This window comes from Macrosteles quadrilineatus, unplaced genomic scaffold (assembly GCF_028750875.1).
Source record: "Macrosteles quadrilineatus isolate MER2022 unplaced genomic scaffold, UCM_ALF_1.0 Scaffold_9__3_contigs__length_116548681, whole genome shotgun sequence".
Taxonomy (NCBI): domain Eukaryota; kingdom Metazoa; phylum Arthropoda; class Insecta; order Hemiptera; family Cicadellidae; genus Macrosteles; species Macrosteles quadrilineatus.
Window position 1 is genome coordinate 75,099,604 of NW_026542602.1, and position 72,089 is coordinate 75,171,692.

A 72,089-nucleotide genomic window follows, 5' to 3' on the forward strand; every position below is an offset into this window, starting at 1 on the left:
CAATAGATACACAGCAAAATTAAATATTACTTTTTAAAGAGAGATATTAACCAATCCCATAATTATGTATCACAAAGGGTATTCAAGAGAATGATAAATGTACCAAGACGTACAAAACCCTGTATAGTAAGCGTGATAATGAAACAAAATTTCCCACTAATCTTAAATTTTATCATTGACTAACAAAGTGCGGTCCTTAACTGTATTTTAGTTTTTAAATCAAATCAAACTTATTAAATAAAGTATCCTAGCTAGTAAAAACTTAACATTGGTATATGTAAAACTACATTTATTAGTAGGTATATTGGTTTATATTTGTAGGGACATGACAAACTATTTAACAAGTTTCGAATTCTCTTCCAGTTTGTTTGTTTCGAAACAAAAAATCCATTTGTGGACAGACTCTCAATCAGTTGATCTGAATTCAAAGCATTGACCTGCTGCCGATAACGTTCAGGTCCAATTTCTCCATTACTGTTGTTACATTAGAGAATTCTACCTTTATAAAATAATAAATAAATAGACGAACTATACTCAAACTAACATAAATAAATAAATTGAACTTTATAGTTTTTTGCAACAGTTCGATATTGTATTTATGTATTATAAACGAAATATTTTGTAATATAAAACAATTGCATATGCGATTTCCATTTTGATATAATTTTCACCTAATTTTGTGCATAGGATGTTCTCAAAGGAATACATATTTTGACAATCGTAACCTTTTCAACATAGCCTTAATTATTGTCTGATTACGAATACAAAACTTACTCTCAAACTTACTCTAAAGATAGATAAAAAATGCATAACAAATAATAGCGACGATGAGTTGGTAAATTGGAACTGGTAAATTTGAGGTAATAATAATGTCATTCAGTACGGTTGTCAACAAAAAAGAGTTAATTCAGTTAAATATAATTCAATGCGTCAAAATATTGTTATTTAATTATACTTTATATAATGTATTAACTTTATATTTCGAAACCAGTTCCTCTACATCAAACTATTACATTTAGAAAACTATTTTTGGTTTACGCATATCGTATTTATAAATTTTACTATAAATATGAAGTAATATTTACGTTACCACCTGCAATACAATTTACAACTTTGTAAGCCATGAAATATGATCACGCAAACACAAACAAACACGATCATTTAATAACGGCTAGTATGCAAACAAACTAATAATTTACATGAACTGTTTTCGCTGTTACCGGAATTTATTGCTTAATAATCTAATGGTTCACCAAATGCTCTTAATTTCTTCGTTTTCCTTAATCTAAGTAATATTTGAAGTAATATCTATAGTATCTTTAAAATTTTCTATTCAATATAAGTTTGTTTCCCTGTATGACGCTTTACCCACTAGCTTTAACTGTGTTCTACAATTTTAAAAGATAAAAACTTATTTGAAAATACAATAAGACATTAGTTACAATACAAATATCTTTGTCAAAGGTATGAATTTGATGGTTGTTCCTCGTAATTTAAAACATTAAATAGTTGAGAAAAAACATTTTTATGGACGGGAAAGATCAAGGAATTAGTATAAAATGTATGTTCTTTATTTATTCCGTTATATGTGTCGAGGTTAGAGACACGCATGTGGTATTTAGTTGGTGGATCAATTTTGAACCTATGCTGAATTCGTAACACAACACAGCTTAACACATAGGGATAATTGTTTCTGATTACCATCAATATACCTCTGTTTGACATATTAATTGCACAATGAGCTTAAGTGATCTTTAGGTTGCCCCTCTCAGCCTAAGTTATACAATAAAATCTTAACATTAGTAGTTAACTTACTCTACAAGTCAATATCATGAGGATATTTTCGAAAAAAATTCAAGTCGTTACTATAGGTGGTAATGACGTAAGCTCCTAATTTTAATGTTCAAGAATATATCTAAGTGATAATATTTTTACAATTGATCAGTAAAATGTGTTAACACTCTGTTAAAAATTCTTTTACACCACATTGGAAATATAATTGTGCTTTAATTTATATTTAAACCTCTACCTATACAGTTTGTTTGAAAGAAAACATACAAAAAAATCTAAATCAATTGCCTGAACCTAATAAACCACTGCATTCGGTATTACCTTGTTTTCAGGCAGAAATGCTGTAGATTGTTCCACCTTAAATAAAACAATGAAAAGCGAAGAGAAACTTTTTCGATATCGGTATAAGCAAATAACCAGCCGATAATCGCCCCGATATGAAAGAAGTTTTAAACCCACTCTGTGTTCTTTTACATACGATTCCTTTGGTTATCTAAAATATCAATCGAACCTTTTGTTATATTTTCCTTGAACTATGAGTATTTTTGTGTATTGTGTACAAGGCCAAAATTTATATTGTTAATAGCCTTTAAATAGTGTAATTTAATATATATTAGAAGTTAAAACGCCTTTCATTGCCAGAGGGATTCTTGTAGCGAGGATGCTAAAATCACTCACGGTCAAATAGTTCCATTTAAGTCGATAGTTGGTTTTGTAATAACCAATTATAAACAATAACACTAAGTTTATAATAATATTGTTTTATAACTTCAAGTTTGTACTATTTTCATTTTTTTTGTAATAAGACTAAAAACTAGTTTAAAAAGTTAATGTTTTAATTCAATGCCTTGTTACATTTAATTCACAGGTTTTTGATATTTTATAGTTAAGTTTCTAAAGCAGATCATACAACTTTGTATTACATTTTCTATAATATTGTGAAGCAAAGGATGTGACAGTAACGATAGGTCATTGATTATTCTCTGTGTGATATAAGCCTCTTTGTATTGAACTTTCTTTGGGCATATTCAAAAAGGCTCCTTCAATTGTTGCCTCTTATAAAAAAGCTTATTATGTTATAGACAATTTAAAGATAGTCTGTGGCTCATGAAGGGACTATCAAAAAAGAAATATTAAATAATAATTTATAAAATCTTTATACCCAATATTCTTAATCTGAATTAATGACCTGGTAAAAAAAAACAACTATTTAAATTAAGTTGAAATTGTAGATGATATGAATGGATAAAATAGAAAATAATACAATATAAAATAAAGGGTAATAAATACACGTTTGACAGAGACGTTATAACTATGATTATGAATTGATCGAAATAATAAAGGGGCGGTATCTTCCACGTAACCACAGCCATACGAGTTCAATACCATTATGATGCAATTTGACAACCTAATTTTTTTCATCAATTGTCTAGCAATATTCAGTGTATTGTCTGTTTTAAATGTATTATTAAAAATTGTACCTACGAGGAAGCATTATTTTGGTCATCTATTTTTGCATTTTTTCGAGTATGAATCTATGATGCTTAAGTAATGTAATACGCTTTGGAGGTACGAGGAATTTAACTAAGTCAAAGTTTAGCAATTATACAAGAAGGTTCGAGATCAATGGATTTGATTATCTTGGTGAAACTTGTCCATTAATGAAGTGTTTGCATTGGGTAGATTTAGAATATTTGACCACATCAGTAAATTTAGATTGAATGAAAAAACAATGCCCAAGAAGAAACTTGATGATTCTCCTACCTCAATTATTAATAAGTAAGGGTTAAATACCTTATACTGTCAGAGTAATCCCTAATAGTCTGTAGGCTACAGCAGTGACCAACCGGAACTTCATCAGGCTGTCAAGGACATCAATTTTCGTTCCAGAGGAAGTCGTTGAAGTTAAAATCTATCGAAGTCACCCATTTAATTAAAACACAAACGGAACAAGGACCATAATAAATAAACATCACAGAAACCTTGGTACCAGGAAACACGGTACGCACGAAAAACAGGTCTAGACCATCGATATATAACCACTACGGTAGTAGTTATATTTGGGTCTCTAGACTGAGTCTAGACCTGCCCTCCGTCCGTATCGTGTTTCCTGGTACCAAGGTTTCTGTAATGTTTATTTATTATTTCGTCGTTTCCTTTTGTGTTGTAATTGTGTGATATTAATACATTTGAACCTTGACGACTTTCTCTATAACGAAATTTGATGTCCTTGACAGCCTGATGAAGTTCCCGTTTGGAATGAAGCTGCAGCAGCCTACAGATTACTAGGGATCACTTTGGCAGTACAAGGTATTTAAACTATTTTTCATCACTATACCAGTGATCCGGAGGCTAACAACATGAACCTCAATGGTTCATAAACGCTGCTCCCGAACCATTCTCTTATGTGAATTCCAAATTAATACAAATATCTAAAGTTTGTGAGTTCAGTATTTGGGTAGATCTGCTGCAGTGGACAATGCTTGAAGTTGTCCAAATGCAAATGGACTGCAAAGTGCAATTGTTGTACCTTATATAGTGTTTAAAGCATGGATAGTTGTTATGAAAGATAATTTTACTGACCATGTCTAAGGGAAGATGTATGCTACAAAGTGTATGTTTCTTTTTTCTAGAAAATTTAAAGTTAAGTTTGCATTCCTTTATGAAGTGTTCTCTTTGTGATCGAGTGGCATACACAATGTAGGTCAATGTTCGTGTTCAGGGAACATACCTTGAATGCAGTATACAGCTTTGTAGTTTATCTATGTACAAATTTCACATATTTCCTTTACAAGATTTCTGAAATATTGTTTAAAGTTGGTATACATATAAAACATTCTACATAAATTTTGAAAATCTTAAAAATAATTTCATTGGAGTTAACCTGCATACAATGCAAGTCTATGGTAAGTTTATTTTGTTATCATACAAACGATTATATTCCAAATAGAATATTACTTACACTTATACCTTCAGTATAAACAATGTTAGATAATTTGATTTTATACCGAAATAGAATAATCACATATAATATTTCTGCCAAATTCATACTCAAACTTCATTGAAATTCATTGTGTAGCCCTTGAACTGTTGATAAGACAAAAGTTTAAGGTACATACCTTCACGTCCACAGTTCATAAATGTATGGTCAAACCCACTACATGTGGGACGAGTCTACAATGGACGAAACGTTCTTAAAGAATCACTTGACAATGCCTATGTATAGGCGAAACATGTAGTGGGCTTGACCATACATTTATGAACTGTGGACGTGAAGGTATGTACCTTAAATTTTACTCAAACTTCAGTTTAATTGAATGATGATAACATGATTTGGATAACTAGGAGAACTGTACTAATCCAAAGTTTTGAATTCAAAGCTACTTATTTTTAAGTAAATAGTTAATAATCTCTCACAAATGTCAGATATAGTGACAAAAATAATTTACATTGACAAACAATAAGAATTATATCCAGACAGACCTTAATTCAAGCTATAATACTTAATAAAAATCGAACCGATGCTATATTCCGTTTTTATAATATTTGTGTTGTGGATTTAATTAAATTTTAAGCTGCATGGGATTATAAAAGCCTTATAGCTTTATTTAATATTGATTATTACTTCTGTTTAGGCATCATGTCGTAATGAGAAAAATATATTTTAGACTATTATGATTTTGATGAAGAAGTCCCGAACAAGGAAAGCACATTAACATTTCTTATACAGATTGCATCATTAATCTTCCGCACATGGTTATGAACAAAGGCCTTCAAAAATGTGTATTACTGAACTACCCTGCTAACTTACCCGGCTGTCTTAGATGTATTAAATGCGTAGAAAGTTTTATATGCAAGAGTAACAATAAACCAAGGCCTCATAAGGAAAAACACGTTAAAATGAATACTTTCAATATTTATTACATGCTTTAGTAATTCACTATATATATTATAGTGCGCCCATAACATGTATGTATATAAAACAATAATAAAGGTGTTAAGCGAAGGCATGTTGAATAATTTGATTTTCCCAATCGACGAGTGGCCTAATTGCCGGTATGTTTTAATTTATTAATTCCAGTTTTAATTTAATGTAAATTTTGTCAACAAATACATTTTTAACAATAAATATGAACTGTGAGTATTTCACGTTTAACTAATTAACCCTAACTAGAAGCCCTTTGGTTGTGCCAGACATAGAACGATAACTGTTATATCTTTTATGTGGAGAAACAGAGGAACAATAACAGAGTACAAGAGTTGAAAGAGAGATGTAAAATATTGGTTCAATTATCTTACAAGGTTATGCACTACGGGAATTGTTCTAACTTTCCGCAGCAAATGAGGTCGAATTCTGCTAATCCTTTTTCATCCAAGGATAAAATTTTTAAGTGCTGACAAACTATGTGTGTTTTGTGCACTATTGTGAGCTTATATAATGGAAATTATCCTGTTAAAAAAAGTTTTAAATAAATTGATTGATTGATTGAAGTACACATTATACGTTCGAGGAACACACATTTTATGCATGAAACATAACACATACTAAAACACAGAAAAATTAGCTTAAGGGAATTTTTGTTTACACTCAGATTGTTAAATAGTAAAAAAATATCCAAACAATAAAACAAATGGTATAAATTAACTAGTGTGTTTGGTGGCCTAATACACAACAGATTAAAAGCAAAGTAATAAGTTAATTTAAAGCAAGGTCAAATTAAATCACCTGATCGTTTTTCCTTTGGCTCTAAATTAGAGCTTTGGAAACTATTACTTTCTTTGATATCAGGTGCAAAACAAAAAAGCTTCTTTCTATGCCGAGTGATTACTTTTTATTCTTTTTATAGTACGGACAAACTATGAAATTTAAAATGTACACTTTTTAAGATGGGTCAGAGTTACTATTCTGTTACTAAACTTACGCTACAGTAAATTTCCTTCCTGAAAAAAAAATTATAAATAGGTATTATAAACTGTTCATAAATAGTATACCTCATACACTGCAAAGTTTTTCGACTCGAAAACATAGATTACAAAGTAGTTTTACATAAAAAGATGTCAATGATAAATGCTTACACAGTTAAACAGTTAAATGGACCGTGAAAAAAACTTAAATAAAACAGAATTTGAAAATGTCTAATAAAAGAAACCTTGGTGCTAACTTAATTGCTACATAAAAGACTATGTTCCTGATCATAAAAGTTTAGTTAATCATTTGTGAAAATGGCATTTGAAAAATATTTTTTGCGAATACATATTCATCGTGAAATCAAAACATCAATGTAAAACCAACTTTATTAACTGTAATATATTGCAACTCTAATATTTTAAGAAAATGTTTAATGATTTGTTAATCCTCAAGGGGTCTCTTTTGAAAGATTCATATACTTAAACTTTAATATTAGTATAATATTAACGCAGCTTATGAACTATAAAGCTATTTACTAAAATAAATATTTATTAAACTACTCTAACTCAGGTAATGGATTACAAGGTATTAAATAAGTTTAAAAAGAATATAGTTTAGTAAACAATAGAAAAAGTCTTAATAAGCAATTTACTCCTCTCAAATTAATACTATTATTATTTTTACTGCCAATAAAAATCTCACATGATTATGTAATTACAAATAATTAGTGTGGCATAGAATAATGCTAGGTAATTAACATAATTTAAGGTTTTATGCAACACATAAAATGGTTCGTAATTTTTGGATGAGTGCTTTGGTGTAGTAAGTAGCTTAAAGCTGGTCTGGGAATTATTTACCGCTATTACAGAAATGCCGCTTCTTTATACTGCAGCAGGTTCGTAAAAAGTATAAGACGGTTTCTTCTATGAACTAGTAAATAAAACTAAATATTAATAAAACTCTTTCAAAAGAGTATTCGTAACATATTATATTCAAAACGCCTAATTATTTATAGGGCCTAATTTAATATCAAATAATTCATAAGTAACCTTTTAATCCTCAACTTTTGAAAACAAAATGTTTTGGATGTTGTTTTATCTTACATGCAATTGTTAAAATCCAAACGGAAATATCCTACAATGTATGCAAAAGGAGTGGTGAAAAGAAGGAAAACTTTTGTAATATTGGACGTTTGTCGTTTATTGGTTGTGTACTGGATTTATATGTATTGAATCAGTTTCTCTTTGTGGATGGATATACATTTATACTTTTGGCTTTTATGAAAAGATAATCTTGTGGATGGTTGATTTTTTATAGTTGTATGCATTTTATAACGAACCCAAATTATATCTAAAATGGCTTTAAATAAACCAATATACTCGTATTATTAAACAAACTAAATTAGAGAAGGTTCAATTGGTCAGGGCAACATTTTAAACATTTTACAGGGATCATTATTTAAAAAATAATATTTAGGTATACAGGGTGTCCATAAGTGAGTACAAAAACCATAGGAAGAGTGTTATGGGTCAAATAACAACAACAAAAATTGTTAAACGATTTTCCGAAAGCATCTTATTAAAGAGATGTCTGCTATTTTATTTTTATGACATTATAAATTATATTTATAATAATTGTTACTTAGATTATTAATTCGTACCATAATAGGTTTCTAGTGGAGATGAAAACATATTTATCAGTTTTATATGAATAACCAATTAATTATTTTTATATAAATTTTAGACTGAAATGTAAAAATTCAAAATAAATGTAACCTTTGACTCTGTTTTTTATTGATCTAGTATATTTTCAGTGTTTCATAATGGATTCGATTACTTTTATTTTTCAAGAAGAGAGCTAAAACAAAAATTTCACAAATAGTTACTAAAACTTTACTATAAGGTTTGTAAATAATGCGCATCCACATATCGTGTTATATGAAAAAATAACACACACAAAATCGTAATTTTGTCGTAGACATACAAAAATAGTTTCTATTAAGCTAGAAGGCATAAGAGAAAGAAAACGTACGCGTACATTTGACAGGCAAGATTAATTAATTTAAAACACTAATATTCTGATACAAATATTTTCTTAGTTGCTTTAAAATAAAAAACCTGTAAGAACGAGCGTATTCCCCATGAATATGTGTTCAGGGATACATTCTTTTTCTAAAAGTATCTTTTGCACAGAATCCGTTCTAGTTTTAATTTAGCAGAAAACAAATAGTGCCAAGACCCACTGGGTCAATATTTTATTGTTATCTACTTTATTGTTTGCTATTCATGTACGTTTACTATAGTAAATATATTGGATTTTATCTTATAAATTAAATCAAATAGAATAGGTATTTTTGCTTACGCAATCTTTTTGTTATATCATAATTTTATTGACTAATTTAAAGACTTATTCTTTTACATCGTGTACTTACCTACAGTATGGCTCTCAGTATGCCCCCCCCCTAACTTTTCAACCATTTGAGATATTTGAAATCTGTTTGCGGCAACCTTCTTAGATATGAGGGGCTACAATTAATGTGGTCAATTTTGAAAGTTTTGCCCTTAGGGTTAGTGGGGGTAGGGGGTAGCTCAAAATTTCCAAATGACAAGTATAGTCGAGTTTGGTATCATTTTACAGGTCTTGACAAAACATAACAATTGACCTAAATAAAACTAAAATCGGCCCACTAATAACAAAATGGTGCCCTAAAACATTTCAAATCCAAATAATCATGAGGGTAGCTGAAAATTAACTTGCGCCCCCTTTAAATTGTTTACCATTTGAGATATTTGAAATCTATTTGCGGCAACTTTCTTAGATATCGGGGGGCTACAATGATTATGGTCAGTTTTGAAAATTTTGCCCTTAGGGGTAGTGGGGGTATGGGGTAGCTCAAAACTTTCAAAAAGCAAGTATAGTCGAGTTTGGTATCATTTTACAGGTCTTGACAAAACCAAACAATTGACATAAATAACATTGAAATCGGACTACTAAAAACAAAATGCTTTTACATTTACCCAAGTAACGTACTTGTACCGGCAATAGTAGTAAAGACTTAACCGTCTATAAAGTAACAAATTTATATAAACTTTGAAATGTTATTTTACTAAACACAAAATTGTATCAAAATTACTATTTCCAACAATACTTAGTTTTGCTTCACTTTTTCTTGAATGAATCTACTAACAAAAATGGGTGCTGTAGATACAAAACAAAATGCCTTCGCTAATTTTCTTTCATTGCTTAATAAATTAATCGGTAAGCCCCGAATCCTGCAGTGGAAAGCTGCAAACATTAATAAAGCTTACTTTAAATGAGGCAGATTAAAGAATATTCAAAGTAGAAATTAAAATGATTTGCAGAACAATTATTTTGAACGATAAAAGTGCTTGAACTCAATCCATTAAATCGGGGCTTTATTGGTATAATAATACGAATTATTAAATTAAATTATTAAATTGACACTTCAGGAAAATAATCAATTTCAGATTATTATACCTCAAGAAATAAAATTCCATATTTTAAACTTTTATTTGATGTATTTTTGGGGTCAAGACATAATATATTTAAATTTATGATGAATGTAATGTTTATTTAATATGATTTAAAATTATTGAAATCGGATTACTTGTTTCATATTACAGATTAAACACAAAAATATTTAAGTGTAGGAAAACCTAAGAGTATAGTGTGACAAAATAAATGATTGAAAGAGCTCACTTTTATTATACATAGCACAAAACCCGAAAATTTTTGTTGTTCAAAATTTATCAAAGGTGTATCATGTTTGGTAGAAGATTTTCATTCCCTTTTTAAATAGCGGTAAAGAGTTCTAACATGTCAACATAGTTGGTTTTTTATATGTTATCGAGTTAATTAGCAAATCAGTAAGTGTTCCGGTGCTTGTAATTATGTGATATTCCACAACGGAAATGTATACAGCCTAATATCAACATTACTTATACGTACATATATCTTTTACATTCCCTTGAATTTGTGACATTAAAATATAACATTTCAATTGCTAAATGTTTATATGTTTTCACTACATTGAAACCAGTACATAATTAGACACATTTAAGTAAAAACACATACCTAAAGTAGTCTGAAACTAAATATGTTAGCGAAGAAGGTTTATTTGTTAATTCATAGTTTTACTTAACGTTTATACTCAATTTACCTTAATGTTAGCATGAAGATCACAAAATAAGAGTAAGAAGAAGGTTTCAATACCTGCTATTAGGCAACTCGTTTATATTGCAAAAAGAAAAACTAGTTTCAGCTCCTAAAATGGAGCTTTTGTCAGTCCAAACAAGGACATTTTTCTTTATTTTTACATGAAGATCGTTAAATTACACAAAAAGTAAATATTAAAACGGTGAAACACAAGGTACATTTTGGTAAGTGATTAATCAGTTACAGACGACGCTAATCTGCCGTCGTTGAAGTTTAAGTCAACACTCTTTTTTTCAATACCGATTTAGATTAACAATAACTTTTACGTGTTGTAAAAAGTCCATTAAGCTTATCAGTGGTAAATCATGATCAATTTCTAAAATAAAAGGAATTAGTTAAATGTTTGTTTTCGTTGTTTTAGCACATAAATATATATTTTAACTTTACAAACACACAAATATTCTTGATTCTGATTAATTTCTCCACTTTCCAAATTGGAATAGGGGATCGTTTGTTGTTTTTATCAACAGTAAATCTTTATTCATTTTCAAGCCAAATGTAAAAATATTTTTATTCCCAACATCGAACTGTTTAACCTGTATTAATGGTTTTATTTTCCTAATATCTTTGATGTAGGCCTTTTTCATAGATATTTCCCTTTGAAATTACTTTTCTCTGTGAAATTATTCTCTTTTTGTTTATTCTTTAAAATATAAAAGGGGTATAGAAAAATTATCTAAGGCTATATTGATAGGTTTTATGATGACATTTTGTAGTACACCTACACAAATAAAAAAACTTAACCATGTTTTTTTATATGCAGTCAACAAATCAAATAAAATACGTAGGCACTAGCGAGTTTTGTAAGTTATTTATAAACTACTATTACAGATATTAATCAAATAAATCAATAATTACAAAATATGGCTATGGTACAGGTACTACAAAACTTATATGTTTTGTTTAGTGCGAAAGTCATTCCTCAAACTTAATAAAATATGCGTAAGGGACAGTTAATGCACTTCAAAATAAATAACCAATTTTTGCTGTAAAATATTAACACTATAACGGGTTATTTTCGGATACGCATTTATTATTTAAATAAAGATAATAATGTATGTTAAGAACATAGACTGTTATTGACTATAAGTTTAGCAAAGACAAATCGTATAGTTCTGCTTAAAATGGAATAAAATCATAATACAACATCATATTACTTTTTGTATACCAAAATGCATGTCCCCGAACAAAGGGAAATACTAAATAGACTATAAAATAATATTTCATATATAACAATATCCTTCGAACAAATGGTCTAGAGTTTTATGTAACATAAGGGTTTTACGGATTCATACAGATTGTAGATCCTCTTACACAATTTGATTCAAAATGATTCAACTCACGATTTTGTCACATTAGAGAGACACCACGGATCAATCTTTATCTGCCGTGAATGCATCCGTCACAATAACATCCACACAGGGGGAATGTTCTAAAAGGCTTCACATTAAACAATCGGCTCAAACCATTTGTATTGCGGCCTTATCATGTTTAAGATTTATGTTTTATATTTTATAGGGTGGCAAATCTTTTTGGTAACGTAACAGAATAATTTAAATTAACCTACTATTTACTAATCTAAGAACGACTTGTTAAAAGTTCATACTGCTTCTATAACGCTACAAAGCAAACACTTAAATGTTTTTTTTTACGTGGAAGCCATCTCTCCGAACTTAAGGTTCAGTAAAACTGCACTTGAGAATGTTTAATTATGCGTTATCTGAATATACAATATTCTTCATGCAAAAACAACTACTCTACAAAAAGGACTAAAACTGTGATTTAGTAAAGAAATAAGACAATAACGTAAGAAAGTAGTTTTTATATTAAACTAATCAGAAAAATTATAATTATTCCACGAATTAGTTTCTTCAAATGTTAAGCAAAAGAAATTTGTACACATTATATTTAAAACCTGACTTATAACTTTTTTTACGTAAATACATTCTGTACAGGTAATAAAAAATAAAATATCCAAACCTCTTCATGGTACACCCTGTATAGTGTAAATATTATATTTATTAAAACTAATAATATAAATAGACAATAAAACCCAATGCATTATGCGTTTTGCCTGAAAATAATACGTTTAACCTAAAAACTCGAATATGTTATATTTATATGTAGTTATTCAAATTTCTTGAGCTTTCTGTAGTAAAATGTCAAGGAAGCTATCTTATTTATAATCCAGCGTAGGTATAAGGCAGGATGGTAATGTTTTAAAACCCCAAACAACAGCTGCCCATCTAAATTGTCATTGATCATGCTCTTTGTTTAGAGATTCCTACTTCTAATGGATTGGTCAAGTATTAACGATGTTTTTGAAGCCAAGAACCCGTTTTGAATTACAATTAATCATTTAAAATAATCGATAGTAAGTTTTGAAATTAAATATATTTCCAAGCTATCTTTTAAAACGTATTCATTTGCTTATTACCAATATAATCAATATAACCAATATAAGCAAATACTACTGTAGATTTCCCAAGCTATTTAACATCATACTGCCTCAATCTTAAGATGGTGAATTTGTAAACTTATCATAAATAATACTGAATTCTTGGTTATATAGCCCATCTCTACAACAGGCTTATCTTCTTATGTATCTACTGTTAAGTATCTTATTAGTCTTAAATCTTATTTGAGCTTAAATAATAAACGTTTCCATGTGGTTACGCCAGTTTTTTTCCACTCTAGAATCATTTACGTCTAGTACAACTGAACGAATGACGATTGGCTCATTTCAGTGTTTTGTATTGTGATACTCGTACCAAGCGATATGGTGTTTCACATGGGTTGTCAAAACAAGCATATTGACTATTAGTCTATTCTAAAAAAAAGAAAGGCTACAGTCTAAAGTGTATTTCTACTAAGTGTGAACAATTAATTGGTAAAACAAATATAAATTATACTAGCTGTACCCACGGGCTTTGCCCCGTTTAACTTTGTAAGTGAGCTCGTTCGAATAGCTCAATTACGTCCTGGTTGAAGTTCTTTCACTACGCTCACTCACCTTTTGGTTGCAAATTTGCTGTTGTCATAAATGTAAAAGAAATATAATAGTGCTGCACCCTGTTGGTAATCCTTGTTACTTAAATGCTATTGGACATCATAGAACAGAACCAACTCGTTTAATTGAAACAGCTGTTAGGATACATTAATTTCATTAAAATATGAGTACTCATAAGGTTAACATGGGAAACTCCAGAGCCACTGGGGCGGAGCCCGAGAGTCCGATCAGAATAGAAACAGCTTAGTTTTCCTATTTAATGCCTAAAGAATCAGTGTACAAAATTTCAGCCTCCTAGGTAAATGGGAAGTAATGAGTGAGTGAGTCAGTCAGTGAGGGCTTTGCCTTTTATATATATACTAGTGGTCGTCCTGTGGTCGAAACTCGACCAAAAATAATTAATGTACAGACTTCTCTATTTTCTCCCCACACTGTAAATAAAACATGTGATTGGGATTTCTTCCATTTGTTTTGATTTTCTGTTTACATTTTGTTGTTATTTCGTCACCATCATGGCAACCCAGTTGGTCCATGTTAATTTTTAGAAGTTTTCAAATTCGTTTTTTGTGCTTATTTTTCAGCCTATTTTAATTTTTAAAGGGATTCTGCACATCTACAGGCAAATATCTTTCTAACAGTATGCGTAGATTTCCCCTGCGATGCACACGAGCTGAGAAAAAAGGTTTTAAAGAAACATGCTTGCCTATTAATATATAGATAGATTCAAACGATGGTCAAAAATTCAATACGTTTTGTTTGAATGTTCCATACTATTACATAAATTTTTTTATGTAAGTAACCTATTATGGTGTAACTGTGCCCATAGTGGGTAAAGCCTATGATAGTTTGTACTGCCCAAGATAAATAAAAGCCATAGTTATACAAAGCAAACAACATAATATGTTAGGAGGCTGAAGGAACATTTAGAGTAAGTCCTTTCTTAAGTACGTGCAATATTTTGTGCGGCTCAAGAATATTTATCAGTGGACATAAGCTACACGCTCTGAAATATGTACTTGTATTTTGTCTACAATTTAAGTACATTTAGATTATAAATGTAATTTTAAAAAATCCATCGTAAAACAAATCAACTCTTCATAATGTACTTAACGTTAAACAATAGAGAATCTATCGACTCAAAACGAATAAAATATGAACGTTGTATCAAAACGTCATCAATGAAACGTTTAATTCATTTGTAATATGGTTTGTAATCAGTCTTAGTAATTAACTATGAAAAATCTAAATTACTACGGACATATAATACAGTAAAATACCTGCATTGCCAGTGTTAGACTGGTTAGGTACAAATTTATTTTATTTTAATGTTAGCGTTCTAATTTCAAAGACATTGTTTTGTAAAATTCTATGGGTTTCTGGTAAAACATGAGTATTTTTTGCTGTAATTATGTTTGTAAAAGGGCCGTTCAAATGTAGCACTAGTACAAGAGGCCGTTATTTGACTAATTTGGCTTTTCTTAGCCAACCAAATGAAATTGAATTGAATAACTCATCCTACTATTTCATTTACACGTATGTTAAGTAAGGATATGTTCGATATTACGTGCGTCTAAATAAAAAAATCAGCAATAGTTTACGTAAACGGCTGTTGGGTACATTTAATATATTACAAAAAAATGTTTTAAACTCCTTACGTTGGTTTTTAAATAAACGAAATCTACATACGCATTAGGTACATTAGTTGTAAGATGTGAATTGATGGGTTTTTTTTTGACAGAACTTTAAGTAAACCTTGTGGAATCAATTACGTTTCGCTGAACAACTAAAGAGGATTGCGGAAATGGAGCACAACTCACCTTTGAATCCCAACACGCAAAGTACATTAGTATTACCCTTTAGATCCTCTTATGATTAGACAATGCGTATGTATTTTCTTCTCCTTTATTTGGTAAGAACATATGTACAGTAATGGTACTTCCACGCATTGATTTCGTATTTAGTAAATTTTATGACACTCAATTTGTTAAATATTTACTAGATCCCCACTAAACAACAGCTTTAAATTAGTTTAAATATTGCAGTGTATTTAGTACATTACAATACTTAATAAATGTTATAAAGTAATCCCAATATATTCAGTCAATCTGTATAAATTTGAGAACTAATGGAATAAGAATTTAGCTACATTATTTGCACTTCTGTTAAAGATTTCTTTTTATGAGGACATTTATCAAATAGATCTACATTTGAAAAGAATCCATGTCACTCACTAAAAATCGTTCATTTTATAATTATGTTTGTTACACAATTTAACCGTCGCAGTACTCCTACAAGGAATACTGTATAGGTTTAATTTAAATGAATTTAATTTGGTATGAACCTGTTAAAATTAAGGTAAAAGGTATGCAACAGCTTGTGTATCGGAGAGATTCAGAGTGTATAAAGAATGACTCGCCTTTGGCTCGCTGGGGGCTCCGCCCCCAGGCCCCCTTCTTTGGTTGGGGGTAAAAAGAAATGGGTAATGACGCAAGACCTGCAATTGAGCCAAATTTCAGATCTTTAGCTAATCTAGAAGTGGGTAAAATTGATTTAGACCGATGTACGTGTAGGAATAACATTGGGGGGGATTCTAATTTTCGTGGGGGGGAGTTATATTTGTAAAATGTCACTTTTCGAAAAGGGCGCAAGATCAACAATCGTGCCAAATTTCAGATATCCAGTAAATCTAGAAATGGGTAAACGTGATTTAGACTTATGCACCTGTAAGAATAACATTAGGGGGGGAGGATTTAATATTTGGGGGGGGGTTGAAAATACGACGCCCCCAGGCCCCCTTTTTGGTTGGGGGTAAATACAAATGGGTAATGGCGCAAGACCTACAATTGAGCCAAATTTCAGATCTTTAGCTAATCTAGAAGTGGGTAAAATTGATTTAGACCGATGCACCTGTAGGAATAACATTGGGGGGATTCTATATTTCGTGGGGGGGAGTTATATTTGTAAAATTTCACTTTTCGGAAAGGGCGCAAGATCTACAATCATGCCAAATTTCAGATCTAGTCATTCTAGAAATGGGTAAACGTGATTTAGAATTATGCACCTGTAAGAATAACATTGGGGGGGATTTAATATTTGGGGGGGGTTGTAAATACGATAGGAGGATAAAACCTTAAGTAAACCAGAGTAAATCTATAGCATGAACGGACCATGGGAACGGGGATTTATGGTGGTTTTTATAGGGTAAATGTTATTCTCCATAAGAATAACATGGGGCTCGTAAAATTTTCAAATTTTGACATTAAACCTAAGTTTTGGGGGTCAAGGAGTAAAGTTACGAAAAAACACGTAAAGTGTAAAATTTAAAGTAAAGTAAGGAGAATACGAAGCAATAATAATATTTGCGAAAAGGAATTATTTAAGTATGAAAAAATAGCGAAAACTGGTAAAAATTTGAAAGAAATTTACCAAATTTTGAAAGTAGGGCGTTTGTTGAAGCTGAAGGAGTGAGATTTCCGGAAAACGCTTAAAGGGTTTTGTAGAAAATCTAATTTCTTTTCGCTAAGATTCTTTCAAATCTTTTCTAGCTCTTACTGTTTTCGAGCTACATCCGGTTGAAAAAAGTGTGTTTTTTTGTTTTCAGAGGTACGCCATTTTGGATTTTTGGGGGGCTTAAAATTTGAAAATGGGACTTTTGAAAATTTCACCATTAGCTTATAATCCCTTACTACAATACTACCAAATTACAAGTCTCTAGCACGTTTCTAAACGATTCATATGACCATACCAAAGTCATTAAATTTCAATCTTATTCTCCATAAGAATAACATGGGGCTCGTAAAAGTGGCAAAAAACCTTCAAATTTTGAGATTAAAATTAAGTTTTGGGGGTCAAGGAGTAAAGTTACGAAAAAACATGTCATGAGTAAAATTTAAAGTAAAGTAAGGAAAATACAAAGCAATAATAATTTGTGAAAAAAAAATTATTTAAGTATGAAAAAATGGCGAAAACCGGTAAAAATTTAATAAAAATTTACCAAATTTTGAAAGTAGGGCGTTTTTTGAAGCTGAAGGAATGCGATTTTTAGAAAACGCCTAAGAGGGTTTTGTAGAAAATTTAATTTCCTTTCGCTAAGATTCTTTCAAATCTTTTCTAGCTCTTACCGTTTTCGAGCTACATCCGGTTGAAAAAAAAAGTGTTTTTCGTTTTCAGAGGTCCGCCTTTTTGGATTTTTGGGTGGGTTAAAATTTGAAAATGGGACTTTTGCATATTCCACCGGTAATGTAAGGTCTCTTACTACAATACTACGCAAATTTGAAGTCTCTAGCACGTTTCTAAACGATTCATATGACCATACCAAAGTCGGGAATTTTCAATGTTATTTCCCATAAGAATAACAAGGGGGGGAAATTCGAGATTACGGGGGGGTTAATGTTAAAAAATGCAACTTTTTAGGATTTTCCCGTGGGTTTGGGCCCAAGACCTACAAGTGTGCCAAATTTCAGATCTCTAGCTATTCTAGAAGTGGTCTAGAATTTGTATCCCCATTGAGTGAGTGAGTTACACATCGGGCTGTATAGTTAATTAGATATGTTACGTAAAAGAGCTTGAAATAACAACAAAAATTATGGGTTTACTTGTAGTATCTGTTGCTTCTTTATTATCACGAGTAACATTCATGGACAAGACGCAGTGGGTCAGTATCTCTTCGTTATCTGACCTCCCAAGGTTTAAATTTATTCACTTCCATAAATATATTCTCATATTTGAATAGTAGTAATATGTAACCGGTACAGATTATAACATGTTACCAATAATATTGGGATTGAGACATTTTAAACATATATCTTAAAAGTGGTTAAAATAGTGTTATGCCACTTTTAAGAAACTAAGAGTATCAAAGTAATTAAAAGATATTAATGGACTAAGATACATTTATTTGCTCATAACTCTTGCTTACAAGTAATGAATTAAATGCATTCAGTAGTCCCAATACGCATAACAAATTTCAGATGCTTTAATCCTTTGAATATCCAAGAAAATGGTGCAAAAGAACCTCTTGAAAGTAAATATTTAAAAGAGATTTCCTTGTATGTATTTAAAATGAATGACCTACTGCATTGTTTTCATCAAAATGTAAAATGTAAATTCTTTTCTGAAAACGTATAACTTACATCAACTACGAACAAAAAAAGGTAGCCTATGTTATTATATTAAAAGTTAACTCAAGTTTATAGCTAAATCAACTCAAAATTTAACTGTACAGTTTAAATTACTATTCTGGATTAGTTAGGAATCCAATAAACTCCTGATGTAAATTTAGTTTTTTCCGCACTTTCAGTGATTACATACAAATGACGATGTTAGTGAAACTCTGTAAAGTAGGCTTAACACGGCTCTAACTCACATTATCGTTACATCCTGCACCGGGCGAAATAAACACAATATCACAATGCTAAAGTTCTATTGTATGTGCTAAGAAATTGAAAATAAATCTTAGATTGATAAAGGACAACCGGAAAACCTGGTCTTTTTATTATAAAATAAGCATTACCCTTTTGTTTTGTTTTTTCTTTGCATAAAAACTTGTATAACATTAAAATGTACGTACGTTTTTTTATTCAGGAAATCACTAGTTTTACTAACCATAGATGGATACGCTTGGCAAGTATCCTTGAACTAATGTCAATAAGATAGACTCTACTTTCACTCATGCAGGTTTAAAAGATTTCCTTAAATTCTTCCATGACACGTCCCTGCACATTTTACCACCATCAAAACCTTATTCGTCACTTCCTGCTTAATCTCGTTCCTTAAGATCCATTAGGTTCAGGGGTTGTGAGTGTTGAAGAAACAGTTTTAGAAAATCTCAAACAATTATTTACATGCTCAAATCTCGTTTTGGGGCCACAGAATATAACAAAAACGTGAAATAACCTTTCCTAGAATCATGATACACTCCATTTTATCCTGAGTAAAATGCACGGTAGATCTTTTTGAAAATAAACAAAGTTAATGTTTATCAGACGTTTGTCTAACCCGTAATCTAGAAACAAAATGCTTGTGCACATCAACACTTACGTATTTAAAACTTGCCAAACCATCTACAGCGCTTAACAACTATTTTTTGGCAAAGTTGCTTATTTTATCAGATGTATTCTGTTTTGCTCAACTTTGGAATCCACTTATAAATTGTATTTTAGCTGGACATTATGACGTTTAAGATGAAAGAGAACAAAAAAAAAACCGCTGCACTGCCATAATATTCTCTTTACACACACTCATATTAGGCAAATACACGGTGTTTACCGTCCAAAGCCTGGCTTTAAAAAAATGGCATAATATGTATATAGCAATGAATGACACCCTTCCTACTCACAAAAATAACTATCCGCTTGAAAATGTACAGTTCCAGTCATTCACCCTGTATTGCATTAACATAATTTATGCATTTGAAAGTCTGGATACTTGTTTTGGCAAAAATATTAATAAAAAAGTATTTAACAAAATTAAAAAATATCGTTATTATAAGAAGGAACGATAATCACTGATACCATTTCTTAATAATAACAATGTGGTTGTTTTTATTTTGAATAAGAATACATTTGAAAGGCCGGACTAAGATATGAAGCACCGTATTCAGCTCAGGACCCTTCCCATTCAGGAAGGAATGTAATATTTGGCCTGACAAATAAAACCACTGAGCCATGACTTGTAGTTCTAAGTATTTCATATGAATACGCAATGTGTGTATAGAGAAGGCTTTTGGTCCTGTTTAGAAAATTACATAAAGAATATTTAATTTAACTGTAAAAAATATGTTTTATACAATATTCAGTATCTTTGGTCATTCAAACGACAAGTGTGAAGACCAACATACAGTATTGTGTATCATTTTACTTTAATTCACGAATCCTAATATTTGCAATATACTGAAAAAATACCAGTAAAGTACGGTAAGTTAAGTGCTGTTTATTTTTGTGTCAAAATGTATAATATTTGGAAAATTTTCTCGATTATTTGGTAATAAAAGCTTTTACAAAAACGTACCTTCCAGCATTATTTTTCCGGACTGTTTATAGACGTACAATATAAATATTTTTGTTTTGCTTTGTGATTTATCTTATATATTTAGGGAATTCAAGGAAACTCAAAATGGATGATATATTTAAATGTTTTCAGTATTTCGATGAAACTTTTATTTTTAAGCAATGCTAACATAATATTTTACTTTTTAACTATCGTCGTATTCCGTTATAGTTTGACGTATGCTCTTTGGAAAACAGCAAAAATGCTATGCTATCAAGATAGGAGAGGGTTTTGAATTGCTGATCCATATTGGAAGCGGTCAACCTTTATCAGATATTCATAGCTTTCTTGTGTTTACACTTTTTCCCTGGATAAAAAAAGGATTAGATCAACATTATAAAAGGTAAACAGCTCTTTCAACAAATGTCCAAACTAAGTAAATATTAACGTTACATTACTAACGCAATTGCATACTTGTATGCATGTATAAAGTACAATATACATGTTTTCTCTTCATATAACTTATTTTTTACTAAAGCTCGTTTCATTATAATGCCACCCATAACCACTCATATAAAGGAAGTTTTACAGCTATTATTGGTGCCTTACTAAAGTATGCGGTTTCGAAACAATGGGCAATATCATAGAAATATTAATTTATTTTAGTTTTTGTTAGTGGTAGTATAAAATAATAAACTTTAATAAAAAGTGTCAATGAAAACTAAAAAAAAAACAACAAAAAAACACCCAAAACTGGATAGTGTAGTTTCAGTAACATATAGAATTTTTTATAGCGGTGCAGTAGATATGCAGCGAGCTTTTTCATTCAAGTCAACAAAAAAAACAAGTATTTGTTATGCAAGTGACCTTATATGCAATCGGAAATATCCAGTGAAGCCTTTGCAGCCAAACCTTTTCAGGAACTACATCTACTGTATACAGTACAGTCACAATAAGACATCTCACTACAAACCGACCAAGTATTTGTTTTCCAAGTCACCGAGCTGGCAAATGTCCACGTGATTGCAGTAATCAATGACTTGGAATAAAACATAAAAAAAAACTACCCGTGTATTTGTTTATTTTAATTGTTTTTTAAAGCTGCGGAACTAAATAATTCCAGGAACTGCAAAAAACCTTAATATGGAATATATTGTAGAAATCTGCCTTTCTGTTTGGCTCTCAGCAACACTTTCTGCTTTTTATCTATTAAAATAAAATTCCTGCCTACTACTAAATGGGACTTACTATGTCTTAACACTTTGTGACAAAAAGTTCGTAATATTTAGAAGTAATTTGTAAATTATGTGGCTCATATGGAATAGTACCATTACACAGTGCCCTATATTTTTAAATATATCTAAATTGTTTTTATTAATTGGTTTTTATGTAAAAAAATTAGCCTTTTTACCTTGTATTTTCATAAACATACTTTAACAATAACTATTATTAAAAAAAATATGCAGAATAAAATGAAACAAATTTGTGGGAAAAACTAGTACATTCTTAACTATTACGGGGGAAGAGTACAAATAGAGTGACAGGTACACAACAAATGATAGGAGTCTACAAATTAAAGACTTTGGTCTCAACTAAATAACTAGAACTATTTCATATTTTAACTGATAGTTTTTATTGGGGATCGATGTTTTTAATTGCACAATAAAACAGTCAAATGAACATTCGTTGCGATTAATGAAAACCCAAACATTTCTGGTTTTAAGCCGTTGCCTTTGACGTTGATGAATTTTACCTGACATTTGGATTTCAATGTCATCGTTAACAAATGCGTAAAAATTTTGTGTTTCGGTGAATAACATATAACAATATAGTAATGTAGTAATTGATTTATACTGTATTTCGTATCTTCATGTGTTTAAAACAATAAACATACACTTTATGTGTTCCATCGTAAATTTTAAATTTTGTTAAAAGTAAACCTAGTTTTTCATAACTTAATAATCGCATTTCTATATTTCTATAAACATGTGCGATATACAGGGACATAATATAAACATCATATAACTATTGACGCAAAGAAAACCTAAATTGGACCACTAAACCGATCCAAAATATCTCAAATAGTTAAAAGGTTAAGTGGGTGTAAGTCACTTTTCAGCCACTCTGATTGTTTTTTTGATTAGAAACTTTTTAGGGCGCAATTTTGTTATTAGTTGTCCAATTCAAGTTTCCTTTATGCCAATTGTTTAGTTTCGTCAAAACCTGTAAAATGATACCATACTTGACTTTACTTGTCATTTGAATTATTTTTGTTATTCCCTATCCCCACTACTCCTAAGGGCAAAATTTATAAAATTAACCATAATTATTGTAGCCCCTTATATTCAAGACGGTTCCCGCAAACCAATTTCAAATATCCCATAAGGTTAAAAAGTTAAAGGGGGGGGGGGTGTGCATGGTACTTTTCAGCCACCCTGTATTCCAGTTATACTCATTATTGGTATATGTATTCTAATAAAACTTAACTAGATCTAAATCTTTAAATTCTTTTGTTTCTAAGGTTTTTTTTCTTTCACAGCTTAATCTTCAATCATTTTAATCCTTTTTGCACAAAAAGCCCTCCACTAAAATAATTACTTTAATTTTATAAATCTTTTGAATTACTATATTTTACAATTCAAACCATACAATGTGAAAGAGAGTCAGCCTTAACATGAAACGTAATATAACTAAGGTAACTAAATTTCAGTTAATAAGCTTTTAGCTTTGACGGGAAGTTGAAGCACCCTTATTCGTCAAACTCACATCACGCGTATAGGTAACTTTGACCGGTAACTTTATAAAGGTGGATATGGAGCTGGAGAAATGCATTCAACCATATTAATCATAGATCGTAGTGGAATATTTAAGCAAATTATACTAATGAATATTTATCTTTGATAAATCCAGATGTCTTTTCAAATTATTGGAAATAAAAACTGTTATGTATTTCAGTAAGTGCATCAGTGCATTGGTCAGAAAAAGATGATTCGTTTTAACACCAAGATAATATTGTAGGATATGAGGGAAATCATGTCAGTGATTTAAATAGATTTTTATATGGTAAAATGCATTTTGAAAAAAAAAAAACACTTTACAGCTTAGAATACATTTTAATGCGTTTTATCCTAACATTACAAATCACAGCGTTGAAAAAATCACTATGATAGGCTAGTTTCATTCGTTTGTATTAACTTTGTAGATCGAATTATACTATTTTAACTGTGCCTACATTGATGTGTATTTTTAAAAGTAATTAATTTGTAGAAATTAAAAAAATATTATGCCTTTTAGGCACAATGTGTCTAGTAAAAGGACATATTATTTATATTGTTTGTTTAGTAAAGGGACATATTATTTATATTGTTTGTTTAGTAAAAGGACATATTATTTATATTGTTTGTTTAGTAAAAGGACATATTATTTATATTGTTTGTCGAGTAAAATGACATTATTTATATTGTTTGTCGAGTAAAAGGACATATTATTTATATTGTTTGTCGAGTAATAGGACATATTATTTATATTGTTACTGATCATGCTACATGAGAAAAGTAAACACAAATTTGTTTGTGTTTTGTATTTATAATAATTGGTAGGTACTGTACAAAATTTTAGGTTATTCAATTACCTTGTTTTAAGTTCCGCAAAGAATACTCAACTTTCCATTTTTAGTCGATAAACGTTTCTGGTATATAATGTGAATGAGTAAAAATAAGGTTATGTCTGGTACCGCTTACAACGATAACACAATCATGATAAATCTGTATTTATTAAATCAGTGATCCATCTTAAGCTCCGCTGGACAGGTAAGATTGATAAAATAATATCCTCAATGTACAATCTTCTCCGTCGCAGGTCTCTGGCTGAAACATTTTATGAAAACTCTGTTATACAGTAATTTTTTTATGGAAAATAAGGTTTATCACTAGAGAACAGGTTATCAGGACATTACATATGCATTAAAACGGATGGTGTTTTTGGCTTCTTGAGACATAAAAACTGAAAAGTTAATCGGTCCCGGGTACAGGTCTTACCATGAGACCTATGGTAATAGCTTATTCCCTATGGAAGATCCGCTAAAAAAGTATCAGGCAAGATTAAATAAATATTTAATTTAATTAATGTTTAATAATTGTGACGCAAGCGCCACAGCTTCATGGCACAAGGCGCTAGCATGCCGTTCAACCGGTCTTTTTTCTTGGACCAATTTTTTCTAAGCTCAGCCGGCTCGCCTCTTCTCTCGCCCCTGTCTGCCCGCTGCCGTGATTTGACAAACTTCGAGTTCGAGTCTTCAAACTTCGTACAGAATGAACAATAATCAAGCTAAGTCAACTTATTAGTTTTAAGGAAAATATAAAAAATATGTTAGGCTAGAAGTAAATCTCAGGGGGGGAAGCCACTGGCTTCGCAGGTACGCTGGAAAATGTAGTAAATAACTATCAAGTTTGATTCCGCCTAACGGAATCAAACAATCCTTTTCATGTTTCGAAGCCACATGTTCCAAGAGATTAAATTGCCGGGAAGAGGGGTTGCTTAGTTCATCTACCAGTTACAATTCAACCAATTCTTGCTTCAATCAGGTTTTTCTTATATATATTTATATATTAGTTTGGAAGGTGTCAATCAAAATTAGGGTATTTAAGTGTGTTAGTTAAATAAGTGTAATCAAAGCTGGCTTGGGCTGTCTTTCTGGTCTGGGTAAAAGGTCCAATTCTCTGGGCCCCCCCATCACACATTTCCAATAATCCGAAGAAATACTGACAACCAGAATAGTTTAAAACCATATCACAAGATTACCTTACACTACAAATGGTAGCAGAGCTTTAGGCCTGGACCAGTAAGTGAGCTTTTGCCGGCTTGGGTTACACATTTTGCTTAGGCCTAGTTTCAACACAGTTTTTCATTTGAGGTTAGTCCTAGCCTTTTGAAATATTTCAAGTTAGGCTAGTCAAAAATATTTTCTTACAGTTGAGTTGTTCCTTATTGCATTTTCTGGCCAAATTTTACTACCTTGGGTTATTTAGTTAGGCAGACAGGGCTGTAGGCCTAGAGCATGGTAAGGTCTGTGTTGCAAGGTTACCAAGTGTTAGGCCTGTAGGGGTGGCAGACCCAGCTGTTTATTTGTAGGGCTATGCTGTTTGTTTAAAGTTGTTTCAGACAAGTAGCAGTCAACCTCGACCGTCAGGGCAGTGTTTTAAGTGTTAGCCTGAGTTTAAGTGTTTTAATTGCAGTAAGCCTATTCAAGAGGCATTTTTCTGGCATAAAATTACTCCTTGGGGCAGGTCATAAGGTAGGTAAATGGCCTTACCCCAAATATTTTGTTAATGTAAATTGGCATTTTGCTAAGCAGGGTGATTTTGTTTTAAAAATAAGAGCCAGTTTGTCTTGTAGAGTCATCACCTTGTAGTTAATTCCAGTGACTTAAATTCAGTGTAAATTATAAAGTTGTTTTATGTGTTTATGTAATTATAAAAATATAGTATATCATATCAAAGCCTTTGTGAATATGTCCCTAGTGATGATTTATGTTCATGTGACTGAATTTATGTGTTTCTAAATTGTAATATATTTATTTATTTTCTGTGTTATATGTTTGTACTAAGTTAAGTTAAGGGTTTGCCACCTAACATAAGGTTTCACGCACTACAAATTTCAATTTTTGAGTCTTAGATTTTAATCCTAGCTCTTGGAAGATTTCTTTAGCCTAACTTATTTCTGTAGTGGACAGTTTGGCTAGGTAACCTAGTCGCTTATGGTTTACTGCAATCTTTACGGATTGCTGGTTTCTTTAGTAACTGAAATTAAATAGTTAGGCTAGTTGAAACTAAATTTAGTTAGTTTGGGGAATTTATTGGTAGCTGATAAATTATTTTTAGTGAAAAATTAGACATTTTTAGAGTTGTTTTTATTTAGGCCTATCTTAAGCTTATTAATAACATGTACCTCGCAGCAAAGCCTACAACTCTACAAGTTTTAGGTGATTCATACGCAGTACGTTTTTGCAATTTTGCTAATTCCAACCCAGTTTTAACCGGCAAGTTACTACCAGTTTTGGTTAGGGGCATTTCAGGTGCAAAAGTTTCTGACCTCAAGTCTTGCGTGAAGTTAAATAGATCAAGTTTACAGCAGGACTTACCCTTGCTGTTTTTCTTAGGTACAAACGATTTCTTAGCTAACTCCGACATTGTAAAATTCAAGAACACCTTTTTGTCCTTTCTACGAATGTTACGTCGAAATTATCCCCGGATGGTAATTGTCTTTGCGACTTTGCCATGTTATCCTAGGATAGTTAACTCCACTCCAGCTGTAACACGATTGCAACAAATAAATAAGTTTTTTCTAACACTGCGATCAGACTTCGTCAAGGTAATAGACCTCCCGCAGGAGCTCAGTCACATTCATTATTTTCATATTTATTATGGAAGTTCTAGGCGTCGCGACAAAATTCATTTCAATGGCGACGCTTTCCAGAAGTTAATTCCGTTAATAGAGAATTCTCTTTCACCCATGTCAGCTTAGTTTATTTTTTCATTTTCTCTTGGAAAAAAAAAATTAAAAAAAAAAATTAGGAATTTTTTTGTAGTGTAATATGACATATATGCCATATATGACGCATATATGAGAAATAAAGGTATACCAACCAAAGTGTAATTCTTAAAAATAATAAGTCCACCACTCAAATCAGTAATTAACATATGTTTTGTATATCTTACCCTGTAATAATAATAATTGTTATTATTTTATTGCAGTCGAAAAAGTACATGGAATTACAAACGTCAATAAATAATGTTTGTTAACAAATCCATGTAAAAAAAATGTAAATCTTACATTTTGTCACAATAAGTGTTAAAAAACACAAATGCATGTTGCATTCTGTTTACTGCATGGAGAAAGAATGGTTTCGTCAAATATTACGAGTTAGAATTATGAAGTCAATACTGTATTCATATTCATAACGTCATATGTAATGAAAAAAATGGTTTGTGTTAAAAGATGTACTTAAAAACATTATGTCCAATTTAAAAAAAATGTGGGTCGTCATTGTGTATTAAAAGAACAGCGTAATAAATTTGTTTTGGCTAAATAATCTTAACCACAATAGCACAAAATAAATCTATCAATAACTCAAAGTTTCAGGCAAACACAAAGATATAGAAACTTAAACATAAACGTAAGGGAGAATAAAGTGACAGCCTCCAAGTCCCGAGAGCTGAGTCCGTTTTGTAAACAGCCCGCTCAGGTGTTTTTCTTTCGTTATTTACATTCCAGTTAAGTAGGGGATTTGTCAACTTTTAAATTATTTAACTGGTTTCTTATTACTCGGTGATTTTGTATTTTTTTTTTTACTTTTGTAAATCAATGATAAATGGGGTTTTATTACAGAATAGTCTACTACTACTAACTGCGATACATCATTTTTAACAAATTTATTTCATACTGATAAGAATTTATAACCCGAAAAACTACCATTGTAATGAAATGGATTAAAAAAACCCTTAATCGTCGAAAGAATCAAAATGCATATGTTTATAAATGCTTGTATGTCAACGAAAAAAAATGATAAAGTTACTTTTTTACAATTGAATTGCAAATCTTATTAACGGCAGGGGTTTTGATTGTTTAAGAATGTTAAAAACCCCACATTGAAGCGTACAAGTGAACTAAGGATTACACGCGAAACCGCCCCTTACTTAAAGAAACCACCCTCGTATAATACAGTATATACTTAATTTCAAACTGTGAATTGAGATAATTTTTCCGAATCTAGAAACATAGCAATGCAGTATTAAAGTGCATAATATTTAAATGCACACATCATTAACACATAAATGCAGAACCATCACCCAGTTGGCAAGCACTTCATAACTATGATGCAAAGCAAGTATATAATCTCCCAGTGAAATCATTTATTAGGTGAAATGTGTTCGTTTTAAAGATAATATACACTTTAATTTTAATTAAGTAGTTTGATTCAGTATGAACAAAATAACCATTCATCGTCAAATGGACACTGAACCTGTTGATACGGTTGGCCATTATACCCAACTTAACTAAAATTTCCGCCCATTAGTTCTTGTTATTGGATCGTACATTAGTCAGACCGTTCTCTTATATGCGGTTATCAATAATTGAGTTAAGTGGAAAGTAAAGGATGGTATTAGTAAATGGTTACTGATGGTGTATTAGTAAATCAATTTTTTTATATCTACTGCTAAGGTCATAGGCGATGGTTAACAACATTCCTGCTCAGTATTTTTAAGTTTATGTCTTTTAAAAGGAGCATTTCTTGATATAATTGTTTTCCTTTTTACATGTCAGTATTATGCTATAAATAAAAGTGTGGGTTTTTATTTCATGGTATCCATATTGTATGATGAAAATGTGTAACTATAAAATTCAATACTTACACTATATTTCAGATATTCAAAACTATCAAACTTCAGATTGTTTTAACAGACCACGTACCTGTGTTGAAACACAAAAAACAGACAAATAAAAATTGTTTGTTGAACGAAAATGATTTAAATATATACTATTAAGAAAATATATTTTTAAACGTGTGATTTAGTTAAAATAATCAAAACATATCATGAGGTTTGATAATTAACAGTAAAAGATGTCGCTGTTTCAAACTGCTTTAGGATGAGGATTGGAGGTCACATTTATAAAAGTGCCTTGCTACGAATTAAATTTAAAATAGCTACATTTAAAAATGAAGGTTACTTCAACTGCAAAACTAAAATTAATTTTACAAAATTTAAGGCTGAAAAAATATACATGAGTTGACTCCCCAAATTTATTATACGTCTTTGAACACGACTGTACATAAACCGAAATATAAGAATCTGATTTAAAAACCTTCAGTTCTACATAGATCACTAGCGTGTGGTATTCCAAAAAACGTATTAACAGTTTTAGCGAATTTCCCACATAGGGAATAAGCTATTACCGTAGTACTCATGGTAAGACCTGGACCCGGGACTGATTTACTTTTTCGTTTTGAGGTCCCTAGAGACCAAAAACACCATCCGTTCAAATTCATATATATATATATATATATATATATATATATTTATATATGTGTCCGTTAGCGCTCGAGCAAAAATCATCCGATTTTGATGAAATTCGGTACAAACAAGTAAACCTACGTTTATTCGAACGAGTTCGCAAACCAGCACGATCGGACTATGGGAACAGGGGTTTAGGGGGGTTTTATGGGGTAAAAATTGGGTTTTCCCATTTTTGACTCAAAAAACTTATAATTTAGCAATTTCTTTCTAAACCATTTTGTAGAGCTTAAAAAAACAAATAATTTAGTATATTGAAGCGTTATTATGCGCCTAATGGTTACAGAGAAAATTAAAAACATCTGTAAATTTAAAATTTCCATGTTATTCTTATGGAGAATAAGTAAACTGTTGTAGTTTGCTTGTTTATGAACATATTTTGATTAAATTTAGAAAATGCATTCATTTCATACTAAACTATTACATTCTACAAAAAAACACCTTTGTACCCTCCCTGTTGCAGCAAACCTAAGTAGGCCTACTCTTGAAACTAATGTATTTAAATAGGGAATAAATGTGATATTTTTAAGGAGACATTTGAGTTCAAATCCAATCAGGCAAATGGAAATTCGCTTAGTCTGCAGGTTTGCTGCGGCGGGGGTATTTTTTAATTCGCTTAACGATAAGAGGAAATGTATACTACTGATAATGTATTTGAATTGGAGTCAATTTAAAGCTGCATCAATGAGAAATCAATTAATAGATAAATGAACAGTGACTGTTTAAGTTGTATAATACACTTTAGAGGTACGTGGGCGTTAGCCAAGTTTAGCAATTATATACAAGAAGGTTTGAGATCAATTGAATTGATTGTCTTTGTGAAACTTAGCCATTAACTAAGTGATTACATTGGATTGTATCTACACTTAAAAACATAGTGAAAAACATTTATTTGGATTTAGTAGCAGTACCACTTTTATGCACTCTTGGTAGAATTAGGTGAAGACAACTAGAATATTCGGTGATATCTTACTGCTATTCAACAAGATATTAACATACAGGATGATAGAATGAGTTATTATTTGGAGGTCAATATCAATTATATCAATTATTTAAGATGGGGACACCACTTTGTATGTACTTTAACCCAAGTATGAGTGAAGGATGAGTGTAGGATGAGTGGCACGATCTTTTAGTCTTGAGTGACTAAGGCCGACATGTTCCTTAGACGCAGCTGTTATGACGCAGCTGCCCATACAATCAATGGCAACTAAGAGGCCTACAGCTGATGGTAGTGTGGACAATAATCCACACTAGGGAACACTGCAAACATGCCTATAAATATCCACAATTCGTGACATCCTAGTAGCTGGATCACAGGACGACGCCACCGTCCTAGTCTTAATGGGATTAGCACATCTATTTACTTCTTTCTTCCTAATATTAACGAGTTTTGTCCGTTTAAGTTAACCGTAATTGTATCACAGACCAATAAAATTAAACAAATATAGTATTGTTATTTTAAAATTTTAATGCAGACGAATCTACGGCATCTCAATTTTATATGTGACGGAATAAATCATTAGGAATCGTTGATATCTTAATATTGATGTATGATTAGTTACAATCATTCAATAACTTGTATTATGTGAGACGTGGCGTATAGCCTAATCAACGGTTCAATGGAACTTTGGGTAATGTGAATTACTTAAAATTACATTAAGAAATAAATGTTTAAGAAATTTACGATTCAATTATATTATACATAAAAAGAACTGGCCCAGGTAATATTGGTAAAAATAAATCTGAAGGGTATTAAATGTAAAAAATATCTTTCTCTAGGAGAGTCCTAAGTAGTATAAATAAATTAAACTGACCACTGAGTTTTTTTTATTAAAGTCATACCGTTAAAAGTAATTAACTGAGTTGTTGTATGGACTCCCAGAACAATGCTTCGCTGAGGGTAAATATGATTGTTTATTTCGTATAATTGGCAAGTGATGAGTTTCATGACTTTAAATTGAGTTGTTGATTAGGTAAACATTGGTTCCATGAATCCGTTAACTACCTCAGCTCATACAGATAAACGTATGGATATGACGAGTCTTCAACGTAGAGATATGTTTTGCATTCATTTGGATTGACTGAAGTGTATCAATAAATATTTATGACAAGAAGAATATAAGAAAATATAAATATTGAAGTTTATTATATGGCTATTTTATATTTGATATAAATATGAGTACAAAAACTAGGTTATCGGAACATAATAATGCTTAAAAACTTATTATTCATAGAAGTTAATGTAACATTATTATCGAAATGCTTAACAGACCCACTGTAAAATAATGTTTCCTTAAGATATTTGTTCAAAAATTTGACATTCTGATCCAAACCAGCTTTATAAGAATTTACAACGCTTAAATAAAAAAAAACCATGAAAGTAGCATAAAGCTGTTTAGTAAATTACCATAGACAAAGTAAAAATTTGGTAAATATTTCGCCATATGTTTATTAGTCGTGCACAATATAATATATTAAGTTTGTTTCAGTTCTATAGAATGCAATTTAACTAACAACTTGTTTTCTTATTTTAGGAGATATAGCTGTATGAGCCACTCATAGAGTTGTTCTAACAAACATAAAGTATACTCCCTTGTTCTACTTTCGAAAATGTTTTCTTTTCCAATCGTTTTTGATACAGTACTTTAATGTAACAGCTGCTTATTTTGTTTTGTAACCTGTCATACAAAATTGAGTACCTACGTTATAGTTGATTAAAAAGTTGATAGTTGGTATTACAGTAATCTTTTTCGATTATCAAGTCATTTAATAAAAGTTTGACCATGAAAGTGAAAATTTTGGTTATTTACCCCCGAAAACCGTTAAAAGTTGTGTTAAAATCTTTACGCAAATATGCTGGGGTAATATGTTGAATTTGAGGAAGCTGATATCCGAATAAACCAAGAACTCGGCACCAGACTTTGAATATGAAGGCCGTTCGTAGCTTACGAGCCTTCTGTGATATTTTTTTTTAATGTTTTGAGATAATTTTTTAAGAAAACCATTTAGAGTTTTAAGGTGAACATTAACCAATTAAATTACTTGTCTCAAAATACATTTTGATATATTTAGTGTAGAAAGATTTTTAATTATTTAGTTATGTAAAGAAAAACTACTCGATTGTCAATAAGCTAGATTTACATCTTTTTAGAAAACCTGAAAACAAATTTTTCTAAGGCAGGATGCACCTTCCATGGATCAGTTATAACAAAACATTTGTGTTGATATGATATTTTCATTTTATACTTTCAATTATTACGAGTGACCCGAGCGAACTATATGGCAAATAAATGAGTATGTATACTGTGTATTTAAATCATAAATAGTTTTAAATAGATAAAAAAGGCGTTTATGCAACTGGTTTTACGGGTGAGGTTTAACTAAGGAATTAAAACACTGAATGGTCATTTGAAACGTTACAATACATTCAATCCCCAATCATTCACAGCAAAACGCGTAATATTGTGTATAAACATGTTATAAGTCATAAGTCATAAGTCTTTATTATTTATTTTTATTTATTGTATGCCTCAGTTTTGTATGAGTGTTGTCATTGTTTTGTGTCAGAGCTGCGTTTAATTGTCTTTTGTGACCTTAAATGAGTTCTGTTAATCAATTAATACCAACCATTCAAACTTACTTATGTGTTAAAACAATGTTTTAAGCTGATAAAAATAAATATTGACCCAAAAACGTATAGCCTATGCTAGTTTAAGTATATATAAAGTAACTAATTACAGGATTTTAATTTGAATGATAATATATTGAGATTTTTGCATCTTGCAATTGGAAAGTCAATAAATGACAGTCATTTATGTTTATTTTAACAGTAGAGTACACCGTACAGTTCAAAATTGCATTATGTTTAATGTGTGTTTTCCCCTTTAGTACAGGTAAAATTATACTAAAAAACCATTAGAAAACATAAAAATTAGCCCATTCATGAAACTTGCAGGAAACGTAGTAATTACCATTAGGTTTTAAAATCTGAAGAGTCCCTAGTGATTGTGGGGGTGGAAGTACCATTTTATGGGGGTTAAAGTTTATGGGGGTAGTGATTTTGAGAAAATTTTTATTTATGGGATCCAAGCAAGTGAGGTGTCGTTTTCTATGTTTCTTAGGATGCAGAATCGAAAAAGAACATAATAAAAGCAATACAACCGACGGTTTATTAGAAAAAGACTAATTTATTAATGAAAAACTAAATATGACAAATTAATTAAGGTAAAATAACCCAGTTAATATCAATTATTACAAAACTGACCATGAGTCTGTGTCACATGTTAAAGTTGTGAGGAAAATTAACCAAGAAACTGGTAGTTTCGTCATATTGTTCATCGGCTACTGATGCATCATCACCATCCATGGAATGGTCAGGGTCTCTAACTCGTTCTTCTCCATCGTCGTCTTGACTTAACACTGACGGCTAAGTATGGGTAGCAAAAATATTTCAGTTCTGGCGGTGATCCTGCAACTTAGGGTGAAATAATATATAAGACCAAGAATGTAAAACCGCTCGGACCCCAATTTTTAAGGACTTTGGTCGCCCGTAATGACGTCATCATTATGGCGCTCGTAAGAGGATGCTGGGTCGCTATGAATTAATAAATGCCTGAACCAATTTTAATGAAATTTGGCATACAAGTGCTTGAATACGATATCTAATCCCAGTTTGTCAATGGTCGAGTTTGATTAGGCCATTTCAAAATGGCGGCCGTTAATCACTAAAATAATTAAAAATTGTTTAGCGTTTTGTTTTATCAACTCTCTCCAGAAATCTGCAGCAATCTTTCATTTTCCTTGCAATGACAGGTTGTGATGCCGTTTCTGCATTTCATGGAATAGGCAAAATACCCCCACCGCAGCAAACCTGTAGATTAAGTGAGTTTCCATTTGCCTGATTTGATTTTTAATTAAATCTATTTCAATAACCTAAAGTTTAATTAGTGTTAACTAGGTTTGCTGCTACGGGGAGGGTAATAAAGTGTGTTTTTTAATTAAAATATGAATAGTTTAAAATAAATCAATTGTCAAAGTTTAAAATAATATAACCATAAACTAGCAAAATATCCAATCATGATATTCAAAATGGCTTAGAGAGAAATTCAAAAATTTTACGTTTAGAGGGGCAAACATGAGAAAACCCAATTTTTATCCCATAAATCCCCCAGAAAACCCTGTTCTCATGGTTCGATCATGCTGGTTCGCAAACTCGTTCGAGTAAACGTAGGTTTACACGTTTTTACCAAATTCCCTCAACATTGGGTAATTTTTGCTTGAGTTATCATGCTAACGTTCTTTAAAAAGGACACGTCTACAGTCATTAACGCTGTTAAAGTTTTATGTTTTGTCATATAGAAAAGTACAAAACATCTTTAGATTGATTTTAACGAGTTCGCAATCCAGCATGATCAGACCATGGGAACGGGGTTTTTGGGGGGATTTATGGGGTCAAAATTGGGTTTTGTCATGATTAACCCTCTACACATAAAATTTTCCAATTTCTCTAAACAATTTTGGATATAATGATGATTATAAATACCTTAAAAACCAATAATTTTGTTCATTGAAGTGTTTTTGTACGAATATTGGTTACCTACCGAGAAAATTCAAAAATTGTAAATTTATCATTCTCATTTTATTCTTATGGAGAATAAGAAAACTGTTGTAGTTTGTTCGTTTAAGGTTATATTTTGATAAAACTTGGCAAATTTTTTTATTTTGACCTTGGCTATAAATATAAAAAAAAAACACACTTTATTATTGTCTCCGTAGCAGCAAACCTAGGTACTAATTAAACTCAATTAAAATGTATTTAATTGAAAATCAAATCAGGCAAATGGAAACTCACTTAATCTGCAGGTTTGCTGCACTGGGGGTATTTCGCCTATTCCAGGAAATAGAGAGACGGCATCACGACCTATGATTGCAAGGAAAATTAAAGATTGCTGCAGATTTCTGGAGAGAGTTGATAAAACAAAACACTAAACAATTTTTAATTATTTTTAGTGATTAACGGCCGCCATTTTGAAATGACCTAATCAAACTCGACCATTGACAAACTGGGATTATATATCGTATTCAAGCACTATAAGTGCTTAATTAATGGTGGTTAATTTTCCTCACAACTTTAACATGCGACACAGACTCATGGTCAGTTTTGTAATAATTGATATTAACTGGGTTATTTTACCTTAATTATTTTGTCATATTTAGTTTTTCATTAATAAATTAGTCTTTTTCTAATAAACCGTCGGTTGTATTGATTTTATTATGTTCTTTTTCGATTCTGCATCCTAAGAAACAGAAAACGACACCTCACTTGCTTGGATCCCATAAATAAAAATGTTCTCAAAATCACTACCCCCATAAACTTTAACCCCCATAAAATGGTACTTCCACCCCCAAAATCACTAGGGACTCTTCAGATTTCAAAACCTAATGGTAATTACTACGTTTCCTGCAAGTTTCATGAATGGACTAATTTTTTTGTTTTCTTAGGTGAGTTTTACCTGTTCTACTTCTTTTGTGTAATACTACAAGCGAGTTGACCATCTACTCAGCCAGTGAGAGTTCTTATTACGCCCAAGCAACAAATCGTGGTAATTATTTCGTATTTAAACATTGTATTGCTGCTTTCTTTTTTGTACAGATTGTTTTTATTTGATTTTAATGCAAATAACATTTTAATGTTGAATTTCGGGTAGTTAAAATTTCTAGTTAGTTTAACATTACCTACCAAATGAAATATATTTTTTTTTTAATAGGTTATAATTGTTGTTTTATGCATTATGTGGACACAGAAGTAAATAACATGCTTAAGTTGTTTAGTAAAAATTACAATTATATTAACTTAATTAATAGCCGAGTAAAATTCGAATGTACAAATTTGTATTAATACGAATAATATATTACAAGCTATTTATATTATTGGTTCGTTACATAAACATAACGTAAACCACGGTGTCTTTTTTTATAGCGAAAAAAAGAAGAAAAAAAGGAAATCATCCGTTAAAATTTCATGTAAATAAGACATCAGTCGACACGAATAAATACTTCCTTCGGGAATACAATAAGTACAATCTGCTTCACAAAGGATCCAATGATTTATTGACGTTGTAGAGAGCTTGAAAGTGTCTGTCTATTCTACAAAGTAACTGATGGAGAAGTATAGCGATACAATCGATTTACTATTTGTATAAAGAAAGTGTTCCACAAATATCGCATATCCTTATAAAATGAACCCATTTTAGCTGTACGACCTGCAATTTGAATTAATGCACTACCGTAACCGTAAGGTAGTATTTTTAATATTTCAAAATAGCATGAATAAAATGTCTTTTCATTTAGTCATATAGGTTATTGGCACTTTCGTTGATTTAGGCATTATAATAACAGGTTTTTTTTAAATTATCACAAAAACAATATGGTAAAACACTTTGGTATTCCCTGTAAAACACGAAAATATGACGTTTTAATCATGACCGTTGCGTGGAGCTTAAAGGATTAAAGATGTGTACATTGTAGCATTGTTGTACAGTTTAGGTTACAGAGAAAATTGTAAAAAAACATTTAAGATTCGCATCTTATTTCTATAGAAAAAAATAAATTGTATTAGTTTTTTTATAAATACATGAAGAGTTGATAGTGATAAAACCTTGCAAGTTCATTATCTATCATTCATGGTAATCAATGATCTAATTTATTTTACGTATAGACTTAACTTATTTAACTAGCAACATCACTGTTATTACTTTATAGTTGCTATAGAATAATGACTTTTTGATCAGCATCGTGTTTTGTCCTGGGCAGTCTGGTTTTGTCCTTGGCCGGCCTCACGCCCATGTACATATGATTTTATATTATAAATGTTTTCGTATGTGTTTATGTGTATGTGTGAAGTAATTTTGACGACAGCTTGTGCAAGAGAATATATTTGACCTATGACGACTGAACAGAATATTTGAAAATGTGGTTTTGACCCTGAAACTATAGTCATCCACGACAATATAGGACTGATTGACGACAGGTTAGTAACCTCATTTTATGTCAATAAATCAATCCTGAAGGCAAATTATGTATAAGCGTTTAATATAGTTTAAAACTTTCATATAAAGGTATAATGTTAAGTCTAACATGTTAGTCTGGTGAAATGTTTTTTCGTTAGAATTGAGACTCTACTCCCTTCTTCAGAATTATTTCGTAGTTATCCAAACCGAGATACAAAAAAGTCTAAATCATTTTTTCATAAGGGTTGGTTCTAATTCAAATCAAATATAATCAAATCATTTTATTGAGCTAAGTTGACAATAAATTGCATTAGCTAAGTCAAACATAAATAATACAGCGTTACTTCTGGGTCTTAAGCTAATGATTAAAATTAAGACATTTACAACAATATTTAATACTAATTCCATTTACATCTTCTTACTTTACTCACCAGGGTTTACAACAGCCCAGTTCCTGTGGATCAAGAACTCCTGGATGGTGTAACTCGAGATTTTAATCTAATGTTTTTTATGCATCGTTTAAATTTTGAGTGGTCTGATTCTAATTCCAATTCTGATTCTAAGAAAGGGGGAGGCTATTATACAAATTCATTCCATTGTAAATGCTTTTGATTGTTAATTACATCTTAACTGTTCAAAAATAAATTTACTAGCTGTTTAGCATAATCCAGCAAGAACTAGCATCATCCATTAACAGCCATAGTTTGTCAAATGAGAATGGAAGTAAATGTCTATAACTACAACGATTAAAAACTTTGTTTCCCTACTTTATCGAGGCAATGGTAACTTAAGCCAATTGAACTACAATGCCAATCAGTAAACAAGAAAAAGCGTGCTTGAGCAAATGCATTAACTAACTTTTGAGCCCTCAACTGAGTACAGTAATTGTAAACTGAAATCTTGTTTTACTTTGAAAGAGTTTTTTTTAATTTTCAATTCCAACTAAAACTTTTGTCAGTGAAATTGTTTATAACAAATTCAGAAACATTCATTGTGTTTTTAATATATTTACAAATAGTTGCTTTTATCCGTCGCCTAGTAGGACTGAACAACAAAAATACACAAGTTACAGAGTTCAAATAAATAATATAGCATACTTCTAGTAAAAAATCTATTATAACATTACATTATTTTTATACTATAATAAAATGTATACGACTCACAACAAGAATACATGCTCGATTGATCAATTCTATTCACCATAAGTTGTCAATTTATACAACACCAATTATAGATAAGTAAATAGCTTATACAATGTAAAAAACGGGTAGTCTTACACATTATTAATAAGTGTGTATATAAGTATTTAATTTTATGGGTAGCTGATCGGTTACAGTTTGAAATTAGTTTTAAAATAAAAATTACAGGTTGAATTGAAAACGAGGTCAATTTTAGAACCAACCGAGATGTATCATTGCGCTAGCACTTAATCCTACTGCGGAATTAAAAAAGGAAAATTTTACAATCAGTTTTGAATCAGGGTTATTTTACAAACGCCAATTGCGTAAGCACACGCACACACACATGATAAATACAGGTTTTGCGAGAAAATGACTTTTTAATGACCCAACCGTAAGAGCGGTGAGGGCAAGAGAGTAAACAATGTACACTGATAAGAAAACTAAAAAAAATATTTTAAAACATTGAAAAAAAGTAATCCCTGATCATTGTAGTTAACCATCAATCTCAATGGCAAGTATGACACTGCAGTGATCAATTTTATAAGAATATATGTAATATCGTTCGAGCACTATCTTTATATAAATAGTTAATCAATTGTATCGCTATACTTCTCCATCAGTTACTTTGTAGAAAAGACAGACACTTTCAAGCTCTCACAATGTCAATAAATCATTGGATCCTTTGTGAAACAGATTGTACTTGTTGTATTCCTAAAGAGTATTCGTTCAATTTCAGTGTAAACTTATCTACAAGCATTGGTAAAGGAGATTGGTTTATTAAGTGTATCATACATTGAAACGCCATACAGGATGGATGTTTGACTAATTTTTTTGTAATAATTGATACACTAGATGTTTATTATAATAACATTTTAAAATACTCACAATTTAAGAATTCGAGAAATTAACTTGATCCACAAATTATTCAACATGTAGGCCTATCACTTTTTTGAACTAAGTACTCAACCATCGACACACATTATACACGCAATGCAATAAGAGTAAGAGTAGGGTAAGAGAGTAAGAGTAGGGTAAGAGGGTAAGAGTATAGAGTAAGAGTTTATATTTTTTTACCCTCCTTGCAATTTAAATAAATTATACGTCAATGATACAGACTAGGGATACTATTTACACATTTGAACCAACCAAGTAGTCTTCTGAATGCATTTAATTAAACAACGACTAGTTTCGACAGTTTTCATGTAGTCAAGGTACTCACATGCTGCAGTAATGTTAGTTTATTTTGAACATAATAGTCTCTTTTATAAAATCTGGCAAACCATGTGAAGACATGAAGCTATGAATATTTGATGAAGGTTGACCGCTCCCAATATCGATCAGCATTTCAGAATTCCTGACCGTTCTGAGATATTGTCAGCAGGTTTTGGTTATCTCGAATAACACACAAGAATGAGCAACCTTTGTAGAATAAAGTGTCTGGCTATTTGTATAATGTTATACATTTTACACCTAACGGTTTTGTATATTGAATAATCTACATAAGTCATAAGGCCTCCCAGTAAACTAAATTTGATTGTACTATTTATATGATTTAACTTCCTGTAATAGAAATATAAATAATTGTTATTGTACGTTTTCTTAGATTAATTAATATTGTGCTTAAATAGTTGTAACGTGATCTTGAGCATTTTGTATTGTTTTGTAAGAGCGTCAGACAGAGTATGTCATTGTGAAAGCCATTACAGATTTAAGCAGGTCTTTTGTAAAACATGGCTAAGCCGCATGAAACTAGTCTGATCTAAATGTAACGATAATGTGAGTTAGAGCCGTGTTAATTCTACTTTACACAGTTTCACTAACATCGTCGTTTGTATGTAATCACTGAAAGTGTTAGCTTGGCTGTTCAACACACTTCATTTACATTAGAGATGAGTAGAACCTTAAATGTTTCACAACGTTTTCTATAAGATAATGCCAAGGACTCTTCAAGTGGGTGTTTAGAAACTTTTCTTTTACTGTACCTCAAGTAAGATTTGTTTAAATTAACCACATGTTGGTATTTATATCGTAATAGTTGGTCTACAAACCAACAAACTAAAATCGTTTCTTGGTATATTTATGATAAGAACAAACTAAGTGTTTCGGGTAAAATTTCAAAATATTTTTAATTTGTCAGGTGTAGTGAGATTTTGCAATGTAGACTAATATAAACTAGTTAAATTTGTAAAAAAAAAATAATAAACTACATGTTAAGCTGCAAATCAGCTTAAGATATGTTGAAAAACTATTTATTTTGTTTAGAATTACCACAAACTCCAAAATTCCCATACAATATATAATTTAATAAATCTTAATTAAAGAAAAGATTGGCCGATGTCATGGAAAAAGCTCAAATTCGAACAGTATCACAACTCTTGAATGTTTTCCTTAGAGACGATTCGTAGCAACAGAAGTGAGACGAACTCTCAGTCTCACCATTAGTAAATGTTTCCGACCCAGTTGGCCGTCAGATTTGCAGTTTCCGGCGGGAAAACACTTTGAGAAATGGAGGGAGAATTGAATTGAAGGCGGAAATTCATCGTATTTTGTTGCACCATATTGATCTGGTGATTTAAGCAAAAACAAAAACAAGAGTATGTAGTTTTTCGTAGTTACTCCAAAATATGTATTGTTTACTTAACTGACCCTTATATAGATTGATACTATAGATAATTTAGAAGGTCTTAGTAGAGATAGATATTTTCATTTTTTGTGCATGGTTTTGTTTTTTGTAAAGGATTACCTACAAAACTACATCTGTTCAAATTTGTCCTTTATCCTTTGTATATCAATATTGTTTTACTATGTTAGTTCTCCACGTACATTGGTATATTCAAAAGTTCTGTCATTGAATTTATTGCTGTCTAAGAGTATAAACTTTACATGAGAAACTAAAAACATAGTAGAAGAAACAGTATGACAATTTTAATTCGGGACACCACAAAATGGGGTCAAAAATATTTACAGGCTTTAGGTTTTAACCGAAGAATTTGAACTAAAAAGACATTTAATAATTGCAATACAGTACATGATATATTATTTAAAAGTGAAACAATACTACGTTCGTGAAAGAATTCGTTGCTTGTAACAGAAATGTTTTTGGATATAGTGTCAAAGTAACTCAATAACGTTGACATTGTCGAGTTAAAGTGAATTTCCCGACAGTAATTAGAGATACAAAGATCAACGGAACCAAAGTTAAAACTCCTTTGTTCAACGTGAATCCATTAAAACATTTAAGGTGTTCTTTACAACAATGATACGTAATGACAAATAAAAGCTCAACATAAAACATAAACATATCTGAAACACTTATATTACACCATATTTATAATTTTCTCTTTATTAGTATTGGTTTTTTATTTCATTGCATTTAGATATTAATAATTGCCAATGAGAACGTGATAGACTGTGATTTACAGTTAGGGTTGAGATGATAAAAGGTCGTGATATTTTAAATGAAACATAATTACATTGACGTTGATATTTTTTGGTACTTATCTGTGATTCAAGGATCATCGTAACAGAAGTTGAAACTCTTCCTGTTAACTTTACAAACTAACTTAAAAATTAATAAACTGTCTGTAATACTACGTTTCAACAAAATGTGTGACGCTTCTTCATAATGGCTTAACATTTCATTGCATACAATTATTAAAACAATGCCAATTCTAACTCGGGAGCCCCCAGCAGTTTCAGTATGATCCATAATTAGGGTTTTCATGTTATAGACAATATTTTTTATGATTGAAACATTCCATCATCTGAGCCAGGCAGGTATGACTGATGTTACATCCACAAGAACCCTGTAGACTTGAGCTAATGCAGTTTGCTTGTAGTCTTGTGTTTTTAAGCCTAACTTTTGGTTATTTGGTCACACAATACTTCATATGAAATTTTCGGGCAAATTATTTCAATGAAAAATCCTTGTAAAACCTTGTAAATGATGCCTCATATGAATGTTGCAAATTTATTCATCATTAATCAGAAGGAAACACCTTTGTACTTTTCAAATGCAGTTTTATATTGTAATACAGTAATGATTTACAGATTTCAGTACAGAAAATAGCTCTTGATTAATAAGTACTGTAGCAGATTGTATAGTTAAAAAATTGGTGTAAATACCTGCTTCTTGTAATCCAAAATGTTGCTGCTATGACGCAACTAGTTTCAACTTCTCACGAAGTCATCTTCGGGCGTCAAATCACTTCATCAAAAGGTCTTCAATACACACGTTATATATTCATACACGAACATGGTCACGGTTACGAACACGAAAGTTGAAACTAGTTGCGTAATAGCAGCAACATTTTGGATTACAAGAAGCAGGTATTTACACCATTTTTTTTTTATTCAACGTAATCCGGAGGCTAACATCAACAATGTATAATTTAAGTTCAACTTTTAATAGTCGTTATTAGATATTATAGCTATATAAATTCATTATCATTTCCTGTATGATTTTTTATAGCTCATTCAAAGTACAACATTTGATAGTCAAAATAAATTCCAGAACTATTTACGAAACACAGATAAAAGTTTGAAAACCAATTGTAATTTGTAGGTGCTTGTAAAAAGTGGTTGGTACAAAGAATTAAGGCTATAGCAATAACAGTGTTTACAAACTATGTAAAATTAATACTAACAACCGAGCGAAGGATATGTGGGCATACAGTTTCAATTCCCTTTGAAATATTGGTTTTATTGGATTCCGGTTTAATTATCAAAGCTTATATTTGAGGAAAATACTGTAGTTATTACAAGGAAACGGTTCGTAAATAGAGAAGCGGTTTGTAAATCAAATATATTTGCAGTTTTCCTGGATAAGTGGGAACAAAAGCATACTTTAATAGTTTAATGTTATGGTATTATATAATGGCGTTATGTGGTAGTATATACCAGTTTTATAATATCCACGCCCAGCATACCTGAACATTTTAATTTGTCCGATTGGATTTCAACTAAAATAGTTTCATATACAATTCATATTTAGTACTTAGGTTTGCGACTTCGGGGATGGAAAACAGTGGTAGATACTTGTATACAAATTTGAACGAATAGTTTTTTTGGCCCCCGGGGTCATCAAAAAGAAAAAGTAAACCGGTGTCTGGTCTAATCTTTCCGAACCACCTAAGGAAAATAGCATATATTCTATTGAGGAATTCGCTAAAAGAAATTATACATTAAATGTGATATGGGTTTCACTGCCAAATTTACGTTCAACTAAGATAAATTTTGTTTATCTAGAAACAACAAAAAATAGTGACAGACTCTCCTAAAATACTCACTTGTAACTTACTGTAGATTAAGTCATGTAATCGAGCGTCACTGATTTGTTTTTATGTATAACATTCATTCGGTTAAAATTTCTTTTTCGAAATGTTGGGGGAAAACGTCAGGCTATAAACTGTTAATGTAACAAATTTCTAAACAATGTGGGTCATTATTTTAGAAAGTTTATTTTTTTTACTTATGGAGTCGTGATAAACGTTTTCGGGAATACACAGTTGAATTGAGGGTTTTTAGAAGAATAGTTTACATCATAAGTGTGTATTCATTGTTCTGAAGGTAAGAGTAAATTCTCAGATATATATTTAGTAGTCGAGCATTTTTTGAAATTTGTAATACCAAATAATTCATACATTAATTCTTATAACACTAGGAAAAGAGACTACATAAATAGGTCTATTATTAAAATACATAAATATTTCAATAGTAAAAATTACAATAATATTTTAGTGTTCAATATAAATGTGATCAATGTGTTCAATGTGATCAATGTGACTCACAATAGTTTTTCTAGACAATAAGTTTGTTGACAATGTGTTATCTGATCTTTATTCTTGATTCTTGAGAAAACCCCTTAAAATATATTTTTTTTTAAATATATTTTTCTAGATGATGTAATTTTCTTATTGGTTCTTCACTTCTAATAGAGGACAACAAATCAATGGTCTGTAGGTAATTAAAAAATAAAGATTGCATATTGAAATAATAGGTTTAAAGGTGAGAGGACCCATAGTTTTATATGTGGAGAAGTATTTTGTGAAATACTATCCAATTCAAAGTTTTGTTCAATCCAAAATGACGGTTGCTAACAGATTTTACTAACAAGCAAATCATTTTCGTGTTTGTTAGTCACCCCACTAGCAAGCTATATAAAATCTAACATTAAATTACCAATTATTAATTCTCCGATTTTACAACACGACTATGTAACCAAAGGTACGACTAAAATAATGTACAGAGTGTCCCACGAACAGGTTTAAACATTTGATTTTATATAGCTTGCCTATGTATGTACCGAACATTATTAAACTTTACAACATTTATTAAGTAGAGTTTAAAAATATTCTGTGAAAATTGCAGCTCTTACCCAAGTAGAAACAAAATGGTGGGATATTGAAAATGATAGTTTAAAAACATTAAGTTGTGTTTTCGGTTTCGTAAAATAGTTTTACTGCCAAGGAAATAAGGTTTTTTCCGGAACCTATAAAATAGCCCAAAACAAAACCTAAATGTGGAGTCCAAAAATTATTCAAACTGTGATCCATCCACAGCTACAAACTAAGAACAGCGCTATAAAATGAATCGCGAGCTCCTACAGAGAAATTATGCGGTATTGGGAGGAGTTCCTCTTCAATTGATTGTTTTAGTTCCTCTTGTAAACTTGCTTAAAGTAACCCAATACAAAATAAGTCACACACAATTAAATCTGGAGATCGGGGTGGACAATCTAAAAATCACTTCCACGGCCAATCCAATGGTTGTCAATTAGTAATTTCTTGACATGATTTGCGAAATGAGGAGGAGCACCGTCTTGTTGGAGGATTGCTTGATCCATTTATGGCACCGTCAAATGAAGCAAGAATTGTTAATACAGTACCTGTTCCAAGTCATTGTCTGAAATATCGTAAGATAGCACACCATTACAACTGGCAGCCACATAATTCTTAAAAGAAGCAAATTGGTAAAATTTTAAGCCACCATTTTGTTTCTACAAAGGTTAGGGAACTGAGATTTTCCCAGAATATTTTTAAAACCTACTTCATAAATTGTGTTAAGATTCAAAATGTTCGGTCTATAAATGGGCAAGAAATATAAAATCAAATGTTTAACCTCTTCTTGCACACTCTGTATATTTTTAATAAGGTTTATCTTATAAAATTGTATAGATGATAAATGTTTATTTTGGTCACAAAACGTTATTCTCATTCTAGATACATTTCGCAGGGATACATTCATAGATGCGATGTCTTACTGCAGGTCAACCAAGTATTTGTTTTCCAAGTCACCGAGCCGGCAAATGTCCTCGTGATTGCAGTCGTCCATCTCTAGTGATCCTCTTTACAACTAAACATTGTAGGAACTGATACACTTGCAAAGGTATTTGAACTATTACACTAGTAAACCTTGGAGGTAAATCCGTTTCATAAAAGGCAAAAACTGAAAAACGAATGTTTCAATGTTGATATGATTTCCTGGTGATATTATATTCTTAGCTCTTTTGATAATTGAAATTTGTATGTTTCGTTGTCATTTATTAAGTGAAATATTTGATGTTGAATTGGCTTCACGTTTATAAATTACTATGGATGATATCATCAATATCAATTGAATTTTTTTTGTTTGCCAAAAATAAAAATAATGGGTTTTCCACGATCAATTAACGATTAATTTGTAGGATATATAATACAACAACACAACAACGGCCATAGTACGGCATTGGTTATCAATAATGTAGATAAGCAATATGCATTAAATAAATATTAGAAATATGAGTAAATATTATTATAATGCTATTGTGAAAACAAACAATCTTACTAGGTAATTCTGTTGTGACAGTGTGTACATTATCAGAGTAAAATTACTTTGTCTGTAAGAAAAGAAGTAATTTAAAAAGTATTTTTATCAAATATAAACCCTTAGAATTTAATTATCTTTAACATAGTAAACTACTTATATAAAAAAAAAAACTGTGATAATTGAGGTACCTTTCACAATATCTTAACATTCGAGTATGATTTCTTTATACTGCAAATTAATTTATTTTGCTTGTGATTTTTATTGGATACAAGATTTTTACCAATATAAAATACAGTAAATGCGATGTCTAAATATATGTTTCTTTTAAAATATATACATAGCTACTAAAAAGACTGAACCGTACATATATTACTAGAATTTAAAATAATTAAAATACAGGGCTTAAAACTCTATTTTAACACACATTCAGTGATCCAATAACTCTTCAGGGGGACGGCCCACAAGGAGTCGGAAGAAAATCTTAAATGGAAGCATAGGTCAATATGCACATCAAATTAAAGGTCGTTTTTAGTAGAATACAATGCCGCAAACTGCACGTCAAAAGGTTGATCCTGCGCAAAATGACAGTTGTTCAAAGATTCATTTAATTTACATTGCTATTATACGCTTACTCCTCAGGGGGCACAGCCCTAGGAATCGGAAGAAAATTGTTAACGTAAGCATAGGTCGATATGCACATCAAATTAAAGGTCTTCACTAGTAGATTACGATGCCGTAAATTCAAGCTCAAAAGAATGCCTGAGTAAAAAATGACAGTCGTTCAAATATTCAAAATGGCGGATTCAAGAAATCTTTGAACATCTGCCATTTTGCGCAGGATCAACCTTTTGAAGTACGGTTTGTGGCATTGTATTCTACTAAAAAAGACCTTTAATTTGATGTACATATTGACCTATGCTTCCATTTAAGATTTTCTTCCGACTCCTTGTGGGCCGTCCCCCTGAAGAGTTATTGGATCACTGAATGTGTGTTAAAATAGAGTTTTAAGCCCTGTAACTTTGTACCAAGTATTGTAGCTCAATCTGCATTATATTTTAAAATATTAAGCCGTACCCAGACTTTTTAATCACCCTGTATAGTGCTGTTTAGAGTATATAGGGTGGAAAAAAGTCCCGGGACGGTTAAATATTTTAAAGAATAATAAAGATAGAGCTTCAAAACTCAGTACACAGTTCCCGAGCATGAAAATCAATTTAACACATTATTCAGTGATGTGCACCTCCTCAAGGGTCGGCCCGCTAGGAGACAGAAGAAAATCTTAAATAAAAGCATAGGTTGATATGTGCAAAACATTTAAGGTCTTTTGTTAGTGTAAATTCCGCCAACTTAAACCCAACCGGACAACCGAGTTATAAATACCAGCTTGAAAAATTTTACCATCCCTGGACTTTTTTCCACTCTGTATATTTACTTTCTTCAGTCAGATATGAAGAAATATTGAGCTATTAGAATACATTTTTTTCAATTGTTTATTATAACTAGCCGAAAGCATACACGTGTCTTTACAAAATAATCTACACATTTATCGAAAAAAATTACTGTTGTACAATATAAAACATCTAAAATAATAATTTTGCTACACAATATTTTCCATGCTACAAAATAAATATTTGATGCAATAATCAGTGTTACGTAAGGAATAATACTGGCTCAGTTTAATATCAGCTTTTATCTGAATTTCTGAACAAACGAGGTTTACCATACATTTCCATATGAGTATTTCTGAAATAAGTACTCAAACTATTTGATCCAAGAATGTTATAATATTGTATATTTGCATAAGATTTTATGGATTAAAACTCTTGTATGAGTGTAACAAAAACAAAGATCAGAACTATATAATATTTACTATACATTTGTTACTAAACCAACACGATTTTATGTTAACATAAAACAATACTATGAAAACATTATTATTTATTCGTTGATAAGGTTCATGGACCCCCTGGCTCTATTAAGCTAACGCGTCGTTGTAGCTATAACATTTTTCTAAAGATAACAGTTAGATTCAACCTCTGTTTAGTTTTTATCATTGTAAGCCATTGAAGGGTAAAGGAAATAGACATTCTTGTTTCTTGATTGAATGTAATGACAAGATTTGTTTCTTTATCCAAACACTAAAGAACGCAAACCTTTGAAAGCTCAACACTAAAGCAATGCCAATAAGAGTAGATTGAGTAAAATCTAAGAAATGATATTGAAACAATTCCATAAATGCTATACACAGTTTCGCGTCAGTGAAAAGCCAATTTCTGTTAAATTTATCCATGGGTAAAATTAAACAAAAAATAATGATTGATTTTCACAAATCCCTTCGTCAACCAGATATCCAGCATTAAATACAAATGATCTTGAATTTTTTTCATAATATCAGCCATTTCGTTTTTAATTTTAATTATAAAAAATGAAATGATCAATATACAATCTTTTTATTGGACCAAGCAGATTTTTTTCTTTGAACCCTAATTATTATAAATTTTTATAGGTATATTGGATAACAATTTAAAGCTCTCATATTCTAGATGTGCTTTTTTGGTTTGGACGATATAACATGGAAGACCTTCGTCCTATATGTAAAGGAGAAAATTACTTCCGTTGGATTTTGTGTTTTGATAGGATTTTGTGGTTTTAGTAATCCTTAAATGCACTTCACGTAATAATCATAAACATATGGAGTATGAACGTCATTAGTTCTACCGTCATTACGTACTTTTTGATTAAGTAATACTGTAAAGAGGTGTTCTTTGGGTCCATACCTCAACTTGCCTGGTTAGATGTGATTGATGGTTTAGCACAAGTTCGTAGCTTATAGCTAATGTAATTTGCTTGTAAAATGTTACCTTGTTGGGCAAGTTATAATCTAAGCTAATAAGAAAGTAAGCTTAGCCGAAACAATAAAAGTCTACAAGCCGAAGTTTTAAATCCATAATTCATTGTTGAAGAATATTTCTTAAATATTACAAGCGTACTTAAAAATTTTAAACGTGTTACTTACGCCTGATGAAGACTGCTACCACAATTAAATTGCATAAAATTGTATTAATTTCAGGTATATATTATTAATACACCGTTGTTTTTACATAGGCTTAATTTAACAGTCTGCAACTAGAATTTTATGAAGAATTTCATAAATAAAATGAAAGAAATAATTACGTGAATTATTAGTAAACAAGACTAGAAGTAATTGAAGTAATGTTGTTTGGAAATGGATTTAGTCTATCTGTTGAATCTACAAAAATGTAAACTTTGAACATTCAGACAGTATTAAAAAATTTGTATTCCCATTAACCGATATATAAGTATGCAATTCACTTTCCTTAGATTCGCTTTTCTCACTGTACAGATACATTCCTTGGTAGAACAAGAGTGTTCTATCATCACAATAAAAACATGGGTACACATTAAACAATAAGTTATGTCAAAACCCTTTAAAATCCTAGATTTTAATCGCAATAAACAATTTCGTAAATACATAACATAGTGATGGATAAAAAATGCAACAAATGACAATAAACCGATTAAAGGAAAATAAATTAAATTTGTTTCTATTAATGATACTAACCCGAACCAAACCTAAAGTAAGATTGTCCTTCTCATCGTTAATCCTGTTGCATCTTGTTTGTATTGGTTGCGTTCCAGGATCCTATAATGCTCTTAATCCATTACATCAGCTGATTAAAATAATCCATCTACATCGTTTTTAACTTGTTCTGACGCAAGATAATTACTATTATACATATTAAGTTGGATTGCAATGTTAATATCATCTCCTTTCTGCTGCAGATGATTACAATATAATAATATCCTACAGATGATCTACTTTGTGTGTAAGATGTAAGTATAATAATGTGACTCACTTAACTGTTGAAGTATTTATCCAAGCGATTGGACGCTGCGTCTTAAACTCTTTGTAAAATTGTCTGATAGTACTTTTAAGGTTTAAAACTTTAACCTAGAGATTTCGAAACTAAGTTTACACTCACTGATTGTGAATAGAAAGTCTCTCAAGAACCGTAATGTTGATTTTACTTAGTCCAGGACTTTCCTGACAGTAAAAAAATAACAATAATACAGCACTCAACCTGTTTATGACTTAAATTAATTCCAAAGACTAACTGTTCTACAAAAAAAAAAAAAAAAACTTTATTTTTCTGAGGATTAGAATATTTGACCATTACATCACTATACATAATTTAGGTTAAATTTGACTAGTATGTAATCGAATGAATGACATGAGGTACTAGAAACCACTGGGCTTTGGTCAATCACCCGCATGTATTACCAGGAGAAAGCAGACATTGCTTAACCACAGAAACTTTCAGAAACAGTTAAACTTGCTGTGAAAGTGTAACAACCCACCAGAGTAGAGTTGAGTGTAAACCACAACCTGACTTTACAACTTCGAGTCGTTTTATTGAATTTGTAATTATTTACAACTTTACAGTATCGAAATGGTGGTGTTAAAGTACTAGAATAATAACAAATACTGTGATATGTAAAAGCAATTATAACCATTCTACATGTTGCTTATTAATGGTTGTATGGTCAAGAAATTTGATATATTGTACCAATAATGAACAATAGGAAAATGTTATTTTTATCACAGAAATTTAATAAAGAGTACGTGTAGAAATTTTAAGAGTTATTTTAAGTTTTGGAAAATTTGGCTTATCGACTATCACTGGAATAATCCCCCCTTAGTAAACATTTCCTCGTTAAGTTATTAAAATGAACATGAAACAAATTAGATTTATCATGATTCAAAATATTACGCGTGCGTTTTAAATACTACTATAAAGTAGTATTTAAAACGCACGCGTAATATTTTGAGTCACATAACTAACAAGAGATTCAAACTACGTAATTTTAAAATTTGTTTTGTAAATGTGTAAAGTCTTTTTGAAAAGTAGTTTATCAACATTTGAAGCATTTTATTAGTAAAACACTATTTAATACTTGCTACATATTTATCAGTTTTATTACTTTTTTTATACATCGCTAAATATGTTTTATGTTTTTTTTACTTTAAACCCACCTAAATGGGATGAGGAAATTAGATTCTGTTTTCAACCCAAAAAATATTCGATTACAGTGAATACATTTAAATATTGCCTTAAACTAGGAAATTAAATTTGAATCAGAATTCATCAAAAATAATAAATTGTTAACAAAGGTTTTTTTTATTTTGTGATAAATTTTTTACATGTGAAACGACAGAAGGATTTTTAGATAGTTCAGTTTTCTAAAACAGTTGATAATAAAAATACATTATAATTACACTATCTTTCTGATTGAATATTAAATATTGTCTTAGCAAAATTACAATATGAAATAGTGCCATAATACTAAAGGCCATTTTAATAAAGGAACTCCTAATTTACATTTTTATATACATTATGCTGATTTAGAGATTTACAAATTTTGTTAACATCAATTTATCTTTGTTTCATTGGTAGTCCTGAGATCTACTTTAAAGGAAATATAATAAACTATACAAACTGAAGCTAAATAAAATGTGCATGTTTATATTTTGTTCTAACTATGAAGTGTCAATTGTTGTAGTATGATAGCGGAAACCGTTTAACGTTAGCTTCCATAATTGTTAGATATGAATATTTCTATTAAAATAGTATTTAACTTTTATCGTGCATTTGACACAGATTTCCATCGCAATATTTAACATCGTATCGGATTAAGCAATTTCGGAAGCATTGTGTACCTGTGAGCACGAATGGTTAAACTAGGTTAAGGGTAATGGTTAAAGTCGTTAATTCAAGTTGTTAGTTTACCAGTTTTATTTTTGTCATTTATCTTTCTTTGTTGTACACGCTGCTTTCAGACATAATAGTATTTTAGATGAATAAGCATAGAGGTTTTTTTATAAAAAAAATATTACAGTGAATCATTTTTATTTTAAATTACAATTCGAGACAAAGTTGTATACTTACGGATGAGTAAAGATTTTTGATAGAGAAACGTGTTAAAAACGACGGGAAGAGTATAATAACTTGAAAAGAAGATTGTTCCATACGTAGGCTTTTACATTTTTTTATTAAAACAATATGTTAAAACAGAAAACTGCGTGGGTAAAGATACTGATTATTTTTACTAGGTGTTCCTTCTACACGTTTATGGGTAGCCATTTGATTTCCTGTATCACAAAAAATGTTTCGTTACTTTGGAATATGTAGCCTACTGTAAAATAAAAATAGCTTAGTAACAAATTATCTTATTATCGTCTTTATTTGTAGAGCCAACACAATGCACTATCAACGTTAGATATGAACTAGCACTAAATATATCCACTTTGGTATGAACAAATAAGTCTTAATATTTGAAAAAGTGCATTTGAGACAAAATGTATCATAATCCTACTACTTCTTTTTACTTTTTATCCACGGAAACTTACGTTTGGTAGTATTCAAGCTTCAAATTCATGTTCACTAAAGTTGAAAATGAGGACAGATGAAACTCGCTGACAGTGTTACGGTAGATTCTCTGACAGATTGAAAGTCTGCCGCGATCGAGGTAAAACTGATGAGAACCGACCTAAATATTTTCCTCTTGAGTGTCAAATTTTGTAGTTTTGTGCTATTTTGTGCAATTCCGAACGTAATTTTTTAAAATTATTTGCTTCAATACAAAAGTTAAATAGATTTTTCAAGAGTTTACTTTGAAATGTTGTTGCATTTTTGCGTATAAAGGTAGTGTGTTAAATAAGCAAACTAGGTTTTGGGACTTTTATTATGTTAACTAATAACTTATAGAACAATATCCCTAAAGCATGACACACATATTTTAAATTTAACAAGCGTCTAAGACATACAGCCTTTTTCTTGTCTTGAACTAGCACTATTGCCTAGATTGATATCAGTGATAAAAACTGATTACCTTATAATAATTTTGATTACCCTGCATTACGAAGGTAATACTTTAAGTAGTAATAATAATATTAAATTTAGACAGTTAGAAATAAAAAAAAATATTGTCACATTTAATGACAATCACAACTCCAACACACGTGACTTATGATATGTGTGCAACAACTTGTGTTGTTGTTGTATGAATATTTCGTCCGCGGTTTTAAAGCACCTAAAAAGAATTTCCCCATACAAATTGATAAATCCTTTTATTTTATGAAGATAGCACCAATTTTAAAACTAGATAATATTATATAACCAATGTTGTTACTATAAATGTTTTTCAGTAGCTTAATGAACGACGTTTGAATCCAAACAATATTAAGTTTATTTACTCTTTTAGAAATTGGAGTATTGAATAGTATTTTTTCGTATAAATTTAAAACTAAATTGAAATAAATTAGCTAGCGTATAACCTAAAAAAATAAAACAATATTAAAGGATATGTTAATGTCAACACAATCAAAACATGTTTATAAGGCAGACTACATGCAAATCTATAACTAAACAAACAAATCGGCAACTAATATAATAAACTAGTAAATAATTTAGTTTAAACAATTCAACAATGTGTGCAAGTATTTCCAGTTTACTGACTGTCTTACTTTCACGGGACATTGGGTTTATTGTTACTGGAAAAGCTTTCCTCTGTAAAAGTCCTGAAGAGTGACTTTGCAATTATGATAACTGCCCAAGGCACCTAGCTTGTCACGTTCTTTCTTTATTGAGATATTTAATTAAATTTCTTTTCTGAGAGGAATTTCTCTTAAATAAAAGATCACTTAAGAAATGTAGTACGTGGTATAGTTGAGAAAGACAACAATTAAAAAATGTTCAACGTAAATGGTTTTTTACTCGTACTTAATAGTACCGTTAGTAGTTTTCTTGGTTTAGGTATAGTGTAACTTTTTATTTAACATCAATTTAAATATTTAAAATTGATTTACAAAGTTCTCTTCAAAATTCTACTAAATTTTTTTTCCTTCGGTTCAAAAGGTGGTTATGGTTAAACATAGAAATTACTTTACACAAAGGTTTACTTAATAAATTAATTATTAAAATTAATTTGGTACAAGTACGTCTCTAAGATACATTGTAAAATCTAATAACCTTACATCGTGTTTTTATGTATCGATTAAATATTTTTATTCCGAGTACTCTATCAAAGTAACCTTTTTCTACTAAATTAAGGTGCCAAAAATATTAGCTTTGATTCAATATAAAATCCAAATACTATCGTTGATTGAAGCATAATTAATTTAAATAATATTATTTTATGGGCTTTTAAAGAAGAAAGATAAATTTTCCCTAGTGTGAGTGTTATGCATTTTTCAATAGACAAAACACACAAGCAAAATCATGACTGAACAATAAATAAACACTTTAGTTAACCTGTATAAATATAAATACAATAATCAATGCAAGTAAAGAGAATTTAAACAAATATTGAGTTGCGTTGTTTGAACAATACGTTCTGGAATTCTTTAACGATGTGATATGAAACTAAAGGTTTAAAATTTAATAGGTAAAATTTGTTTCCAGTGTTGAATTTAGAAATAGTTAAATAATAGACCATGATCAATTTAATAAATGCATGATACATTTTAACAGTTAAAAATTATAACTGATTTGCAGAGTCACAGAGGAAGAGCTCAGTGTTACATCAGATGCTGAAGACTCCAGGGACTGAGCGAGTTTGTTCACTTCCTGGTTGTTTGGTAACTCTGATGATTATATACTCAACAGATTAACTGCAAACATCCTTAGAGGTGATTGAAATAGCCAAAGCAGTCTTGCAATGTATTATTCACTAGCTGGGTCATAGGAGGTGAGAAGTAGTTAAAAGTTTATCCACATGTACATGCAATAAACTTACTGAAAATTATTTTGCCTTCACCTTATACAAATTGTTCGCAGTATCTATTGATTATTGCTTACATAATGTTAAGTATAATAATTGTCATCATAATAATGTGATGGATGGAATACAATTACTAAATCTAATCGTGAATCAACAGATTAAGCCATACACCTATTGTAAATTATGTCATGTTATATTTTAGTAAATTCAAATTAAATTTGAACACTTACTGAGAGTACAATATTAATGATACCGCTATGTTTACTGGCTTTAAAAAAACAAAACACATGGTTATTAATTTTTAAAAACACATAAGATAAAACATTGTGAGATATGTATTGGGGTTTCAATAAAAAAAAGATGTTAAATTTGCAACGCTGTAGAGTGAGTCACTAAACACTTTTTTTAAGTCGTTTGTAACAATTATGGTAGATAGTTTGAATTCTTTTCCACAATAATGAATTTTAGTGATGTATTTATAAATGTTTTATCTTCGTGCTTTTGGCAAATGAGCCGTGACTATTTCCACCGGGCGAATGTCACGACTCATGATCAATGGTTCAAGTGTTTTTTTATAGTAGGCTAGTTCAGTGTTTCTCACTCCACGACCCCGAACAAGGCTGTGGGTTTTGTTCTTATTACTCCGACCGCGAAGTGTCAGAGGTTGCGAGACGTCGGATTTGAGTACTTCACTGAAGATTTTTATCCTTTTAAATCTTCCTTTTTGGATAATAAATGTGCCTTTTAAGTTTTATTCTTGGCCGTTTGTGAGAACCTTCTTTATGGAGTAACTTTAGTACGCCCCGCGCGCCTTTTGGGTAAGTTTTTCACATTTTGCTAAAGTTAGGTTATTGCCTCATGTTGCACTAGGTTTAGAACCTAGTCTTGGGGTCGTGGAAGACTTTTGATAGTTAGTTTCCCTGTTCTCTGTTGTTTTGTATAATTCAGGGCTTTGCCCGAAATGCTAGGCCTAGAATTGACTGAGAAATGTTTGTTGGAAGGCCGCTATTTGAGAGAAACTGCCAAGTCAGTTTTGGGTCCTTCTGACTGTTTTGTGGTAGGCCTAGGCTTACAATTTTTGCTCAGTAAATGTAATTGTCTTAGGCTACTACTCTGGTAGTCTTTTGTTTCTGTGTCCCGTACAATTTTTAGTGTTGTTTTGTCTTGTAAAATGTTCAGTTTGTGTTACCCAGTCAAGTAAGGTTAAAGTCTTTTATTTTGCTTTGTCCTTGCCAAACTAGTTAAATTAAGTTGAATTAACTGCTCTTATAGCTCCCCAGAAAGTTTGAGTCATTTTACTCAAGTTTTAAGAAAGTTACAGTAATTTTTAGTTTGGCAATTCTCCATTCAGGTTTGAACTGGGTAACCAAAGGGCCTACTGGTTTCAGCCTTTGAGTTAAGGTTTGGGATGGTCTGGAGAAGCTGCTGGAACATTTCCCCCAGCTTTTAAGACCATTCCGAACAAATTCGGATCACAACTTTTGGAGAAATTAGCAAAAATACATGAGTCGTTGCGTTAGGCCTAAATTTTTTGTATGGAACGTTTTTTGTCAATTTTAAAGTATTTTTCTGTGTTTAAGTGTCAATTGTTCTCTGTTAACTTGTTCTTCTGGCCACTTTGGACCAGGTAATTTAAATATTTTCTCTCTATTGGTGAAATTTATCACTGTCACATACCCGTATAGTCTGCTGGCATTTTTACCGCAAATTAATGTTACCATTCTTGTACTGTTTAACCTGTTAGTTGTTTTATTTAAAATATTGTTATTGTTTGAAATGTTTTATTTTGTTAAAGAGCTGTGATAGAGAGACAAACCTTGTAAAAATTTAGAAACTTTTGAAATAAGCAATTGTTAGGCCTAATCAGTGAAATTTTGGAACTCAGTGAAATTTTGGAACTAAATGTGAATGGTGAAAGCTGTGACAGTGAACCTTGCGGATATGGACTCAGTCTATTATTCTTACTACCTTGTTTTCTGGGTTTTGCCACTCAGGGCCCGTGAGGAGGAAAATGACTGACCATCTTCAGCGGAGAGGAATGTTGCGACTAGGCTGGCGCTGCATATTGGCCCCCTCTCCGCCCTGCCTCTTCTCTCCTCCGGTGCTGTCCGCCCAGCTTCATGGCCCTCCGGTGTCACACCCTTGAAGACTGTTACCGCAAGTTACCGACTAATTGTTATTTATCTAATTGTTATATATATTGCTGTTGCCGAATGGACTTTAAGATTTTTAACATTTGTTGACTATTTATAAGCACAGCAGCCTATTGTTATTTATTTCAAATTTTATTCTACTGTTGCCTAATCATCCGATTTTAAAATCTCCCCACTGTATTTAATTTTTGGGGCCCCTAGTTAATTGTTAACTTTTCAGATATTTATTAAAAGAGTCATCATATTTTATTATTGTTATAGTTTGTTAATTTTGGTAATTTCCTTTTATTAAATGTTAAATTTTTACTAAATCCTTCTGATTTTCTGAATGATTAAAATAAATTATTGTAAGTCAGCAGTTTAAACGGGTACCTAAATTTATTTAAGGTTTATTGAGAGTATTTAATTCATGTATTGTTGTTGATTATTGTTGTTGTGTTTTCTTTTAAATGGTTAATTACAGCTCGTTTCTCTCAAATGGCGTGTTGTTCTTGAACCTCCATCCATGGTTCTCATTTTGTTAAGTAAAGTTTTGTGAGCCGCTCCTCGGGCCTGCGCATGGATCACGCTTCCATTTCGTTAGTCTGGGTGCAGGCACGAGGGCATGGTTCATCTGGTAGCAGAGCGTGGTTGGTGGGTTGCGTCCTGGGTGCCTTGCCGTGAAACTTGGTTTCACGACTCGGATACTTAGGGATGCGATCACTGTCCACGTTCTGTTTTTTTGGTTTGTTTTGAAGAGCCGTGGATGGATTGGTTTCTTGGGAATGTTCTGGCCTGGCAGTTTTGGAAAAAGGTCTTGTTGTTGTTGTGGTGGGGCGTAAACACATTTTATTAGGAGCTCGCCCTTTTGGCCGAGGCACCGGGTGGAATCGGTGGTAATGACTTGCATCCTTCGGGAGCAAGAGTGTCAAAAGCATGGTCATGTGTCAAAAAAAAAAAAAAAAAAAAAAAAAAAAAGGTTTGTGTGTACACCCCATCACACAAGTGTTAGGTGTTGTCTAGTGTATGTATCGGTGTATGTTTGTGTGTGTGTACGTTCGTGGGTCATTTGTTGTTGTTTTTTCTTGCGGTACTTGCGGTATGAATGGGCAGGTTCTTCTTTTGGGCCCCATCAGGTGCGTAGGCATCAACGTCCAGAAGCCTTAGGAATTAAATTTCTGTGTTTGTTTTGTGAAAAAATTTTGTTGGCTGTTATTTTGAGTCAAGTGCTGGTTGAGACTCGGTATGGCGTCAATTGTGCCGGAATATTTGAGGAAGCCGGAGCTGGTGTACGAGGTGCGGTCCCGGGGGGAGACTCCTGGAACTGATGTACGCACTTTGCGTACACAGTTCAGACAAATTGCTAGCATGCCTCAAGCTTGGGTTGAGTCGCTCAGTTTGGATGAGGAACTGGAGGCATGTAAAGAGAGGATGGAAGAGCTAAGTGGGGAAATTGATAGTTGGAGTAGTTTGCCTATGGGCTCAGCTAAGAGTTCGGCTATCACACAGCTGACGCACTGGCGTAAGCGTCTGCTCTTGGTTTCAGGGCAACCTGAAATCCAAGATGAGGACAAGAGCTGGGTGGAAGCCAGAATTCTTGAGCTGGAAGGAATTTTGGAGAGTATTAAGGCAGGAAAGTCTGTCAAGGAGAAAGTTGAAATTTTTGAAGACAACCGTTCTTCGGAAACTTCAAACGAAGTGCCAAAGTCTGTTGTTGAAGTTGTGGCTCCAGTGGGTACCCCCCAGGCTCCGCCTACGCCAAGTACACTGCTCCAGTTGCCTGCAAATGTTCAAATGTCAAATGCAAATGTCACACCGTCCCCCTCTCACACGTCCACCTTGGCTGCGGCTACGCTGAATGTCCAGTCCCCATCTCCCTTTCCTTCTCAAGTTCATAGTTCCCCTTCCATCTCTAACTCCTTTGGCAAACTTCCCCATCCCCTTGCCTCTGTCCTGAGTGGTTTCCGGCCGGTGGACGGGTTAGATGTGAATGGTCTTTGTTTTTTTCTGGAGAGTGTTTTGCGCATGCGTGAATACCCTGGCATGTCAGACGCAACTTTGATGGAACTCATTGCTCCATACTGTCTGAAACCGTTGGGGGACAGATTGCTTGATTGTTTGCGCAGAGGCGTCACCTTTGATGTTTTTCATAAAGAAGTTTTGGAGCTTTTCATGCCCCGTCGGGTCATGGAGAAGCTGAAAGTTGAGAGAGTTTTTCGTCCTCAGCAGCCAGCCGAGTCTCTCAGCCAGTACGTGGGGGACATTCGCACGGTGGAAAGGGTCTTGCGTTTGGGGATCAGTGAGCTTGAACTCATTGACATTGTGCTTCAGGGGTTGAAGCCTGAGGAACGCTCCCGTCTGGTTTTTGCACCACGGCCTGCATCTTTTGCGGATCTGGACAGACTTTCCATCCTTTCGAGATCTGTCCAGGACGCTGATTTTCAGAGAGACCAAGCGGCGGGGCATCTTCCCCTAGCTGGTCATCATGCTGTCGTAGCACCCGTGGGAGTGTTGGGTCCTGAACCGCCGCAGTGGCAGAGGCAACCTGTTGTTTGTTTTGGTTGTGGGCAACCAGGTCACATTCGGCGGCATTGCCGTCAAGGTGGAAATTTTGGACGTGGTCCAAAAAACTAGTTTGCTCACAGGAGGAAAAATTGCCCAATCCTTCCTGTGAGGTTGTTGGTGATAATGTAAAGGGCAATAATTTGAATGTTTTTTTCAAGTAAGTCAAAGTCGAAGTTAAAGTCAGTTAATGTTTCTGTTGCCTCCCCTTCTGGGAGTGTTGTGCCTGTGACCGAGCCTCTGCTGCGGGGGATTGCGGGCCTTGCTTCCATGGGCGTGAAAGCGGCGCGCTCAACTTGCCCACGTCTCAACATCTTCATAGGTTCCACGGTGCAGAAGGCCCTAGTGGATTCTGGGTCAGCCCGTTGCCTCATTTCCTTGTCCCTTTTTGAAAAACTTGAATCGTCTGGGCTTATCAAGCAAGTTGAGCGAAAAACCCCTATCTGCTGGACTGCGTCAAATTCACCCCTTCCCATCATCTATGAAGCCCGTTTCAAGTTCAAAATTGAACATTTTTCTTGGGTTTGGAGTTTTTGGGTGGCTAAGGACCTTTGTTTCCCTGTCATTTTAGGAGCGGATTTTATCAAGCACACTGGCCTAATTTTGGATTTAGGCAGAGGTCAGTGTTTTTTCCGATTTGCGAGGTGGGTATTAATATCTTTTGCTGATGAAATTGGTGGTGGTGCTGCGGTAGTCGAGCCTGAGATACCCAGCAAGCCAACAATTGATCCGTTAGGGCATCTGACTACTTGCGAGGCTGAAGCCATCAGAACCTTGTGTTCTCGTTTCCCAGATGTGCTGACGCCAAAGCTTGGAGTCACTAACCTGTTGGAGTACGAGATTCGTCTAACAGATACCCGTCCCGTTCGCTCTCACCCATACAAATTAGCTCCACCCAAAATGGAAACTCTCAGAAAAATCATTGACGAACTTCTGGAAAATGGTGTCATTGAACCTTCCCGTTCGAGCTACGCTAGTCCAGCCTTTCTCGTCCCAAAACCCAATGGCAAGTCCCGAATGGTTTTGGACTATCGCAAATTGAATGCGCAAATTGAAATCGACTCTGTGCCTCTCCCCGATTTGCATTCTGCGTTTGATTGGTTCGGTAAGGCCAAGTATTTTTCTGTTTTTGATCTGAATCAGGCCTATCATCAGATTCCTTTGAAACCTGAGTCTCGACCTCTCACTGCTTTCTGCGTTCCGTGGAATTTGTATCAGTTCACAAGAGTTCCGATGGGTCTTGCTGTGGGGGCCCAGACTCTCACCAAACTCCTTGATTCCATCTTTCATGATGTCAAGTTCAAGTTTGTGTTCAATTACCTCGACGATCTCTTGGTGTACAGTGAGAGCTTCGAAGATCACCTGATTCATCTTGAAGAAGTCATGAGTAGATTGAATAGGGCTGGCCTTACCGTGAATCCTGACAAGGTTAGTTTTGCAAAGCCGGAAATTTCGTTCCTTGGTCATCTTATCTCTCATAGAGGCGTCTGCATCGACCCCGCTAGAACCCAGGCTATCAGGGAGTTTCCTCCTCCCAGAGATGTCAAGGGTATTGCTAGGTTCATCGGCATGGTAGGTTTTTACCGACGCTTCATACCCAATGTTGCTGAATTGGCGGCTCCTCTCAATGAGCTTCGGAAGAAGGGCGCCAAGTTTGTCTGGGGTGAAGCGCAGCAGACGTCTTTTGATCTTCTCAAGGAGGCTATCATGCAGCCCCCTGTTTTGGCGATGCCGGATTTCAATCAAAACTTTGTCTTGCAAACAGATGCTTCCTCCGTCGCAATTGCGGCTGTGTTGTCACAAGAGGTGGATGGTGTTAGGCAGCCAATTGCGTACGCCTCACGCACTTTGAGTCCCTGCGAAAAGAAAAGCTCTTCGGTGTATGAACTCGAGTGTTTGGCTGTCGTGTTTGGAGTCAATAAATTCAGACGCTTTTTGGAGCACAAGGAGTTTTTATTGGAAACCGACAACCAGGCACTCTCGTGGCTTCTTGCACATCCACGCCAGCTTGGGAAAATTGGTCGTTGGGTTGTCCAAATATCGTCCCTTAAGTTCCAAGTGCAACACGTTCGAGGCACTCAGAATGTGATTGCTGACACACTATCTAGGATGTACCATTCACCCGACGATCATCCTTCTGACCAAGAGCAACCGGGTTGTGCCGTGCTCTTGGAGTTTCCACTCGCCTTTTCTGATTTCATTCCCCATCAGCTGAAGGATCCTGAGCTGGCAAAGATCATTGGTGAGCTTCAAAATGGGGGAGCCCACCCCCCATATTTTCTGTCCCAGGGTGCCCTTTGCTGTCGCGCTCGGCAGCGAGGTAAACCTAAAGTTGTGCTGCCTAGTCTTCTAATCCCTATGGTCTTTGAGTATTTTCATTCGTCTCCTGTGGGTGGGCATCTAGGTATCCACAAGACCATTGCGAAGGTTAGGGAAATGTTCATCTGGAAGGGTATGGATCGGGATCTTGCTGCTAGGGTGCGTTCTTGTCAAACGTGCTCACTGAGCAAGCCCGCTCAAAACTCTAAGTTTGGTTTGTTGTCATCTGAGGTGGCGGAAAGACCTTTGGAGAAGGTTTTCATTGACTATGTAGGGCCTCTCCCGCGTAGCAAGTCAGGAAATAAGTTCCTACTTGTTTGTGTGGATGCCTTCTCCAAGTTTTGTTGGCTTTTCCCCTTAAGGAATGCCACTGCACAGCTCACCGTGCAGGTACTTCGAACTCACCTTTTCCAACATTTTGGAATACCCGCCACCATTGTTTCCGACAACGGAACACAGTTTGTTTCCCATCTGTTCAAAAGAATGTGCTTTGGGCACGGAATCCGCCATGTGACTACTTCCCCTTACTATCCACAGCCTTCTCATGCTGAAAGGTTCAATCGCAATCTTCGTTCCGCTCTCATAGCTTTCCATGCTGACAAGCAGACCACCTGGGATCAGGAACTCCCTTGGCTTCAGTTTGCTTTCAATACTGCTCACCATGAGAGTCACAAGGCGGTCCCTTTCGAGCTGTTTCTAGGCTATCCGCCTAACAACCCGTTAGCGAATGTGTGGGGAATTGGCGACCTTCTGCCACCTCCTGGTGCGGCTGATGTCAAGGCAACTTGGCAAGCGGCCAGGAGAAACTTGATCAGAGCTAGGGAATTGGTCCGGAGGAAGCACAATCGTGGTAGAGTAGACAACCCCTTCCAGGTGGGGGATTTGGTGTTTTGTAAAGCTCATCCAGCCAGTTCGGCTGTGGACAAGAGAGCTGCAAAGTTGTGTCATCGGTGGTCAGGTCCCCACCGCATCCTGAGGTTTTTGACGCCTGTCACGGCGGAGCTTGGAGATCCGCGGACTGGAAAGGTGTTCCGGAGGGCGCACATTTCTCATCTCAAGCCCTTCCGCGGAACTCTTCCGTAGGCAATTTTCTTTCCTCTTGTGTCTGGGTGGGAAGTGCACTGGGCCAGAGAACCTGATCACTTCTCCTGTCCCCGGTGTTCTGCGAAGGAATTTCCCTCACAAAATTTTCCAGCTCTGGCCAGAGCAAACCCTGGGGGTGAGTTTTCCCCTCAGTTTGGAAGTCCCTTGGCGTTCCCCACCACAGACACTTGAGTTGTCTTTCAGGTCAATCTCTTTTCAGGAAGTGGGGGAGAGGCTTGTTTGTTTGTCCCTTTTGGAGAGGAGTGTCCTCGTTTGGGGAGGGAGGTTGAGCCGTGACTATTTCCACCGGGCGAATGTCACGACTCATGATCAATGGTTCAAGTGTTTTTTTATAGTAGGCTAGTTCAGTGTTTCTCACTCCACGACCCCGAACAAGGCTGTGGGTTTTGTTCTTATTACTCCGACCGCGAAGTGTCAGAGGTTGCGAGACGTCGGATTTGAGTACTTCACTGAAGATTTTTATCCTTTTAAATCTTCCTTTTTGGATAATAAATGTGCCTTTTAAGTTTTATTCTTGGCCGTTTGTGAGAACCTTCTTTATGGAGTAACTTTAGTACGCCCCGCGCGCCTTTTGGGTAAGTTTTTCACATTTTGCTAAAGTTAGGTTATTGCCTCATGTTGCACTAGGTTTAGAACCTAGTCTTGGGGTCGTGGAAGACTTTTGATAGTTAGTTTCCCTGTTCTCTGTTGTTTTGTATAATTCAGGGCTTTGCCCGAAATGCTAGGCCTAGAATTGACTGAGAAATGTTTGTTGGAAGGCCGCTATTTGAGAGAAACTGCCAAGTCAGTTTTGGGTCCTTCTGACTGTTTTGTGGTAGGCCTAGGCTTACAATTTTTGCTCAGTAAATGTAATTGTCTTAGGCTACTACTCTGGTAGTCTTTTGTTTCTGTGTCCCGTACAATTTTTAGTGTTGTTTTGTCTTGTAAAATGTTCAGTTTGTGTTACCCAGTCAAGTAAGGTTAAAGTCTTTTATTTTGCTTTGTCCTTGCCAAACTAGTTAAATTAAGTTGAATTAACTGCTCTTATAGCTCCCCAGAAAGTTTGAGTCATTTTACTCAAGTTTTAAGAAAGTTACAGTAATTTTTAGTTTGGCAATTCTCCATTCAGGTTTGAACTGGGTAACCAAAGGGCCTACTGGTTTCAGCCTTTGAGTTAAGGTTTGGGATGGTCTGGAGAAGCTGCTGGAACATTTCCCCCAGCTTTTAAGACCATTCCGAACAAATTCGGATCACAACTTTTGGAGAAATTAGCAAAAATACATGAGTCGTTGCGTTAGGCCTAAATTTTTTGTATGGAACGTTTTTTGTCAATTTTAAAGTATTTTTCTGTGTTTAAGTGTCAATTGTTCTCTGTTAACTTGTTCTTCTGGCCACTTTGGACCAGGTAATTTAAATATTTTCTCTCTATTGGTGAAATTTATCACTGTCACATACCCGTATAGTCTGCTGGCATTTTTACCGCAAATTAATGTTACCATTCTTGTACTGTTTAACCTGTTAGTTGTTTTATTTAAAATATTGTTATTGTTTGAAATGTTTTATTTTGTTAAAGAGCTGTGATAGAGAGACAAACCTTGTAAAAATTTAGAAACTTTTGAAATAAGCAATTGTTAGGCCTAATCAGTGAAATTTTGGAACTCAGTGAAATTTTGGAACTAAATGTGAATGGTGAAAGCTGTGACAGTGAACCTTGCGGATATGGACTCAGTCTATTATTCTTACTACCTTGTTTTCTGGGTTTTGCCACTCAGGGCCCGTGAGGAGGAAAATGACTGACCATCTTCAGCGGAGAGGAATGTTGCGACTAGGCTGGCGCTGCATATTGGCCCCCTCTCCGCCCTGCCTCTTCTCTCCTCCGGTGCTGTCCGCCCAGCTTCATGGCCCTCCGGTGTCACACCCTTGAAGACTGTTACCGCAAGTTACCGACTAATTGTTATTTATCTAATTGTTATATATATTGCTGTTGCCGAATGGACTTTAAGATTTTTAACATTTGTTGACTATTTATAAGCACAGCAGCCTATTGTTATTTATTTCAAATTTTATTCTACTGTTGCCTAATCATCCGATTTTAAAATCTCCCCACTGTATTTAATTTTTGGGGCCCCTAGTTAATTGTTAACTTTTCAGATATTTATTAAAAGAGTCATCATATTTTATTATTGTTATAGTTTGTTAATTTTGGTAATTTCCTTTTATTAAATGTTAAATTTTTACTAAATCCTTCTGATTTTCTGAATGATTAAAATAAATTATTGTAAGTCAGCAGTTTAAACGGGTACCTAAATTTATTTAAGGTTTATTGAGAGTATTTAATTCATGTATTGTTGTTGATTATTGTTGTTGTGTTTTCTTTTAAATGGTTAATTACAGCTCGTTTCTCTCAAATGGCGTGTTGTTCTTGAACCTCCATCCATGGTTCTCATTTTGTTAAGTAAAGTTTTGTGAGCCGCTCCTCGGGCCTGCGCATGGATCACGCTTCCATTTCGTTAGTCTGGGTGCAGGCACGAGGGCATGGTTCACAAATTAGTTTGATATACTGATTGAAAGCGAATTTAAACTGAACTAAACTGAAAATCAATTACAGTAGGCCGACATACTGGATTTAAAAAATGATTTAAATCATCCTGGTGCGTTTGTAAAACGTTTTAACACTAAACCAGCTAACCAAAGACATCAGTAAAAATATGAAATGCAGGTTTTCGAAAAACTAAACTAGAGATATTGGATAGTGTTACTTCTTAATATATTGGACGCAAAAGCTAATCTCTGCTATACAAAGATTTTAATTCGATCACTTATTATAAAATACGACAAAGCTCGCTGTTCACTGACCTACTCTAGCCATCTACAGGGAAATAGCTTCCCAACAGTATTTCTTACAGTAGATTTGTCTTACGATGCACACAAGCTGAGAAAAAAGTTATAAAGAATCACGCTGGCCTATTTATATATAGATTAAAGCATATGTAATTGTAAAGAAGATCACAAACAGTCACTGCCAATATGAACACCAATTGAATACACACACACCCTTACACACACACACACACACGTTACCAGCACCTTCATAAAATGTAAATACACATCCATCGATCTCAAAATATAGGAAGATTTTTGGTTGACAAGAAGGAAATGGTGGTGGAAGATCCACTGACGAAAATTAATGGTGCAGGCTTTGCTGTTCACGTCTTTAACATTCATCGTCAGCACCAGAAACTGATATAGCTAATAGCCTGTGGCTACCTCACTGTCATAAGGTAGTGGAATCTTACCCACATGACGTCATACATTGATGACGTCACAATGACGTAGTGACCTCAGGCATTGTTAAAGGTCAGAATCTTACCTTCATTAGTTCAGATAACCGGATTGTTTTTCACATTACTTCAGGCTAGACCTAGGGTTGTGGCATCATCACTTAAATAAAATCCATTGGTGATTTAGCTGGAATTGAACCCGGGAACCCATGGACTGAAGTCCCGCGCTCTAACCATTTGCCCAGCTTACTCCCAACAAATGTCCGTATTCATGGGAACTTATTTTTCCATGTGTGGTATAAATCTTCTATCCCAGCAATATTTTAGCTTAATTAATTGGCCTCGGGATTTCATCTTGATGGAGTTTGTGACATACTCTCAAACATTAAAATGTTCACATTTATAATATTTTACTCATCTCCCCCCCCATCATCCCCCGGGGGTTATGTCTTTCCCTATACATGGTTAGATAGTATTTTTAAAAGGCCACATTTGTATTGGTTGCATTATTCTGAACAAAATAAAATGTACAAACAACTCTAAAAACCAGTTGCCCAAAGAGAAACTTAAATTAAATATCTGAATAAAACAAAAACATGACAAGCTAGGTGCCTGGGGCAGTTATCATAATTGCTAGTCACTATACCGTTTTTCTTCAGAGAAAGTTTTTCTACCAACAATAAACCCAGTTTTCCCTAAAAAACAAATTTGTCATAAACTTTGTCATAAACATATTTTATAAAATAATAACATTAATTAGTGATATTCATTATTTACCTTGACTAAATGAATCTTCAATTAGAGGACTAATCTTTTTCAACAGGCTTATGAAAACCAAGCCAACCAAACATTATATGTTTATCATTTTGTGTGTCAAGAAAATATTAAAACATTCATCAAAAATTTGTCTATTGCACAGTTATTACTAAATGAATATAATACCCTTTACAACATGTTTTAACAGTTTTGAAGAACTTTTCCCATTCTTTGTGATTTATTGTAGTTGAATGGGTGGTCTTTGAGCGAGATAGCTTCCAGAGCGATTCTCACTCTCACGGCACATTGGTCACATTGTGTTTTGAAAGGAGTTCCTGGTAAAAGCTCTAGGGTCCTTTAAGAAGCTCTAAGGTCAGTTTTTCAACTATATAAAGATTTATTAACTGTAAGTTCAAAGTATGAGGCATGTCAGATTCATGTACTTGGAAGTTTATCAGTATTTAATTTTTATGTACGTAAAAAATCTGATACACAACTAATGGGTCATAGTCATTAGTTATAATGTATGGTACAAAAATTGAAAGTAAATGTTATTTAAAAATGTTTTTATAATCGGAATTTTTTCTCTAAAGCTACTCATTTAGGAGTTACAGCGTGTTAAAACTTAGAAAAAAATACTTGCAGTGTACATTCTGCGCCATGTATCTACATTCTGCGCCTATAAGAGTAGGTTTAGAGTGAAAATACTAGGAGTATATAAGTCTTAATACTGCATCTACATCTTTAAAAAACCATTAGAAACTTTAAAAATATTGATTCTATTATTTCAAAAATGGCCACCATTTTCTAAATGGCAGAAAATTGTATAATAAGAAAACGATGTACCTATTTTATGAGGTTTTTAGAATGTTGTCTCTCTAAGATTAATGGGGTGAAGCTTTGTGGTTTGTGGTGTAAGTGGAAACGGGATGAGTTTGACCTGATACATTTTTATTATTTGTTTAAGATGATTCTGAAATCTCATTATCTTCTGCATTAAATCATAATTATCTTATGAGGTAGTTTAACTTTCAAGTTTTCCTGATTAGTATTTGTTATATATGTATAGTGTTCATCTTAAGGGTTTCAAATTAAAAATAAAATAAATAAATAAATTCAAGGAGACATTGAAACGTCCAATGAAAGTGTAACAAAATATATTTTTGGAGAACCTCTAAAATCAAACCAGTAATGAACAAGCTTTCATTTGCTTGGTTGCAAAATCTGAATTTTCTATCAAAGAAATAATTAAAAGTTATAAAATATTGTAATTTAATTTATATGATCATAAATAAAAATATATATCACTGTTGTTGATGAATAATATCTTACAAATCAAATAATTCAATTAGGACAATTTAAAAGAAAACAGGCGAATAATTTGAACTCACCTATAAGATCAAACGCTACCAAAACTATTAACGTGATCCCTGAAAAATATGATAAAGATTCATTAAAACTCGTCTATAAATGCCAAGGTTATATTTATGGAGCGAAAAAAAGGAAAAACGTATTACCGCCACATCATTAACAAAAAACGCGATTTAAATATTTTCTCAAGCGAGTTTCAAAACAGGTTCAATTTGTTCGTCCAGTTTTCCATGACCAGTAAGTGATGTGAATGAATTATTATATTCGATCAGGCCTTCATATATTCAGGCTCATAGATCTAAGCTATGAAATGTGTTATAAGTTATAAATTGTGGCTTGTTGTGTCTAGTAACTCAGCCAAAGTACTACAGTATCAAGGTAGCACCAATAACTCAAAAGCTTATGTCGTTTATCACAGTCCAACCTAAGCTACTTATAACAAAGAGTTGGTCTGGAAGTCTTGAGAATTATGTTTCAGGGATTTAAAAAACCTACGATAAAAAAGCATCGGATAATATTTTCTAATTAAAAAAATCATATGAATTTCCTGATTTTTCATATTTGTATTCGATCATATAAATGTTCGTTAGCACAATAGCTAGAGTAAAAATCATAACATTTGGTACAAAAGTATAACACTACGCCGAAGGTTTGCTGCGGTAGAGCTATTGCATTATTATTAGAGGTTGAGCTAATATGTTTGAGTGGACTGACAAGATCACTTTACTGGTTAATGCAGTATCACTGATTACCCTAGTACAAGCATAACCTCAGGCTTCTCCTACCTTTCCCTCAATATAAGTTATCCGCTTAGACCATGGTGCTCAAAAGTATATACTCTTATATCTGTGTAACTGGAAATGTGAACGTCAAGTCTTGTTTTAAACAGATCTTTAGAGCAGATTCAAGTCTTATCTTCTTCTGTTGATTTATTTTCATTCCTAAATCTATATTCACATTCACAACTATCACGTTTTAGGCTAAATAATCAGGTAAATATTTACTTTAAATATTTACTTGGTTATTTACTATCTTGTTCAGATAATAAGCTGCCAATTAGTTTGTTAAAGGATTTTGAATTTACTATAATATGACAAACCTACAGGGAGAAATTCTTTGGACTTTGGAGGTGGTTTAAACAAGATTCAATTTGGCCTCTAGTGAATAACACTTCTATTTAGTAGATACATACCATCGAGAAAATAATACTGATGGCTTAGTTTTTGCTCCAAAGTAAAAATCTTCCTAAAGTAGAAATATTTATGATGATGAATTATCTCAGATTGAATGCAGGATCAAATGCAGAAAGTCTTTGTCCATATAAGTCCAAGGTATACACGTTGATATATATAATAGTTTAGCCAATAGCACAGTTAAACGTCTTATCTGTTATACTATAAAGGGATCACCATATATCTCTGGGCAGGATATTGAGTTGACCCTGTGACGGTAATATAACTGTTATGAGACGCCATTTGGTATGTAGGTAGAGGAGGTACGATTGCATGCTATTAAGTAACGATATTTATGTATAGGTTTATATAAAAATATACTTATGTTATGAATTTGGTAAGATTTTATGAATATTTACTCATCATAAAATAGGCAAGATCCTAATAGTTTTTGGCTGGAACTATAAAATAATATGCTCAGCATTATAAGTATAAACAGTTTAACTTTGTAAAAAAATAACTTGCTCTGGACATTTTACAATACATTTAAAAATTAAAGAATACTAAAAATACTAACACAACTATTGTCTTTGTAATTATTTTGTTTCTAAAAAAAGGTATTACGGTACTATCAAATATTTTAATGACCTACAGAAAAAACTACAAGTTTTGAGGTAACGGCCACATCATCAGTGGTCCTGTTAGTAGACACGTCCTAAAATATGGCATTGAAGACATCTAAAATATTACAAACACAATTATAAAGCACATTTATTGGGGAGGAAAGTAAAATGGATCTTAATCGTTATCGTTAATCTTTATCTTTAAGGTAAGTATCTAGAGCAATCAATTAAATTAAGGACTAGAGATAAATTACAGTACCATTGTAATTATTTCCACACTATTGCAATCAAATAAATACAAAAACAATCCAAAATATTTTTAGAAATCGTAAATACATATTTAAAGGAGTGTGTTAATGCAGAAAATAATAGCTTAGTAATTAGTTAATAGAAAGGTGAACCAGGTGTAAGACTGAATAACCTTGGGGGAAACTTGTGTCGTGTCTGTAGTGAGCAAATTTTATCACTTATATATGTGTGATTAAAAGTGTAGGATTTGAATGTTTACCTTCGTTAATATAAAATAATAGTATTCATCGCAGCAATTACTGCAATTTAACAATACAAGCCTCTCAAATAAGCAGTGACGTGTTTTTCTCTACCACGCTTTCAATCAAGTCAAAGATTATAAACGTAAAGCAATATCGGAGCTTTGATTGGCTCGATAATGCTTGAATGTACCAAGTACTCTGGAGTTGAAGGCTTAACTTTTAACAATGAATCGTAAAACCATGAGAAACTGTGTCAATGCAGCTTTGGCTGAATCTTTGAATAACATTATTAGTGATTACACACAAATCATGTGATTACATGCTAACTATGTTTTATTTGCCAACATGTCAATGAGAAATAGGTTGATATGCCATGATACTAGTCGAATGCAATCTATTTTATGTGAAGCCAGACGATCTGTGGCAAATTAAAAAAGTCATACTGATTACGCAAAAACAATTTCTAAAAATCGGTTAAAATATTTCGAACCCCA